The sequence below is a fragment of the Tenrec ecaudatus genome, chromosome 10 (genome assembly GCF_050624435.1).
Source record: "Tenrec ecaudatus isolate mTenEca1 chromosome 10, mTenEca1.hap1, whole genome shotgun sequence".
Classification (NCBI taxonomy): Eukaryota; Metazoa; Chordata; class Mammalia; order Afrosoricida; family Tenrecidae; genus Tenrec; species Tenrec ecaudatus.
This window is the reverse complement of record NC_134539.1, coordinates 96,513,103-96,585,191: the sequence shown is the minus strand read 5'-3', so window position 1 is coordinate 96,585,191 and position 72,089 is coordinate 96,513,103. Positions and strand designations below refer to the sequence as shown.

General features: G+C 46.6%; 2 pseudogenes; one reads left to right on the top strand and one right to left on the bottom strand.

Moving 5' to 3' along the window:
- Positions 1-46,095: 46,095 nt before the first annotated feature.
- Positions 46,096-46,416, bottom strand: LOC142458616 (small ubiquitin-related modifier 2-like; annotated as a pseudogene).
- A 10,445-nt stretch (positions 46,417-56,861) lies between these two features.
- On the top strand, positions 56,862-58,817 carry LOC142458615 (E3 ubiquitin-protein ligase RNF146-like; annotated as a pseudogene).
- The last annotated feature ends 13,272 nt before the right edge of the window (positions 58,818-72,089 follow it).

Here is a 72,089-nt window from a genome sequence, read left to right as displayed (position 1 = left end):
TCTGATGGTCGGACCAGGGTGCAGCTTCCTTAGCCAGTTCCCTGCTTCAGGTGGCAAGGCTCACTTCCTGCAAGCCACATGGACCTACCCCGATGCAGCCTTGGGTGCTGAAGCACCCATGTGGAGACCCCTGCCAGAGCTGAAATGCTTACACATTCACTGACTCGGCTTTCCTCCTGCAGTAGGCATCAGTGTGTGTGTTTTGTGAGTTGGAGGAGGACTTTGTGGATTGGTGTCGGACATATGGTTAATGTTGGACTTGTTGGCTTGGGCAGCACTGGGTTGGAGTGTTTTCTTGATGTGCACTTAACCTTTATGTAAAACTCTCTCTTATACATGAGTGTCTGTGGATTTGTTTCTCTAAAGTACCCATACCAACACACTGCCCTTCTACTATAGTCCTTTTCCACGGACTAGCCTCTCCTGATACTCAAAGTACATGAGACAGTCTCACCATCGTTGCTTCCAAGGTGTATATTCTGGCTGTACTTTGTCCAAGACAGATTTTGTGTGCGTGTGTCCTTTCGAGAGTCCGTGGCACTTTCAATATTCTTCTCTAGCACCACACTTCAAATACATAGTTTTTTTCCTCTCCAGTTTTCCCTATATAATATTCAACTTTCACATGCATATGAGGCAACTAGAAAATCTCATGGCTTGGGTCAAGTGCACCTTTGTCCACAAAGTAACGTCCTTGCTCTTCAGCACAGCATCAAGAGGTCTTGCGCAGCGCAGTAGCCCAATGCCATGCATGCCTGGTTTCCTTTCTCAGTCTCTGCTTCCATGAGCATTGATTGTGGATCCAGCAATATGAAATCCTTGACTACTCCGGTCATCTCTCCATTTATCATGATGTTGTTTACTGGTCCAGGTGTGAGGATTTTTGTTTTGTTAACCTTGAATTGTAATCCTTATTGAAGGCTGCAATCCTTGTTCGTCATCAGCAAGTGCATCTGCATATCAAAGGTTGTTATTAAGCCATTTGCCGATCCTAATGCCATGCTTCTTCTTCCTATTGTCCAGTTCTCAGATGATTTGCTCAGAATGCCACTGAATAAGTATGCTGAAAGCATTCCACAGCGACACCCACCTTTCTGGATTTTAAACCACGCGGAGTCCTTGTTCTGTTCCAACAACCGCTTCTTGGTCCACATGCAGGTTTTGCATGAGCACAGTGCAGTGCTTGGAATTCCCATTCTTCCCAATATTATCCACCGTTTATTACGACATCCAGCGTTCAATGCTTTTGCACAAGTAATAAAGCACAAGTGACCGTCTTCCTCGTATGCTTGGGTTCATCCAAGATCCATCTGACATCAGCAAGTCCTTTTCTGAATCAGGCTTGAATGTCTAGCAGCTACCTGCCAATGGGTTGTTGCAACTCTTGCTGACTGATCTTCAGCCAAATTTTACTTCCATATGACATCAGTGCTGCTGTTCTGTAATCTTTGCCTTCTGTCGGATCACCTTTCTTTAGAATAGGTACAGATATGCATCTCTTCCAGTGAGTGGGTCAAACTTCTTGGCACGGACTAGTGAAGGTTCCCAGTGGCTCATCCGTGTGTTGAAACTTTACAGTTGTATTTCGTCAACTCCCGGGGCCTTGTTTTTGACTAATGCCATTTTTGCCGCGTAGACTTCTTTCTGCAGTATCACTGGTCCTTGACCATATGCTTTCTCTTGAAATGTCTGGGTGTGACTACTTCTTTTTGATATCGTGATTTTGTATATTCCTTCCCTTGTCTTTTCTCCCCACAGAAAAGCATTTCATTGGGAGCTAATACAGATATCATACCATCCCATAGTTCAATCACATCAAGCAATATTGTACAATTGCTACCACAATCAGATTCAAAAAACTCTCTTCCTTCTTGAACTCTTTGATATCAGCTCCCCTTTACCGCTCCCCCCCCCACTTTCCCCCACTGTACCCCCTGGGAGCCCCTATTCTTGTATCCAGCGGGGCCATGATGTAAGAATGAATTATTCTTAAATTAGAGCTAGGATTTAGTGTGAACTCAAAACCCATTCCTAGATCTATGTTTGTTTGCTTTTTTAATCTGCTTTTGGTTTCCTTTAGCCATCTCCTTGTTAATTTACGGTAGCGAGCCTTATTGATCATTTCCCTGGGACATAAGGATCTTCCATTAATTTTGTTATTGATTAGCCCCTGATACTAATTTTCTAAGGCACTGTTGAAAGACTGATATTAGGCCAACGGAAGCTAACTCCATATTACAATACCTGGATTATTAACTTGTACAGAATCAGTCCTTTCGTGGCTGGACACGATTGACATGAACAATATGAGTTGGTTGTCAGGGAAAGTTTACAATAATATTCACTGTGAATGTCAGTCACAGGCTTGCCAGAATAATATATATCTTAATACAGCATATAGAGCATTGATGTAGTAAGTCAATATTTGCCCACCTACCAAAAGTTCAATACTCTTAGTATAGCTTTGTTTTTTTAAAAAAATCATTTTATTGAGGGCTCTTACAGTGCTTATTACAATCCATACATCAATTTTATCAGGCATATTTATATATATGTTGCCATCATTCTTTTCTAGACATTTACTTTCTATTGAGCCCTTGGTATCAGGTCCTCTTTTTTCGCCCTTCCTCCCCCCCACTCTCGTGACCCCTTGCTAGATTATAAATGATCATTGTTTTCATATCTCACACCGACCACTGTCTCCCTTCCCCCATGGTTTCCATTGTTCTTTTCCCTGGAGGAGTGTGTGTGGTTGTGTGTCAATCATTGTGATGGGTTCCCTCTTCTTCCTCTCCTCCCCACTGCCTTCGCCCTTCCCATCCGGTGTCTCTCTTCCCATTCCTGCTCCTGGGTTGTGTGTGTCATGAGCTCTTTTATCTACAGTTATGTACATGCTCCAGTCTAGTCCAAAGTGAGAGGCATCCCTGGGGTCATGGTGGTGGGGGGTGAGGAAGCCTCAAGGTGCTTTATACTGCACTCTGGTTGACTCATCCCTTCCCTGTGACCCCTCTGTGGGGGATGTTCCATTGTCGACAGTAGGACTTTTGGTCTCTGCTCCAATGGCCCTCATTCTCAATCATATGGTTTTGTTTGTTTGATTGTTAAGGGTCTTCTAATGCCTGTTACCTGGTCCCAATGTCACCTCATGATCACACAGGCTGGTGTGTTTCTTCTGTGTGGGCTTGTTTCTCTGCTGGATGGCTGGCTACTTGTTTCACTTCAAACCTTTGAGACCCTAGATGCTATATCTTTTAATAGCCAGGCACCATCTGCCTTCTTCACCACATTTGTTTATGCACCCATTTTTGTCTTCACCAATTTTATCGGGAGGGTGACTGTCTCAGATTGCCAATTTGTTAGAACAATGTGTTCTTGTATTGAGGGAGGGTATTAGCAGAGGCCCAAAGTCCATCCACTACCTCAATGCATTGCCATATAAATGTATGTACATAAGCCAATACCTCTATTTTTATGCATTAATGCCTTTACATATGGGCACACCTATGCTTATACCTCTATCCATAGTTATGCTTCCTAGATCATTCCTCTGTTTCCTTTTACCTTCCTCCTGCCCCACCATCATGCTCGCCCTACTTCTGCCTCATAGTGCTTCCTCTCAGCTAGATTGCTGTTGTGCCAGCGCTCCCAGGAGCTCTAGATCCTCCTCGTTATTGATTTTTATTCCCTAGTTGTTCTCCTGTCTATGGTGTAGTTTGCCCACTGCACCTTCTCCCCTCCCCTTCTTCCCCCAAATCCACTGCCCAAACCATTGGTCCCATTGCTTTCTCCTCGAGCTTGCTTCCCATCCTGTCATATCTAAGTAGGCACACCAACAATGGCATAGACCAAACAGACAGAAAACAAACGATTGAGAAAAAAAAAGGAAGAAGAAAAACCGCCGCCACCACCACAATGAAAACATGCATAATTTCAGGTCTGTCTGCTGACCCTTATGACTGTCTCCCCACTGGTCCTGGGGAATTCTGGAACTGCCCCTCCTAGTCTGAAGCCTATTTTGGGGGGCTCTTAGGGCTTTGTGGCTTTGCTTTGCTCCCATTACTGATCTGTTATGCTCCCTGGTAGAGCTGTCTTTTGCTTATTCAAACACGAAGAATTTTCAGTCTTCAGTCCTCAGGCTCCACGTGTGTTTGAGGTATCGTCCAGTTCACCCAGGGGAGTTTCCACATTCTGCTTTCTTTTCGACTGAGGTTTTTCTCTATTTTACTTTGCTATTGTGGTTAAGGTTTTTTAAAAAAATGATTTTCTGTACATAAAATCCAGGATAAGTAAATCTATAGAGAGACTAGCTGGATCAATGGTTTCTTGGGTGTTGGCAGGGTAGATTTGGGGGGGTATAGGGAGCTAATAAATGTCAGTGTAAGAATGAAGAAAAATGTTCTAAAATTGATTATGGTGATAATTGTACAACTCTTCCTAATATGTTTAAACTATTGAATTATATGATTTGTGAATTATGTGCCAATACAACTGTTTAAAAAATAATAAAAAAAGAGAGAAAATTAAGAGGAAAAGAGATCTAAGAGTACGTAGACGGAAAAGAGGAAAGGGAGTAGTAATGAAACATAAAAAGAAGGGAATGGGGGCAATGAAAGAAAAACAATATAAGAGAAAGAAGTCAAAAAATTAAAAATATATAAGGGAATGGAAAGAAAAGAAAGGAAAAGCAGAAAATGGGGGCATGAAGGTGTCGGGGGCAGAGAGCACTCCTTGTGAGCTGGCATGCTCTGTCAGACGAGGAGGTCCTAAGACAGCAGAGAGAGGGTATTTGGTCCTGAACAGGGTTCCCGATGGCCCGTAGGTGAAGCGGGCAGGCTGTCTCCTGCTGTCAGGAGTTCCTGCAGGTCTCGGGGGGTGGCTGGGGTCAGGATACCTAGTCCTGGAAGAAGATCTTGTAATCCGAGAGGGGCACCGAGGGGAACATGCATTCCGCTGGCCTGGGGAGGTCGGAGCAAATTCCTTCAAATGCAAGATGCTGTGCAGTGGGGCTTCCTCTAACCCAGTGGTTCTCAACCTCCCTAACCGCGACCCTTTCATACAGTTCCTCATGTAGTGGTGACCCCCAACCATAAAATTATTTTTTTTTTCTGAAGTGGTAATTTGACTTTTTATTTAAACGTTTTATTAGGGGCTCATACAACTCTTATCACAGTCCATCATAAAATTATTTTTGATGCTACTTCATCACTGTAATTTTGCTACTGTTAGGAATCGTCATGTAAATATCTAATATGCAGGATGTATTTTTATTGTTACAAATTGAACATCACTAAAGCATAGTGATGGATCACCAAAAAATATGTACTTATAGATTGTGAAGTATTTATTTCTAATGACAAATAAATGAAATGTTGTCTTGAAGCATGGTGTCGCTTGGGTAACAGTCTGAATAGGACAATAGTAAACTTCATCGCTACATTGTGTGACTGGGAAGATTGCGCTAGCTTCTTTCTCACCAGATCAGAAATCCGCGGGGCAGTCTTTGCAAGAGCACATTGAAGATCATCTTCTACAACAAGTCTACTTCTGTAGTTAGACTTGGTAACCAACAGCTGGAAAACCCCGTTTCACAAAGATATGTTGTTGGAAATGGAAGAAGGCGCAACGCAGTCTCAGACAGAACAGGATATGATTGCAAACACTTGATCCAAAAATTTGTAACTGGCATTGTAGAGAAATCAGTTCTCACTTCATCTATGTTAATAAGTTCAATGAACTCCTCTTGTGCTGTCTCAGGAACATCTTCAACTTTGGCTGTGAATGGGCTTCTGGCAAGTGCAAATGGGGTGTTAGGTAGATTTGGAAAGTACGATGAAATTTTGTCTGCAAGCATGTTCAAGTATTCTTTCACAGAAATTATCATCATAGTCCTGGTTCAATGCCATGTTCCTCAAAGAAAGCAGATAAGGTAGGCAACATGTAAATTTTATTGTTATCCAATTTTGTTTGCCATTTGTTTGGAATGATCAGATCTTTTCAGCCAAATTGAGGCATGTTGCATTTGGTCCTTGCAGTGATAAATTAAACTCATTCAAGATGGCAAAGATGCCAACCAAGTAAGCTATTTTCTGCAGTTCACTTTTATCACTGAAAAGTGCTTCAAACTGCGGTCTAGCTTTCTGCTTAAAAAATATTTTGAGTTCATCACGAAGCTCAAATACACATTTTAAGACTTTTCTTCTCGACAACCATCTCACTTCAGTGTGATAATAGCAGAGCACAGTTGCGAAAACAGTTGACTGTTTAAAGTGCTCACCTTTACAAAATTGACAGAACTATGATGTTTTTCATTACTTCTTATAACTCTTGTGGCCGCATCCTCCTTGCTAATATTTGCTGATGAATCATATAGTGAGTTCTGAGACTTTTGGTGACACAGTACCAAACTGAAAATATATATATTTGCAGTAGTTGATGATTTTACAGTACATGATTTTATATTTACTCAGTAATTATAATTCATGAAGTGTCATTTTACCTCCAATACTGCAGCTTTCAACACAGCAGCTGCTCTCTACACATGTGTGACTGGTTCGCATAAGTACATTATGGCACCAACCCCGTCGCATACACCTGTATTTGTACAGGGTATATGTGATGGGGTTGGCACGATGATGTCATCACACTGGGTACTTGTATGTGGGAGTATCTGCATGTGGGCAGACCCACCTGGAGACGAATAGAGGAGCGGTGTCTCGGTTCCTATGTGTTTTCTGATGGTCTCAGGTGAGCCCTGTGAAAGGGTAGTACGACCCCCAAAGGGGTTGGGACCCACAGGTTGAGAACCTCTGCTCTAACCTCAGGCAGAGCAGGGACCGTGTAGTTGGAGGGGTGTCCTTGGCTGTTACCTAGGTGAGGGAGGGGGCTGACCACACTTTTGCACTGGAAGGGTGTGGAGAACAAGGGGAGGAGCACGTCTTGCTGGTCTTTAGTCTAGCTAGCGTGGGTGCTTGTGTGGTCCTGGGTGAATGGAGATGATGATCAGTTTGCTGTCCTGATTGAGAAGCTGCGTGTAAAAGTTAAAACTAGCCATGCGTGTCAGGCCATCCAGTTGCTTGCTGTGCCATTTGTCTTGTTGTTTGCCATTTTTATTCAATTTCTCCTTGACATCTGCAGTATGTGGGCTATGGTTTTAACCCATATTTGGGGGGAGGCACATCAATCTCACGCAGTTTTCATTCTAGCCTCTTGGTAGACCAGCTAACTCCAAGAGCTGCTAGCTGTTTCAGACAGAGTTGGCCTTTGCAATGGCCGGCATGCTCTGAGTTAGGGTTCCTGTTCTCAGACTCCGCAAAGAAATCCCAGTGGATCCCAGGTCAACCTCTTGTCTCCACTTCCTCACTTAGAGCTGGTCTGTGCTCCCAATCAGCACCCCTATGCTCTCTTGTCAGCCCTCTGGGGCCTCTCTACTTTCTCTTTTTTGCCCACCACCCTGCCCTACTCAGGTCAACTCTTCAGGGCCCATTGCACATGGGAATCATCTGAGAGTTTTGAATAATTATGATAGCAGGAGACTACTCCCAGGCTTTGATTTAGTGGATGGATTGGTGGGGTGGCCTAAAGAGCCCTGGTGAGGTAGTTGGTGATGGACTAGACTGCTGACTACAAGGCCAGCAGTTAGAACCCACCAGTAGCTATGCAGGAGAGAGATGAGGTTTTCTGCTCCTGTCAAGATTTACAGCCTTGAAAACCCCAAAGGGTAATTCTACTCTGTGCCGCAGGGTGACTATGAGTTGGAATCGACTTGGCAGCAGTGATTGTAGAGTACACATCTAGCCCACAACCAGCCACACACGTGGGTTCACAAGTAAGTCCCACCCTCCTTGGTGGCTCTAGCTATTGCTGCTCCTTGGCAACCTAGCTATTTCCATGGCACTCCTGGAGGTACCATCTTCCTCTCCCACCTCCGAAGCTGGGGTAGCTCAGGCCTCTGAGAAGTGGGGAGCAAGGGCGGTGCTGAGATGAGCAGTCCAGAGTAGAGAGCAGGCGAAAGCAGTGTCAGGGACTGGGCTGAGCAGGTCTAGGAGATAGAGACAGGAAGTAAAGGCAGGACTTTCAACTTGGGGGCTGTGAGTAGAAGTTAAGATATTCATGAACTCCATGATGAGGAGGATCCATGAGGAAAAGAAAACGATGAGAGCCATGACATTGACTGTGACAGCTGAAAATGAAAACAAAACCTAACAAAGGTAGTAGAGATGGGAGGCCTCGTCAACTGCTGGTGGAAGTGTACGCAGGTCAGGTGGAGGGACTAGTTAAATACCAAGCCTCACATGCGCATCATTACAGATGAGAGTCCCAGGCTCAGCAAGGCTTGAGAGTGAGGTGATGCTGAACCGGGAAGTGAAATGGGCAGCCAGGGGTCCAGTTTTAGGCAAGGCCCTAGCCTCCGCCTGATACTGCTGGGAACTGTGGAATGGAAGTTATGCTTGGCAGTCGATTCAACCTCACGGCAAGGAGCTGAATTTCCATTACTAACAGCTTTTGGCTTCAGGCCCACAGGTACTTCCACTCCACTCTGGATATTAGGGGGCAAGGACACTCCCAAGATACTAAGCCTTAGATCCAAAGGACGGGTAGGTGCACACGACCTTCATTTGGATGGAGCATCAAAAATTTTCTGCTGCACCGATCAATTATTGGAACAGAATTTTCCAAAAGGCCATTAGTGTTCATCTAAATACAAAATCCTAGAGGAGAAGGTTAACGGTCATTATAGATGGACTCCTAACTTCTCCTAGTGCCCCTCAGAAGGCTTAATGGTCCCATTTTTCATCTTCTGGCAAGCCCGCCGAGTGTCCTGTCCTCCAGCCTACGTGACTCTGCGGGTCTAAGTCACTGGGAGAGCTTTGGCTAAACATTTTCTCATGACTGCTGAGACGCGGGTACTCCACCGCTTCGGTCTCTCTGCCCATCCAGTGTAAGAGGCCTGTCAGAAAGAAAAGAATATTATTTTGAATGCAGCATGACTAGAGCATTCTAGAAATGACTGCTTTTCTCAGCCCTTTTAGAATTTACCAAAAAATAGATGTAAAGATTTGAGGCTTCTAGAATTTTCCTTTCCCTGGTTTTTATATAAGGGGATGTTTGCCCTATTCTTTAAGCACCTCCCTTCTTTCTGAAGAACCAAATGGCAAGGATGACATCCGCTGTACCCCAGAGTCTCTCCTGGAGCCAGCAGCAGCAGGAGGTGATAAGTAATGGCATGGTGGACTGAACTGATGTCACAAGAAAGTTTTTAGCAAAGAGTGAAGGGTGTCTTAGCCTGGATTCCCTAGAAAACAGAGTTGGAAGCTTAGATGCTAACACTGTTTGGTGGTGTGAAGTCCCGGGAAAGCAGATGTGAGGTAGGGAGAGAAAAGATAAAAGATTGAATTGTGCCCCACCCCCACCCCAAATTAAGTTACTATCCTATCCTCTGCTATGAACATGACCTTATTAGAAATAGAGTCTTTGAAGATGTTGTCTTAGGCTAAGTTCTCTAGAAGAGCAAAAATAGAGAAGCTGAGAGACAGAGACAGAGAGAGAGAGAGAGAGAGAGAGAGAGAGAGAGAGAGAGAGAGAGAGAGAGAGAGAGAGAGAGAGAGATTTGCCTCAAGGAAATAGCTCACTTTGTTGATTCCAAGGTTGTGGGTCAGATGTTATACTGAAGATTCCTCCTGACCCTTGAAGCTGCCGGGGCTAATGAACCCAAATTGGCAGGTCAGATAACAAACATCTGAGGATAGAGGTGCCTAAATCCAAGATCCTCAGGCAATATACAGGCTGCTGGCTCAAGTCCAAAGAACCTGAGGGCAGATGATGAGTTAAATGCAGGATCTAGATGCAGCCAAATGCCAACAAGCTTTGTCCATGCATGTTTTGGAAGTAAGCCATACCACCAAGAACAGGCCCTCTCAATGGATTGGCTGCTCATAGCGGATCTCAACATGGAGGCGATTCTATGAGATCTCAGGCAGGGAAGGGTGACTACATTTCGCTCTTGCGCTATATTTTTCACTTGCCTCCTTTAATGTCTTAATGTTAACTTCTGTTCTAGGGGCTCACAGCCTCCTTGGGCAGACACAGACCCACTGAAACGATGAGTTCAGGAGCCCCTGAGCCCCTCAGCCAGTCGTGCCCTGTGCGTCCCACAGAGAGTTGCAGGCACCCACCAGGATCCCTTCTGCTCCTGTGGTTGAACACAAAGATGAGTGGCAGCCACTCTTCTCTGGCCAGCCCAGGGAGGGGCGGTCTCTGTGGGAAGGACGTGCCTGGGTGTGGCCTTGAAGCAGGTCACCGTCCTGGAGATGGCTCGGGGGCTCATCGTCATCATTAGGCCCTCTCAGTCTCACCCTGACTGCCCAGTTCCAAAGACCAGTCTTGTAAGCCCTTCTAGCTGACAATGTATGTGTGACATACATTCTGTAGCCCCACCTGTCATTATGGTGACTGATCTGTCACCAATCATGCTTGCATGACAGTTCCTTTCATGCCCCCTTTCAAAACTTTGTGTATCAACAAATCCTTAGGCACCATTTCAACCTCATGTTGCTGGTCTGCCTCACCTGGATGTTGTGTCTGGGTCTTTGTTTCTTGTAAGACTTTAATCAATGTTCTCCTTAAACTAAAAAAGAAAACAAAACAACAAAGGTGGTGACCCTACGGAACTAATTGGGTGCGTCCAAGAATGACTCCATCAAGGAGAGGTTTCAGAACTCCATGGAGGAGTGTGTTAGTCTGGGTCGACTAGAGAAATAAATTCATAGACACTCATAAGTGTATAACAAAGAGCTTTATATCAAAGAGCAATTGTATATTGAGAAACATCCCAGCCCAATCCAGATCAAGCCCATAAATCCATTATTAGCCCATATGTCCGATACCAATCTATAAAGTCTTCTTCAGACTCATGCAACACATGTAACTGCTGAATACAGGAGGATCACAGGCCAGTGTGTGCAAAGTCTTATGGATCCAGTGGCGTTGTAAGCATCTCAGAGCTGGCAGGGGTATCCATGTGTCTCCTCCAGCTCCAGGGCTCTGGCCCCATCAGCTTAGCTCCATGTAGCTTGTCAACAGCAATGTCTCCCAGGGAGACAAGCAGAGAGTGTGGGTCTGGCCTCCAGTGAGCCATTTATCTCCGTTTGCATCTCCCAAATGAGGTCATCAAGCTGTGACCTGATTGACAGACTAGACTCCACCCCTTCACAAGTTGACAGAAGATTATGAAACTCCCACAAGGAGTCTAGTGGCTGTGGTGCTGAGCTCCTGCCCTGCTAGGATGGCCAGGATCACCGGCTACCCCCATACACTTGTTGCAGTACTATGGCATCTTACTCTCACCTCTCCTGGAAGAAAAGACTCAAAGAGCCACCCAGGTCCCTGGACATGAGGGTTCAGCGATATTGAGCTGAAATTCCACCAGGATGGATTCAGCTCTTCTGGACCAGGCCCAGGACAGGCTGAAGTAAAGAACCTGGAGAAGAATCAGTCACAGCTCTGGGCGGCAGCCCCCTGGGGAACTGGAATGGGCATGGTGCTACCAGAATCCATATCAAGAGAGCCTCACTGTATCCAGCGTCTGGCACCAGCGCTCAGGCATCCCAGTGGTGCCAGAGCCAGGATGTTAGATCCTAATAACTTCCTCTGCATACCAATCCAAGTACACCTGCTCTTACAGGAGGAGGAGGAGGGAAATGAGGAGCTGATACCAAGGGCTCAAGTCGAAAGCAAATGTTTTGAGACTGATGAGAGCAACAAATGTACAAATGTGCTAGACACAATGAGAGGATGGATGGAGTGTGATAAGAGTTGTATGAGCCCCAAATAAAATGATTTTTTTAAAAGAACACACCAAGACAGAGAGACGCTGTTTAACATGCACTGCTCCTCATTCAAGAGCAACCAACTATTTTTGCCCTGAGTGGGAAGATGTGTGGCCCTCTGGAACTAGCCTGTAAGTTGTCTGAGCCTCCAGTCCACCTGCTAAATGGGAACGAGGGTGCTAGCCCTTCCACTGCTGGCAGCAGGACTAGATAGATGGCATTGTCTCGAACACGTGGACACAGAGTCAGGGCCGATTATCCTCTAAAGACCAGCTTCTGGCCCCCTGGGTGTGACTGCACTAAGAATGGCCTGGGCTCAAGATGACTGACCTCATCTCCAGACCCTGGAGGTGGTCCTGACATTCATGACGGCAGGAGGGAACAGCAAGGAGATTGACACATGACGTCTTTCCAGTGGCACTAATGGTTCCCAGGGACATTCGAGAGCTTGGCTCTGTTGAAGATGGGCACAGGCCTCCTGCGGCTCTTGAACTGAAGGTTCGCTTCCCTGGGTTGCTGGTAACAGCAGTGACAAGAATGGGAAGAGCCCACCAGTCACCCATGGGTGTGTCAAAGCAACTCAACTTCCAGAGGAGCCAGCTCAGATGTGGGGAAGGACCAGCTCTAGTTTGTGGGCACCCCTGGGACCCTGTCTGTCTGTCCAGGCTGAAGCACAGAGTGCCCTGTGTGCTTGACCCACAGTGAACACTGTGGTGATGGTGGGGGCTAGAGTAGTGAGGTAGTTAGTCTATTGTGCCAGTCTGGCCAATGAACACATGTGGGATTAATTGAAGGGCGGAGAGACAAATGGCTTGGCGAGGCTCACCTTTCTTATCTCTTGCTCTTTGATGATCTGACCAGGGTGCAGCTGCCTTGCTTGTTCTGTGCCTCCATTTGCAAGCTACACTACCTATGGAACACCCAACCCGTGGACTGTGTTGCTGTAATTTGAAGTTCCTTCTAGACCTGCTTTGCCACACCACTGGAAGTTACATCTCTTGAACTGGGGACTGTCGGTCCCTGTCATCTGGCTGACTGTTGGTGACCAGCCTTGCTGTTTGCTGCCTGTGGCCGGATAGCCTGAATTGCTCTACAGAGGACTACCTGCCGGCTCTCAAGACTTGAAGGACTGCCGGTGTCTCACAACTGTCTCACGGGAGTGAGTTGCACTGAGCCATTTGTACTGCTTTATCATTTAATGAACTGTTTATTTCTTATGTTATCTATCCAGCTATCTGTATGTATGTATGTATGTATATATGTATTAGCATTCTGGTTTTGTTCCTCTAGAGAAGCCTGTCTAACACAAGTGAGTACGCCCTTCTTCCTCCTGTGCTCACAAACTTGTATGACCCGCTGACCTCCCACTGCCCCGTGGGAAAAGATGAGACCATGAATTCCTTTAAGGTCTAGTCTTGGGAACCTTACGGGCTGTTCTCTTCTGTCCTCTCGGGTCACTCTGGGTCTGAATCAGCTAGAAGGTAGTGAGTCTGGCAGCGGCAGCTGGGAACATGGATTACCTCAGAGGAGTCCCGAGGGGTGCGGGCCAAGTGCAGAGCATGGAGACTTAAAGGCACCCTCTCTCCCACCCTATTTAGCCAGGCCTGCAGGAGGAGCCTAGCCTAGCAGAAAGGATTCACTGTGACAAAGTTTCAGCCGTGGAACAGCAGCAGGGTGTGGATGCCAAACTGGTGAAGGTCAAGGCCAGAAACATGGTCTAGACTACCACCTGGTGAGCATGGAGTGGCGAGGCTCAGCTACTCACTCTGCACAGGGGAAGAGTGCTCAGCTTTCCCTGCTGGATCCAGCTGTCAGGGACTGGCCATAGATGTTCATATGAACAAAGGGGACAACCACCAAGGGTCCACACACAGCCCTTAGCCTCAGCCCTGCACTTCAGGGGCAGTCCTCAAGCAACCCATGCGGTTTGTTCCTGCAGCTACCTGTCCTTTCAGTACATCTGCCCATCGTTCCCAGTTAGCCACCACTATCTCAACCACAGGCCCCAGGACTTGCGTGATCTCTGTCTACACCCCCCCACCCCCCATGGGACTGTAGCCTGATCCCCAAACACTACATTGTCTACCCAGACTCCCAGAATGGTCTCTACTTAGCTAGTTCTTGGTCTGTCCCACCCTCAAGGGTGTGCCCTGCACTTGAACTTTGGATAGGCTGGATCAACATCCCTCCTCCTCAAGAAGATTCACAAAAGGAGTGTGAATGAGCCATTCACCAAAGAGTGATCCAAATGGCACACGGGTACCTTCAACGCCACATAAGCGATAACTGAGGGAGGACAGTGGCAGCAAGAGAGCGAGAGTCGGTGTAGCGCAAAGAAAGGGTTGACATCCAACTATTTCAAGAGGCAGCATAAGAGGAAGAACCAATGGAAGGAAGCATTTGGTCAAAACAAGGCCCCAGGAATCGACCAGAAACCAATGAAAATGTTTCAACAAGCCGAGAAACTTGGAAGACAGCTACAGGGCTAACCGACCAGAAGAGATTCATATTTGTGCCTAATGCAAAAATAATATTACTAATCAATATCAGTAATATGCTGTAATTAAAATTTTGCTGAAGACCATTCAAGCCCGGTTATAGCACACCATTAGCAGGAGCTGTGAGAAATTCAGGCACCCTTCAGAAGTGGCTGTGGCCTGAGGGATCATGCTGCTGATATCAGGAGGATCTTGCCTTAAAGCAGAGAAGGCCACAATGATGTTTACTTGCGTTATGTCAATGGTGCAGATACACGTGACTGTGCGCCTCATGTGGAGGATAGCTGTCATTGCGGGTGCCTGGGTATTCCAGGAGTCTGCATTGTGCGCCGATGGAGCCTGTCCTTGTCCCCAGAGGCAGTCATTTCAACACAACAAGGGAAGGCTGCGTGGTTTAAAACCAGGCAGGTGTGCAGCCGAGTCATATCTTCTTACCGCACTTATTCTGTCTGTCTGCTGAACAAATCATCAGAGAAGCCGGGCCGCATGAAGAATTGGTCAGCAGCGGAGGGAGAGGAAGACTGATGAACCCCTTCGGATATGCAGAAAACACACCCCTGCTTTGCTGAGAGGAGAGTGGACACACCTGAGGAGGACCAACCAGGACTGCAGCCGTCCGTGTGGACTACGATGGATGCGTCAAAAGTCAGCGTCCTCGCAACTGGGACAAGAGACAGCATCATGATACATGGAGATAAAAGATTCCATTGGACTACGGTCAATGCTCACAGAAGCAGCAGTTAAGAAATCAAAGGACGTATTGCACTGGAAAAATCTGTTGCATCAGACCTCTTTAAAGTGTTGAAAAGCAAGGTGTGCCTGACTCAAGCCATGCTAGTTTCCATTGCCTCATGCACATGTGAAAATTGGACAGTAAATAAGGAAGAAGGAAGCAGAATTAAATGCACTTGAGTTATGCTAACTGCGAAGAATATTGAAAGTAACATGGCTTGCCAAAAGAAGTAACAAATATATGCTGCAAGAAGTGCAGCCAGTAGACCAGAGCATGTACACTTTTACAGAGCAGAGCCTGCAACACAGGGAATCCAGCACAGATGAACCCCTCGGGACCAATAATAAGAGCAGAGACACCAGAAGGAGAAGGGGAAGGTAGGGGGAGAAAGGGAGAACCAGTCACAATGATCGACATATAACCCCCCTCCCAGGGGGATAAACAACAGAAAAGTGGGTGAAAGGATTTTCAAAAATCATTTTATTAGGGGCACATACAACTCTTATTACCATCCATCCATCCATCGTGTCAAGCACATTTGTACATTCATTGCCCTCATCATTCTCAAAACATTTGCTCTCCACTTAAGCCCCTGGCATCAGCTCCTCATTTTCCCCCTCCTGCCCTGCTCCCCGCTCCCTCATGAACCCTTGATAATTTATAAATTATTACTTTGTCATATCTTATACTGTCCGATGTCTCCCTTCACCCACTTTTCTGTTGTCTGTCCCCCAGGGAGGAGGTTATATGTGGATCCTTTTAATTGATTCCCCCTTTCTACTCCACCTTCCCTATGCCCTCCCGGTATTGCCACTCACACCACTGGTCCTGAGGGGTTCATCTGTCCTGGATTCCCTGTGTTTCCAGTTCCTGTCTTTACCAGTGTCCATCCTCTGGTGTAGTCGGATTTGTAAGGTAGAGTTGGGATCATGAAAGTGGGGTGGGTGGGGGAGCATTTAGGAACTAGAGGAAAGTTGTATGTCTCATCGTTGCTACAGCCAGAATGCTCCTTAGAAGTGAGAATGGTGACTGTCACTGTCTCACACACCATGGATGTGTTATCAGGAGAGACCACTCCCTGGAAACAGACATCATGGTCGGTGAAATGTAGACTCGGGGGAAGTGGAAGACCCTCGAGGTGATGGGCTGTCCCAGCAGCTGCAACAACAGGGTCAAAGCTAACGACTGCAGGGCAGGCCCAGGACCGACAGTGTTTCGTTCGGTTGTCCACAGGGTCGACAGGAGTCAGGAGCAACTCAAGGAGCACCTAACAAGAACAAGAACAGAAAAGATGTAAAAATGTCTTCCTGCCTCAGGGGCGTATTTGCAGGTGGTAATAGGCCTCCTTGCTTCCGCTCATCTCTGCGTCTACTTAGCTCTCTCCTGAGCCCCCTCCCCTGCCAGGCCCTTCCTGAGCACAAAGGGCAGACCCTAGGGTTGTAGGGAGAAAAACCAAATGCCAGCGCTGGAGGCAGTCATTCTCCAAGTTTGCCCTGCGGTGCGTCCTCTGGATTCCATCGACACGTCTAAGTATTCTGAGGTCACACCATTTTCTCCCCCAGCCAGAGCAACCAGATAGGACATATGGGGGTCCCCACTGAGGCAGTCACCTAATCTGATGTCACTTTAAGGATTAAGAGTGTAGGGGTGGAGTCTAGGCTGTCACTCTGCAGTTAGCCAGTGAGACTTCTGTGGGCATGGCCTTCTGAGAATTCTGGGAAATCTGGTACTTCCTTCTTGGAGGTGGAAGACATTTCTCTCTCTCTCTCTCTCTCTCTCTCTCTCTCTCTCTCTCTCTCTCTCTCTCTCTCTCCTCTCTCTCTCTGTCACTCCCTAGGAGACATTTTCAGAAGATAAGCCCCATGGATGCCACCAGACTTCTGAAGCCGGAGAAGCCACAGAGAGACCCCTGCCAGCGCTGAGATGCTTACAGTGCCACTGGACCCAAAGATTCTACCCACTGGCTTGTGATCGTCCTGCAATTGGTTTCATTGCATGTGTTTCATGAATCCAAAGAGGACTTTACAGACTGGTATCGAACATATGGGCTCAAATCAGACTTATGGCCTTGGACTAGACTGGGTTGAAGGTTTTCTCAATGTTCATTTCCTCTTGTATATAAATCTCTTTCTTATACACATATGTGTGTCCATGGATTTGTTTCTCTAGTCTACCCAGACTGACTCACCCACCTTCATGGTTCTGCCCCATCTCCAGAGGTAGGAGGGCTATAGAACCAGCAAGACAAAGCATGGTGAGTCCCTGTGTGGACCATCTGGACCTGTGTGGTAGGTCATCCCTTGTCTCTGGTCCCCTTGGTCTGTGCAGGAAAGCTCACTCACACAGGTGACCATCAACCTGTGTGTGAAGGATAACCCACTGTTCTGATTATCTGGACAGTCTTCAGGTGGAGATGGCATTGTTGATTCTATTGGCAATGAACTTGTGCTAAATCTCTTACTTCTGAAGGGTGATCCAGAAGTGTTAATCTCTGGACTTCCTAAAGTCCACTCAAGAACAAATGCACAGATATGAAAGAACCAACTCAGAAACTCTGGATTTACGTGGGATGGGAATTCACAACCTGGGGTTCGTTTGGGGAGCCTTCAGGAGGGTGGTGTGGGGCAGCAGCCTTAAACATGAAAATGGGCTAGAAGGACTGGGGATCGATCGAGAGCACAGAGAAAGCCCCTGGCATGCAGGCTCTTGCCCAGAACTGGACGTGGTGATCAGGGAACATGAGTGGTCAGGTCAAATGAGTCTCGAGTTCTACTGGTCAGGTGCCAGGTAGGGAGTGGCTAGTCACCAGGAAAAGCTATGAGATCTTTAGAGCAATCTATACAATAGTCCACAGAGTGCACAGTTTGAGGCCAGTCGCCCCTCAGTGTCTGAGAAGCATTTGTTCTATGACTTTGGTGGATGCCAAAATCCATGGATGGTTCAACCTCTTATGTAAACTGGCATTGAATCTGTATATAGCCTGAGCATATCCGCCAGTATACATTAAATCATAGGTAGATGACTTACATACCTCATACATGTAAATAGTGTGTCAATCGCATTTTATGCATCCTCTTAGCCGGTTAAGTGACTGCCTAACCATGTTGGTTTTTACTCCACCGGAATTCGTTTCATTCCTGGTTGGTTGGATTCTTGGAAACACAGTCTGTGAGTTAGGAGGGCTGAATATTTATTAGTTTATTAACAATTCATTTATTAGCTGAATATTGTTAGCAAGTCCTAGCTTGTTGTTTCCTTGGGTTATGTTTATTTATTGATGAGGTTACATTTTTATATGCCCTTGATTATTTTAGCTATTGTTCAATGGCCCATTCCTATCCCTTTCATGAATCTTGTTAGTGATGATAGAGGGCATATTAATTCACTATCTACCCACCCCATTCCAGGTGCAGGACACACCAACTGTAGTGGGAGGGGCAGAAATTAGTTGGAAAATAGAGTTGCGAGGGGAAGGCTGGGTGGCAACTCCACCGGGCTGAGGAGTATGGGCCGCACACGGAGACCCTGTGTGTGACTGGGTCGAGGAAAAGACCATGAGACGGGAGGCACTGCAGGCGAGCATCAGGGTGAGAAAAGACCATGAGACGGGAGGCACTGCAGGCGAGCATCAGGGTGAGAAAAGACCATGAGACGGGAGGCACTGCAGGTGAGCATCAGGGTGAGAAAAGACCATGAGACGGGAGGCACTGCAGGTGAGCATCAGGGTGAGAAAAGACCATGAGACGGGAGGCACTGCAGGTGAGTATCAGGGCTGGGACTTCTGGAAGCTGGGGCTGAGGAGTGAGGCAGAGGACAAATGGTGGAGAACACCAAGGGGTGGGTAGAGGAGACCCCACGGGTGGCTGGAGAATGTAAGAAAGAAGCAGGGTGGCAGCTGATGGTGGTGTATAGACTCTTGGTACTCTCCCCGCCCTGTCCTGCAGGTGAACGTCTGTGGCTGGTGACCCTTGCAGCTAGGGATAGCATGATGAAGCCTGCTTCTCCATCACCTCTGTCCACGATGAATGGCTGCTCCAGGCTGCTCCACATCCACCAGGTAGTGGTCTGGACCGGGATTCTGGTATTGGCCTTTACCAGTTTGGGCATCTTCATCCACTGCTGCCCCCTGGCTGCAGGATCATTGTATATATATTGTGTATCCTTTTCATCAGTGAACCTTATACGGGTCCCCTGTTTTCTAAGTTTTCGTGTGAGCTGGTCCTGGAGACGCCTCTGTGCTGATCCCAGGATCACACCTTCCTTGTCCTGTCCTGTGTGTCCCTGCTTATCCTTCTTGGGCCAGGGTGCTCCTGCAGTCACTGCAATGCAATGTGGCATCTCTGTGTGGAACCGGCCTGCACTGGGGCTCCAGGCAAACTCCGCACCACAATGGACCATAGCAGTGGTCCTCAACCTTCCGAAAGCCGCGACCCTTTAACACAGCTCCTCCTGTTGTGGTGACCCCCAACCTAAAGTTATCTTCATTGCTACTTCATAACTGTACTTTTGCTACTGTTATGAATTGGTCGACGCCTGTGAAAGGGTCGTTTGACACCCAAAAGGGTCATGACCCACAGGTTGAGAACTGGTGGACCACATCAAAGCGAGTGTTTCATGGTCTCAGTGTTTGCAGTCGTCTATGAGATGGAAAACTCTATCAGAACTCCTTGAGTTGGGGTGATAGGAAAGGGAAGAAGAGAGGTGAAGGGTTGGGCAAGGGACTGGGCTGGATACAAGGAGCTAGGGAGAGGGAATGGACACCTTTTCCCAGAGTGGACAAGTACAGAAGGCCTAGTCTGTATTGTCTCAGGAAGAGGGCACTTAGATGGGAAACACGGAAGCATTGATGCCCCTAAGCCCTCAGTTATGGCTCCGCGTCACACAGTCCTCCTGGCCATATGCCGTATTCGCTCTCTCCAATTTGCATGTGCTGTGTGCTGGGATGATTCGGTCATGTCCACGGACAAGTTGGACAAGGCCAGGCAACTGAGATGGTCTCATAGGAATGTGGAGACCATGATTGTGGTAGTTATATAATCTCATGCCAACCTGAGGATATGAACAGTGAAGGGGTGGAGTCTAGCCTGTCAGGGCACAGCCAATGATGCCTCCTTGTGGGCATGGCCTCTGCATGAGGATTCTGGGAACTTCCTCTCTCCTGATTCTGCCATTGGGAGAGGCAGGCGTCTCTCTCTCTCTCTCTCTCTCTCTCTCTCAGATCATGTGTCCTCGCCTGTTAGGGCTCTCCAGCTGCTCTAGAGGTCTCTGTAGGAGAGCAAACTGGGAGTGAACAGGGCTGGTTTTGTGTGCACGGGGTCGTGGGAATCAGGCTATGTCTAAGCTCACCTTTCACATACTGGACCCATAACAACTTCATCTCCCCTGGAAGCACCACCTGCCAAGAGCACTCATGCCAAAGTCTGGATGCCTGGAGGCGTGTGTGTATGTAGAGCTTCTGAGGGGGGGTGTCTTCCACCCATTGGGGCCCCATGGTTGATCCCAGCCAAAGTGGTGCCTGACTCTTCTTCAGTGTCCTCACCTCTGCTCACCCCAGGCCTGGTGCAGGAGGACACTCAGAGCTGGCTGTGTCCAGGCTAGGATTTGGGTTGAAGACCCTGAGTAAGGAGTCTTCTCTGCCCTGGCACAGCCTCTCCTGGGGAAATCTCACCTTCACCCTTTTGGGTTCTCAATTCACAGAGGGCCGTAACCCACTGTCTGTGGTTGAGTCATTTCATAGGAAGACAAAATCTTTGGTGAGCCTGACTGAGAGTGGGAAGGGGCTCCTGAGTCCTGTCCCTCAATGTGTGGGAGCGCAACACCTTACCCAGAGACCTTGTCCTTCAGAGCTCTGAAACCTGTCCAGGATGGAATTCTTTGTGGCTGTTCTCCATTTTTCTCCTTAGTGCCAGGAGCCTCTGTGTGCAGCCCATGGAAGGACAAGAACTCTCATGAATGTTGCCTACAAATCCCTTGTCAATCAGCAAATCTGATCATTGTTTTATGATCCTCCATCTTCTGTTTTCTTCCCTCTCCATCCAGGAGCATCTAATGCGATCCTTTTCTTAGCAGTGGGGAGTGCTCTCCAGACACCACCTGCTCGCACTCTTCTCAAGGTCACGTACAGACATTCCAATGGTCCCTTCATCCTTTGGGTGCCTTGCAACCCGCAAGCTCATCTTCGGCACTATGTCTGGAAATGGACTGCTGCTCTTTGTGTGGTTGTCAGAGGCTCCACCATCAAAGGCGGACAGCCTCTCCCTCTTCATAGTCTGCTTTTAGTCTGGTCACTCTTCCCTTTGTGTAATCCTGCTGAGATCGGAAATAACTGGTGAAATAACTTCCAGTATCACAGCAACACGCAAGCCACCACATTCATACAAAATGACAGATAAGTAGAGATGATATCACCAAATTAGGGTCCTAACCTTGGGTATGTGTCCTCTGTGTTGAGCATCACCTTATGGCTGCAGTGCAAGACCCTCGGGAGAGTGCCGCGGGTCAGGGGAGACAAGGCTCCATGTCAGAAAGAAAAGGCCTGGGCCACTGGTGTCAGCCTGACTCAAGTCCAAGAGGCTAGAGAAGGTAGGTGTGGCTGATTAAATTAAAACTAGGTGAACCTGATTTTTTAAAAATTTTGCGATTGTACTGGCATATAATTTAAGTCCCATACAATTCAATCACTTCCATAATCTAGAAAGAGTTGTAAAAGCATCATCACAATCCCTTTTAGAACATTTTCTTCTTTGTTGTTCCAGTTAATATGGAGCTCCACATGACTGCCCAACCTTCCCTGACTCAACCCTAAGGAACTAATGACCTACCTATCGTCTCTGTGGATCACCTATCTTGGATTTCCCATCATGAAAATCACACCAAAAAAAACCCCACAATGACAACAATATAAAACACAGAAAAACCTCAATCCAAAAAAAAAAAAAATCAGAAGAAAATAGAAACTAGAGCAAATAAAAAAATGAGACAAAAGGGAAAACAAATGATAATATGGAAAAATTTAACCGGAATATAGCTGTAGTAACCCACTTCCCACTTTTCTCTGTCTAGGGTAGGATGATTCACACCCACAGTTAATGATCTGAAGGAGTCCCGTGGAGGCTTAATAGGTGTGGGAACCCTCCAAATGGATTTTGGGCTTTCACTGTCATCCACAGCTTTCTGCAAACTAGGTGCTCAGAATTTAAGCTTGTATATAATTCCCTCCTCTGATCTTGGATTTAATGATTTACACTCTTTGGATCACAAGGCCTGGTGTACTCCTTCCATTTAGTTCTTCCCAACTGGAGGCTTTTCTGTGTGGAAAGCTCCATAATTCAATAAATGGAACTTACCTGAAGCTAGCATGTGAGGTAGGTGAGAGCAACACTTCACTCCAGGTCTACAGGAGGTAACCATGTTAGAACCACTGTTTATTAGCATTCCACCTGCTTTACTATTTCCCCTTTAAGTGGCTACTTGGACTGATAGAAAATATGGCTTTCAAAAAACAAGAGATGTATGATGCACAATGTTGTCTGTGATAGGAAATCCAATCAATACAACTATTATTCAAATTTATGCACTAACCACAAAAGCTGGTGGTGAAGACATTGAAGAAACCTACCAACTATTTCAATCATGAATTGATCAAACATTCAATCAAGATGCATTGATAAATTACAGGTGATTAGAATGCAAAAGTTGGAAATAAAGAGGGAAGAACAGTAGCTAAAAATATGAACTTAGTGAGAGAAATGAAATTGGACCCTACTGTCGATTGGAATACTGTCTGGGGTCTTTAAGGCTTGTTTCCAAACAAGCAGCCATCTAAGTGAGACATCAACTAAGTCCACATGGAAGAAAGCACACCAGCCTGTGTGATCCAACGATGACAAATAACAAAATTCAAAGATGATGAATAAAAAGGTATCAGAGCTTAAAATGTGAACACCCAATTTGTAGAAGGCTCTGGAGGACAGTGGGAGCCCAAAGTCCATCAGCAGAATACTCACTCAGATCAAGCCTCTGGCAGATCCCTTCTAGCCACAGGCGAGGGACTTAAACAGCTTTAAAATCAGACAGAGATTATTGTAAATGTGATTATGGTGGATGGAGCTACATTATAATACAATACCTGGTCTCTTTACCTCCCTCTTGACCCATCCTGGATTTGCTCTAAGTTTAATATTTCTCAGTTGTTCCAAAACAGAAATGTTCTCTTTGACTGATTTTAATATTGCTAGTGTTTTTTCTTTCTATCTTTCTCCCTCTTTTATTTTGTTTTTGTTTTTTATTGCTTCTGTTATGTTTCCTAGTATATGGAGCACAGGAAGAATGGATGCATAAAGACAATGACTGGTGTAAAACATAGGGGGGGATGAGGAGGCAGGTTGAGGGGAATTGAATACAGGCAGGGGAAGGGTACACCAGAAATGATTATGATGATGTATATAAGAATCTGTTTAGAAGCAACTTAACTTAGGAAGTATATGATATGTGAATTTTAAATCAATAAACATAATGAAAAGGAAATAAAATAAATGAAACTGGAGATCGATTAACAGAATTTTGCAAGCCAATGACTTATTCACAGCAAAAAAAATTTTTTTGAACAATGCAAAAGGCGACTACTCCAGATGGAATACAAAGAAACCAAATTGATTACAGCTGTGGGAAGAGACAACGGAGAAGCTCAATATTAACAGCTAAAACCAGGCCAGGGGCTGACCGTGGAACAGGCCATCAATTGCTCATATGTAAGTTCAGGTTAAAACTCTTCTAAAGAGACTGAAGTAAAAAAAAGAGAGAGAGAGACTGAAGTCTGCACTTCTCTAAATATTCCAACTTAAAAATAAAATAGTGTCTGTGCAAACTAGAGAAGTGCTGCTCAACTACAACAGACTAGAACATCTTAATTTTAATAAAGGAGTTTAAGCTCCGACAGACCCACTTTGGGTTTCAGAATATTTAAATCTCAATTTATTGTACTCAGCTCACTACCCATGGAACAGAGTGGAACTCCCCCTGTGAGTTTCTGACGTTGTGAATCACGCTGAGAGCTGAGAGTCTCATCTCTTTCTTTCGAACAGCTGACCTTGTGATTCGCAGTCAAACATTCAAGTCACTATGCCACCAGGACTCCTGAGTTATGAGTTATTGTACGATAACTCTAATTTCTGGCCTCTAACAAATTGGAACTTCCTGATACTCGGTTCCTAATAAAGGTAAAGTGATACTTGGGGACAATTCCAAGTCCATGTAAGTTGCTGTATTAGTCTGGGTACTTTAGAGAAACAAATCCACAGAAACTCATATGTATAAGAGAGAGTTTTATATAAAGGGTAAGTGCACATCACGAAAACATCCCAACCCAGTGCTGCCCAAGCCCACAAGTCCAACATTAACCCATATGTCCAACACCCATCCACAAAGCGTGGACCACCTAGGTGCATCAGTGAAACTTAGCCTCTGACTGTCATCTACCCGATGTAAGGGGACAGGTCTGAAGCAGTGTGCAGTGCTGGGGCTCTGTCTGCCTATCCAGTCTGCAGTGCAAGGCTCCCTGTATGCTCTGCCTTGTGTGACCACCAAGGTCATGGTGGTCCCTAAGGACCACTTTCCTTTTTCCTTCCTGTGGTCAAGAATCCCCATGGCCAGTCAACTCCCAACTCAGGATGGAAAATGGAAAACTGCCCACCCAGACACGGGCTCCTTCCTTAAGACATTCACAATAACCAACCTCCAAGTCCACTTCACCAAATCTCTTCTGGAGTGTAGGACACACGAGGTGCTGAGTGAGAGTGCCTTAAACAGACATGACTGAGCAGGCTCAGCAACAAGGTATTTAAATCAGGGATCCTAATACATCTGCTTTAGCAACAAAGGGAGATGGACACTGTGACAAAGTCATGTCACCTTGGGTCGTGCCCTTCTGACCACAACTCGAGTCGGCAAGTGAGCAGGGTGGGTGGCGGCCCTGGGATTCAAAGTCCCCCTCCTGCATTTGTCTCTGTATCTGAACTTGAGGCAGTTTCCTTCAGGATATCCTTCCCCAGGAAACCCTTTCCTTAAGTGTTCAGGCTGCGGCAGACACATCACCTAGTTTCCCTGACTCTGATCCTCCTACAACCCCATGGCCCCCTCTGGCCACAACCGCCCCCCCTCCTCCAGTCAGATCGTGAGCTGCTCAAGGGGAGCCGTAGATGGAGTCACCTTGAGCTACCGGCCGCACTGCCAAGGGTAATGACGACAGGCTGTGGAGTAACAGCTGGTGCAAGTTTGAGTGGAGGAGACGGCACTGATAAGACCCAGCCTTGAGGCCCTACAGCCAGTCTGGCTCCTCTGTGTCCCTCAGGATCATGAGCAGGACAATTTGGGACACTGGGGCCAGGCACCCTTGGGACCTTGCAACATCTTGGCCTTAGAGAAAGGCCTCATAAGCCCCTCATGCTCTCTAGAGCCTGTCTAAGCCAGGGCTGCTTGAGGGGTCAGAGAAAAGGCTCTAGCCCCTGTGGAGCAGTCAGAAGAGCCGTGTTCCCCCTTTCTGTGCGGATCTCTGCAGTGAGAGTGTGCCCTCCCGCCCTCCTGTCCCCAGGGCCTCTCGGCACCCCCACAGAACTGACCAGAAGAGCTGAAACCTGCCAAACTGCCTTCGGGCTTCTTGCTCCTCAATAGTCCAGCCCTTCCCCCACCCCATCCCACCGCCCCAATCCTGCTGATGTCTGAATTCCAAACCCTGGCCCATGATGGGGCTTCACCTGCTCCCAGAGTAGGGGTCCGGGATTCTCTAGCGTGGGGCCTGCAAGCCCCCGCACAGGGTCTTCCATCTGCACAGACTGACTGGTCTCCATGGCGCACCAGGTCTAAAGGAACTTTGATCAGGGGCGGGCGCAGTAAGAGGCAACGACCACAGTGGCGGACCTAATCGACCATGTTGGCGCTTTCCAGATCACGCCTCACTTTGCTGCCCCTACTGGTGAGGGTTGCTCCAGGGCCCCAGGTGGCTGCCACAGGCTCCCTGTGATGGGCCATCAAATGGAAGGCCCCTACCAGACCTAGAAACACACGTGAGATTGAAAACCAAACCCATCGCTGTTGACGCGATTCTGATTCACGGCAGCTCCGTGTGTCGCAGAGAAGAATTGTTCTGTGGGGAATTGTTTCTCGTTTTTGCTGGCCTGTTATTATTTTATTTTTTTGGAAGAAGATTGACATCCCTTTCTTTCAGGGAACCACTAGATGGGTTACAGCTGCCAGTCATTTTTAAATGGTTTTATTGGCATATCCTTCACCTTTCATGAAATGTATTAATAGTCCCATCCTCTTAAGACATGAATCACCAACGCCTGAGAAGGCACTGTGCACTGGTCTTCCCAGAGCGCTCTGCCTCCCCGACCGGTTCTCAAACTTAAGACAGTGATGGTCCACGGGGAGCAAGTCTGGATGCGAAGACTTCTGGCAAGAAGATCGTGTTGCGATGTGGTTCATGTAGCCTCGCTGTCAGCTGAACTTCAGAAGCTGAGTCTGTAACTGTCTTTCCCAAATGGTGCCTTTCTTCATGTGGATGTTTTTCATTTATTTAATCCACAGAACATGATCCCGAAGTCCCTTCTTGGAATACAGCTACTGGAATCACCTTTTCCCTGGATACTTCTATGCCCTTCACCTTGGCTCTGACCTTCTGTGTGAGTCTGGGTACTTCAGAGAAACAAATCCACAGAAACTCATATGTATAAGAGAGTTTGATAAAAAGGGTAAGTGCACCTCAAGAAAACATCCCAACCCAGTGCTGCCCAAGCCCACAAGTCCAACATTAACCCATATGTATGACACCAATCCACAAAGTCCGCCTCCATCTCACAAAACACACAATATGACACTGACTGCAGGAGGAAAGCCGAGTCAGTGAATGTGTAAACATCTCAGCCCTGGCAGGGGTCCCCACACGGCTGCTCCAGCACCCAGGGCTGCATCAGGGTAGGTCCATACAGCTTCTCCTTGGGGATGTCTTGCAGGAAGTGAGCCTTGCCAGCTGAAGCAGGAAACTGGCTAAAGCAGCTGCACCCTGGTCCGTCCATCAGAAAGCAAGAGACCCAACCACTAGAAAGGTGAGGCTCACTGAAGCCATTTATCCCTCCGCCCTTCAATTAGCCCCGCCTGTGTTTATCGGCCAGGTTGGCACAATGAATTTTAACTGTCTCACCTCCCAAATGACTCTGCAGTTCGTTCTCGGGTGTTCTCTCTCCTAAGGGAAAGGGCTGCACAGAGAGCTGGCTTGAGGCTGCCGAATTGACGTGTGGCACAGGGAGACCAAGCTGTCTGTGTAGTGATCACACCCCTTGCTTAAGGGTGCCAGCCATGACGCCGCACCCACTTGCATCCTTTTCACACCCAGAAAGTGCAAAGAAGCTGACAGGAGGGCTGTAAGGAAAAGTTCCACGGCAACTCCTGCCTACTGGATGGGGTATGACCGCACTGTAGCGCCAGGGAAACTTCTGCTCATGAGTGTGCCCACAGCTGTAGTTTAACTTCTTTACTTTTCTCAAAGCTATGTTTTTAATGATTTATATATATCATTGTACCAGGGGCTCTTACAGCTCTCATAACAATCCTTACATCGATGAACTTCTTTACTTTTTATTTGCATATTAGGCCGTGTTGAAAATGGAAGGTGGTAAAAGGTTTGGAAGAATTTACATTCGGACTCGACTTAATGCTCATGACCACCTCAGAATCGTCCCCACTCGCCCAACAGGGTGCCCCTGAAGCCCAGGGGTGTGGGTGCAAGTGCTGTAAACCAGGATGTTGATGTTGGGCACAGCATGTCACAGGGCTGTCCCCTGCGATGCTGGCCCTACCACACTCTGGCTCCTGCATGTGGATGAATCCCAGTACAGTGTCTTAGGAACACTGAAAGACGACAAGATGGAGCAAAAATCACCAGTAAGATCATTTCCTATATGATAAAGTTCTACATTAAGAGTATTGGCTGGTGATCCTCAACATTGCCAAAAAGAGGCTCCCACAGGGCCTCCTGGGCAGCTTCGTTGACCAAGAAACATTGACCTTGCTGGGAACACCAAAGTCATCACAGCCTTACTTTGAGCCAAATGCTCAGAAGAAGAACCAGAGCCGCCTAAAGGAGGACTGGAGCTCTGGTGGCACCTGGGGCTCCCGTGGTGTTGTGGGTAAGCGCTGGGTTGCTGGCCACAATGTCAGCAGTTCAAAACCCTCAGCTGCTGTGCAAGAGGAAGAGGGGGTTTCCTACTGCTGCAAAGAGTTCCAGTCTCAGACACCCACAGGGTCACTAAGAATCAGAATAGATCTGATGGCACTGAGATTTTCTTTAGCAAAGATGGAAGCCAGGGCTAAGGTCTTGGACAGCCCACTGCCTTCCCCTCAGACACGGCCATTTGCCTGACACCTTGGATCTGTCTGTGCAGGGAGGAGAGGCCGGATCACCTCTCACTTAGGCAGCAGGTCCCCATCACGGGCAGTCATGATATCTTTGGAGATGGCTGGAGCTACCCTGGACACTGCCCTTGCTTATGGGTCTCAAGATGCTGAGAGGCAGTCAGGCTAGATTGAATAGGGTGACGCAGCACGGGGCCCCTTCCTTTGTGTCTTCTGGCAGTGCGTCGACTATTGGGACGGGTTGCTACATCTCCTGATGACTGCTGACTCTGATCATGGGTGCATAGCGGTGGGTCTTCGGGTTCCTTTGGAGGAGATGGACCGGAGTTTGTGAGATGTACCCCAGGTGAAGAAGCAGCAGGAACACAAGTGCGTATGTTTCTCTGGGACCATATGTCTAAGTGGGATCTTCTTCAAGCAAAAATGTATTCCTTTCCTAGGAAAAAGTCTGGCAATTCATTTTTTTATGACCAGTGGTATGTTCAGGATTTGAAAAGACTTAATTGGATGTTGTCTAATCTTGCTTCTTTACTGTAAAAGAGAGCTGTCCTTCTCTGGACAGGCCATTCCACCCACTACCAATGAGTCAATTCTGATGCAAACAAACTCTCTAGAAAAGAATAGAGCAACCCCTTTGGGTTTCTAAAACTGTAACTATTTACTAAGGCAAATAGTCTCACTTTCCTCCTGAGGGTCAGCTTGTGGGTTTGAAATGCTGACCTTGTTGGTAGCAGCACACCAAGTAATCCTCTAAGCAGCCGGGACTCTGTGTAACCCACGACTCACTTTATGTTTATTGATTAGCAAGTGAGAGCCAATTTGCACCATGGTCAGTAAGTTCTTCTGGCTTCTGCAGAGGAAGTATTTTGAAGGGTTAACCCATGATGAAATTCAGCGTTGTTCTGGAGAATATGCACGGCGAACACGAAGGCGACAGTTTCTGCATGTGGCATCCAGTAACAGGAATGGAAACAGCTATTCGGAACTTCTTTTTCTGAGTTGTTCCTCCCTCACTAACTCACCGACCTCCAAGGCTCTGTTTGAATCTTGCACCTTGCTGTTGTTCATTTAAACCCACGGAGATAGTTCTAAAAGCAAATCATGCTCAAGGCAGACACTTTATACCAGTTAAGCTAAGGTATGGCTTGGTTTCTTTATTATTATTAATTATTATTTTGTATTGCTTGGTTTCAAACGGGCTTCAGGAGACGTTTTCGGTTTAAGGTTTTAAGATGATCTCAGGACCATTTTCAGGGGTTCATCTAGTCTCCATGGCTCAAGAGAACCTGGGCTCTGTTACAAATTGATTCCGCAGCTTCCCAGTTGGGGTCAAAATTCCTCTTCGGAATCTTTGGTCACAGTAATGGCCCGCCGTGTGAGAAAGATGAAAAGCTGCTCTAATTAAGATCTGACGTTTCAGAAACTTTACCTGAGCATCTAAACTGCCTTGGTAGCAGTGAGTTTTTGCTCAGAGATGAGCGGGTATTTGCCATTCTACTCCATTGGTCTGCGTGTATAATGCTATACCAGTTCCGGCTCCTTTGATTACTGTAGCTATATCATTTGTTTTAAAGCCAGGAGGCATGAGTCTCCTGCTTTGTTCTACTTTTCATCATTGCTTTAGCTATTAGCAACTTCTTTCTTTTCCATGTAAAGTTGCAAAATGTTGGTTTCTTTGAAGAAGCATGTGTGGTTTTCAATCGCCACATAACTGTGGGTCGTGCTGATATTATAATAATATTAAGTCTTCCAGACCCTAAACATGAAACTTCTTTCCACTTAACATACATAATCTTTAAGCTCTTTTATAGCATCTTCATTATATAAGTCCTTCGTGTTCCCTGTTAAATTCATGCCTAAGTATTTTATTCTATTAATACTCTTATTCATGAAATTGCTTTTGACTCTCCTTTTCAGGTTCCCATTGCTGGTGCGTGTTCACTCAGCTGCCTCTGCTCGCTGACCTTGTCTAGAGCTGACGAGAGCTCCACGTTGACGTGTTGGAGAGCATGGACGGGGTCGCCAAGAGATGTGTCCAGGAAGAACACAAACGCGGAACCTTGGCCTCAGATGTCATCCCAGCCATCGACGTATGAAGTTGTGTGATGTCACGCCAAGTGGGCTTGAGGCGTGAGGAGGCAAGCGCTCTGCACGGCTGCACTGTGGTCTCCGTGGGAGCGGGAGGCAGTCGCCACGCTTGGACATGCGGAGTTAGTGCTCACGGTGAATCCCTGGGTGAGACCGGGATGCCACGCTCAACTAAGTCACAGCAACGTATTATACTCCTGGGCAAGACTCCCCCTCTCCCACCCTGTGCCTGTGTTTCACTGACAGTGTGATTTCCACCCCCATGTCGGAGCCTAAAACCCCTTCCACCACCCACATCGGAGGGGTCATGGTTTCTACACACAAGCCTCATGTAAGGGATCATAGCCCCTCCCTGCCACCTGCTTAGGGCGTCATACTCTGACTCTAGCTAGCTGCAGATCTCATATCTGACTAGAGGTCACCTTCCTTCCTTGCACCCCTAAAGAATGGGCCACATCCTCACCCCTGCAATCCCGCCAAACTGGAAACATCTCTCACCCAATTTCCCGGGTCACACCTCCCCCCAAATCCTCACCCAGGTGATCATATGTCCTCCCACTCAAAACACACACACACACACACACACGCACACACCCCAAAGACACGGACATTCCTATCTGGGTGATCAATCTCCTTTTTCTCCACCTGTACCTGGAGGGGGGTGGAGGATTCTATCGTCCAAAATCCATGTTTTGTGACACAGAAAAAACCTGCGCAGATGGGTCCGACATCCATCCGCACACAACTGCGTTGGCTCCACATAATGCTTTGTAGTGTGACTCACACGTCGATGCATCAAGCTGCAGCCCCCTCGTGTGGAGCTGCCTCTCGGTTTGTAAATACACCTGCTTCCTTAGTCAGTGTTCTGGTGTCGGATGCTTCTTTGTTCCCCAATTGGGTTCATTGTGAACAATGCTGTCATGGGTACCCTTTTTTAAAATTAATTTTATTTTATTGGGGGCTCTTACAGCTCTTAGCACAACTCATACATATATCCAGTGTTTCAAACACATCTGTATATATGTTGCCATCATCTTTTTCAAAACATTTTCTTTCTACTTGAACTCATGGTATCAGCTCCTCATTTTAAAAATTTCTTCCCTTACCCACCTTATCTCCCCAACGTCCCCTCAATAATTTATAAATTATTCTCTTTTTTATGTCTTACACTGAACGCTGTCTTCTTTCACCCACTTTTCTTCTGTCTGTCCCCCTGGGAGGGGGGGGTCATACATCGATTATTGTGATCAGTTCCTCCTTCCCCCCAATTCCCTTTCCATACCCTCCTAGTATCGCTGCTCCCCTTATTGGTCCTGAGGGGGTTGTCTGTTCTGGATTTCCTGTGTTGTGAGCTCTTATCTGTATCAGTGTACATGTTCTGGTGTAGTCAGGTTTGTAAGATAGAACTGGGATCATGATAGTGGGGAGGAGGAAGCATTAACAAACTAGAGGAAGTTGCGTGTTTCGTCGGGTTGTGGATACTCTTGTTCATTTTCTAGCACTTCTTACACAGGAATGTCTGTTACTCTCATTATTACAAGATACTTGTGTTATAGCAGCTGAGAGTGACATTCTCTCCAGCATATTATATATATTATATATACATGCATATATAGATATATGATTCTACTCTCTTCTGGCTTCCATTAATATGAACTTAGCTAATCAGTAACTTCTTGGAAAAGAATCTGTCCTCTATAACAGAATGTTGTTTTTGTTTTTTAATTTCTCATGAGCTCTGCTTGTGCAGTGGGTTAAGCGTTGGGCTTTCAACCTAGTGGTTCAAGTCCAGCAGCCACTCAATGGGGGGGGAGGTGAACAGTTTCCTTCTGTACAGATGTGTAGCTTCTGAAACTCTGCAGGGTAGTTCTGCTCAGACTGAGAAAGTTGATGTAAGCTGGAATAGAATCACCAGCAGGGTTGTTCTGTATCTTCATATGTTTTTATGAAGATTTCTTTATCTTCGTAAGTTTTCATTTCCCTTCATGAGTGGAATGTCACATTCCCCCGACCAAGAGAGCCAGAAAATTCCCAGCCATCATCCCTTCCAATATGGTCTCTTTCAAGTTGTGTCTCTGCTCTTGTTTCTGGGACTCTAGTAGACTCATCATTGAACTCGTCATAGCAGATCGTAGAACGTTGCAAATTTTTCACACTTTATTTATTTCAAAAATGGCTTCAGCTCTGCTTTCAAGTATGAGAACATGCTTAATGGTGTGTACTGTGTTGTAAAACCAATCGATTGTAGAATGTTCCCCCCTTAAATATCAGTGCTGTGTGAGTGGGGTACCAGGAGGGTGGAAGGGGGGTGGGATAGAAAGGGGGAGCCAATTACAAGGATCTACATATAACCTTCTCTGGAGGTCAGACAACAGAAAAGTGGGTGAAGGGAGACATTGGACAGTGTAAGATATGACAAAACAATAATGACTTGTAAATTATCAGGGGTTCATGATGGAGGGGGAACGGGAAGAGAGGGGGAAAATGTGGAGCTGATGCCAGGGGCTCAAGTGGAAAGCAGAAGCTTTGAGAATGATGATGGCAACAAACGTGCAAATGTGCTTGACACAATGGATGGATGTATGGATAAGCATTGTATGAGCCCCCAATAAAATGATTAATATATGTATGTGTGTATATATATATATGTGTGTGTGTGTCAGTGCTGTATTTTACTTCTATAAATCTATGGAGTTCTGTCATGAATCTCACTGGCCATTTCATGTTACACTTTTTATGTTCCTTTCAGAGATTTTCAAATTATTCTTTTATTTACTTTTTTGTACAAATAATCAGTTATGTTTTCAACTGTTAAAACCAACATTTGAAGTCTTTACTAGGGCTGCTTTTTTTTGTTTTCTTTTTTTATTAACATTTTATTATGGACTCATACAACTCTTATCACCATACATACATCAATTGTATAAAGCACATCTGTACATGCTTTGCCCTAATCATTTTCAAAGCATTTGCTCTCCACTTAAGCCCTTTGCATCAAGTCCTCTTTTTTCCCCTCCCTCCCCACTATCCCCTCTCTCATGAACCCTTGATAATTTATAAATTATTATTTTGTCATATCTTGCCCTATCCAGCATCTCTCTTCACCCCCTTTTCTGTTGTCCGTCCCCCAGGGAGAAGGTCACATGTAGATCCTTGTAACCGGTTCCCCCTTTCCAACCCACTCATTCTCTACCCTCCCAGTATTGTCCCTCACAACCCTGGTCCTGAAGGTATCATCCACCCTAGATTCCCTGTGCCTCCAGCTCCTATCTGCACCAGTGTACAACCTCTGCTCTATCCAGACTTGCAAGGCAGAATTCGGATCATGGTAGGGGGGTGGCAGGGGGAAGGAAGCATTTAGGAACTGGAGGAAAGCTGTATTCTTCATCGGTGCTACATCACACCCTGACTGACTCATCCCCTCCTCTAGATCCCTCTGTGAGGGGATCTCCAGTGGCCGACAAATGGGCTTTGGGTCTCCACTCTGTACTTCCCCCTTCATTCACTATGGTAAGATTTTTTTTTTTTGATGATGCCTTATACCTGATCCCTTCAACACCGTGTGATCACACAGGCTGGTGTGCTTCTTCCATGTGGGCTTTTTTGCTTCTGAGCTAGATCGCCGCTTGTTCACCTTCAAGCCTTTAAGACCCCAGACACTATTTCTTTTGATAGCCGGGCACCATCAGCTTTCTTCGCCACATTTGCTTATGCACCCATTTGTCCTCAGCGATCGGATCATGGAGGTGTGCACCCAATGATATGATTTTTTGTTCTTTGATCCCTGATAACTGATCCCTTTGGAACCACATGATCATACAGGCTGGTGTGTTCTTCCATGTGGGCTTTGTTGCTTCTGAGCTAGATGGCTGCTTGTTTATCTTCAAGCCTTTAAGACCCCAGACGCTATCTCTTTTGATAGCCGGACACCATCAGCTTTCTTCACCACATTTCCTTGTTCACCCGCTTTGGCTTCAGTGGTTGTGTCGGGAGGGTGAGCATCATAGAATGCCAATTTAATAGAAGAAAGTATTCGTGCATTGAGGGAGTGCTTGAGTAGAGGCCCAAGGTCCTTCCGCCACCTTAGTACTAAACCTATAAATATAGACACATAGATCTATTTCCCCATCCTCATATATATATATATTTGCATATGTACATGTCTTTGGTCTAGACCTCTATAAATGCCCTTTGCCTCCCAGTTCTTTCCTCTATTTCCCTTCACTTTCCTCCTGCCCCACTACCATGCTCTGTCCCCACCTGGGTTACAGCTGTACCTCTTCGTCTGCTTTTGCTATAATTCCTGTCCTTTCCGTTGCTGCATTCCTACGTGCAGTTTGTCATTTTCTATTCAGAGCTGCTCATTTTCCTTGCTTCATTTCTAAGAGACCCCTGGAAGTCTGGGTTGTAAGTCTGCCATTCAAAGGGCAATGTTGCCTGCTTCGTGGACAGGACCAGCCAAGACTGGTCCATATTAAATTCTCAGCCTTAGAGCATGTGGGTCATTTGGTTCTGGTCTCAGGGTGATGGAAGCGGATGTCTATGTGGTCTAGTAGTCCAATTGGCGCATTGTTTCCGCCTGTCTTTAGATTTCCATTACTTTCTTTCCTCTGGATGGGGAGACCAACTTTTGTACGTTGTGAATGTCTAAGGGTTTTGAGGTGTAGAAGAGAGTTATTTTCCTGTATGTCTAACATATTAATTCAGTCATATTTTAAGCCACACAGCATAGAAAGTAACATTTCAATTTGTCAGTGTTTTGTTTGTTTGTTTGTTTTTATTCTACGGTTTGCAAGGTAATTTATCTTTAAAACCTATACAGGGATTGTGGTCCCTCCTGTCTTTATCACCCAGACTTGCCAGTTGAGTTATCCAGCAGGTTTCTTTTTTTTTTTTTAATTTGTTTGTTTGTTTGATTTTGGGGGGGGGGTGTTAATCTCAGTTTTTAAGAATAACAAAAACAAAAAGCCTTGAGAACTCACATTCCACTTTTATCACCAAAAAAAAAATCTTGAGAAAATCGGTTTTCAGATGGTACACTTATCACAGACGAAAGTGGGGGGTCAGTTTTACCACTCGGCGAACGTGTGAGGCTGGTGTCAGTCACACTGAGGGAGTTCCCAAAGATGTAGGAGCAGAAGAAGCAATTCACCCTGGCTTTGCTGACATCGTTGAAGCAGATGAGCTTATAGACAGAAAATCTAAAGGAATGGTTTGCTTTCAAAAAGAGGAAGGAGATAAGAATGTTCACAACAGGATGCAAACTTTAGAAAAGATACATGATGGCAATCAGAGGAGATGGAATTCTGCTTTTTTTTAAGAAATATCTTTGTAAATGACACCATGGTACGATGATGATCTAAAAATACTACTTCTTTTCTTACGAAATCTTAATGTCTAGAACTTATTAGGTAGCAGGGAATGGATATATGACAGGTAGTAAATGTGTGTGTGTGTTTAGTAGGAAACACAGATTGTCTACAGTTGATAATTGCTTAAGTTTGGTAAAGAGTACTTGGAGACTGATTATGTTATTCTATCTGAAAAGTATGTCATTTTCCATGATAAAAAATGAAACAAAATAAAATGTTTGCAATGGTTTGTTTAAAATGAGGTTATTCAGAGAAAATTACCTAGTATGAGAGTCACCAAAAGCATAGAATTAGCATTCGTCCTCTGGATCGTTGGAAAAACAATAGCTACCAGGATTGGAGCCAAGATTAGTAACATAGCCAAGGTTGAGGGACTTGATAATAGGCAAGTTGGGGCTTTGTCACGGGCAGTTTCAAGCGCTCTCTCCCTGGTCAGCTCTCAGCAATGCGTCCCACCAGAATCAGAGGCTAGCTGATGTCACAGCCCACTCATCAGTCTTTCTGGACAGGCTTGTCATTGGCTGGCTCGTCAGCAGAAGTGAGCAGACATGGAGGAGCATGGGCCCATGACTTGACTCCTCAATGTGCCATTGGCATTGCCTGTGTGTGTGTGTAAGAAGGAATAGAGAGTCAGTGTATGGAGATCAGGAGGGAGGTTTGTAACTATATGTGGGGAAAGAATGGATTAGTCGAGTTAGCTATACTAACACCCCCTCCAACTCATGTGAACAATGGGTTTCTAATAGTACATGTTGGCTCATTGTTTGCGGGTGGCTGTAGGCCAGTGACTGTGAGTGCGCGTCTACTACACATTGAGCCTCCATGGACCTTGTGTTGGCCCCTCTGAAGGCACCTCCTACCACACAGCATTCGGAAGGCTGAAGACTGGCTCAGTTCTCGCTATGGTCGGGCACAGGTAAGTCTACGGGAGAGAAAGGAGATTCCTAAGCTGAGCCCAGAGAAGTGGGTTCTTTAGACCAGCAGACCTGTTGCTCCCTCACAGAACTGAGTCCCACCCATTGACTACATTTTGTATCCTCACACAGAACAGGACAATAGCAGAGGGCTGATCGTGCCCGCTGCCCCCTGGCTGGCCGCATTCTCCCTGGTCTGTGTTCTAAAACGGTCATCTTCAGGCAGTTAACTACAACTGTTTAACTGCAGTTCTAGAGGCTTCGGGGTTAAGCAGACGAGCCTCCGTAAGCTGAGCAGACCCCTCAGCTCCCGTTCTGTCTTCATTCTCTGCAGAAAGGACCCCTAAGGGGAATTTATGGCAACGGCCGAGGAAATTCCTATGCTACTGCAGTCTGGACGCAGAGGACACTGGCAATAAGGGGCTAACGCGCATATCCAAGGAGGCCTTCCCCCAGGACAGGCTGGAGAACCTCTGGGGGAGGCACCCAGGGGTAGTGCTGAGCTCTTCCCACAGGGAAGGATGTGGCCTAGGATGCCCTTCTCCCTCCCCGCCTGTCAGGCTCCCCAACGGTTTCCGCTTCTCACGCCGCTGTAAGTGACTGACACCTGCAACCTGTTTGTCGCAGGCTCTATAGCGTTCAACTTTTGTGTTCCCAGAAGAAATGATTCAGGAAGAGCCCCCTGTCACCTTGACATCAGGGCCAGGTGGGGTTGAGATGGGGTTTCACTCACAGTGGCTGTGAAGCTGGCGAGGAAGTGTCTCACCTCCCTCTTGGCATTGACCTACATATACCCCCCCCCCCCACCAGGACACAGGCAGCTCCTCCTTTGCCTAGATCCGGTGCAGGTGGGCACAGGTGAAAATCCTGGAGAAGAATGAAGGACATGTCTGGGCACCTCTGGAGGATGAGTGGCCACCGGGAATCCCCTGACGTAGCCCTATCCTGATGCCTTGCCTCAGGAAATGAGGACCCTGAGTCTCCAGGTGCCTCTAGTAGAGGTGACCATGGCGGGTGCTTCCAGGAGCTGGAGTGGGCACAAACCTAAAGCAGGTCTGTTGACTCTTGAGCTGCCTCCCAGGACCCCTGACCTGGCCAGGCTACTGGGAGGGACACCTTTCTCCTCTTTTTCCAAAGAGAGGATCATTCCAGAAATCTGGAGAGGGTGCTCTGCCTGCTCTGACCCCAATGGCTCTAGGAGGGATGCAGGAGTTTCTTCGGCACAAGAAAGCATTCAAGACAGAGGGATGCTGTCGAAGGACCACTATTCCTCATTCAAGAGGAAACACACCTCTTTTGAAATTCATGGGGAAAAATGTGTGGCCTTCACAGTTCAGCCCTTGAGCTCACTGAGCCTCAACGTCTGCATGTGTAAAATAGGGACTAGGATGGTATTGGCTACACAGGGGCTGTTATACTTGAAATATGACAAAATCTTTAAAGTACAGACACTGAGTCTGGGTCGGCATGTGTACGTTCAATGTCATTCTTCCCTGCAGGATCTGCTGCACTGGGCGACAGAACCTCTGTGGCACTGGACATCGTCGGAGCATTATGGGAAGGTCATGGGCTTGGGGCCTCACAGGTGGCAGTCTCAGTTCTTAGTGATGTGTGAGAATTTAGACTGATCAACAATGAGCACAAACTTGACTTTGAGTTCTGCTGGATCTAAGGTAACAGCAGAAAGAACAACAATCAGACAGAGGAGAAAGATCGCCTACAGGCTACTTGTGTGTGCATCTGTCTCTGGACGTGAGAAGGCCTGGCCTGCGGGGTGTCAGGACTGAGATGGCAGGGAATGCTGGCACCTATATGCCTGTCCAGGCTGCAGGGAAGATCTGTCTGTGTACTAGACCCTGGGTGAGCATCAAGGCCCTGGAAGAGACTGAGGACACCTCTTCTCCCTCCTGTGGTCACACATTCTCAAGAGTCAGTGACTCTCTACTCAGCATGGCCAGTGGCAAACTGCCCACCCAGACAAGGCGCATCCTTAAGCCTCCAACAGAAGCAAATACCTCACCCTCGATGCCCATCTCACCAGATTCCTTATAGGACGCAGGACAGACTGGTGCGCTGAGCAATGGTGCTTGACACGGAACTGGCCAAGCAGGGACAGTGGCAAGATGTTTAGATGAATCTGGAGATTTCCACCTTTGTCAATAACAGATGGACGGTGACCTAGAGGGACGGTGTTATAGTTTATTGTGCCAGCCTGGCCGATAAACACAAGTAGGATTAACTGAAGGGCAGAGGGATAAATGGCTCGGTGAGCCTCACCTTGGCTGTTCTGTGCCTCAGTTTAAAGGGGTACACTATCTGTGGGATGCCTAGCCTGTGGACTGTGTCGCTGTAAGTTGAGGCCCCTTTAAGCCCACAGGATTGGAATGTTCATCTCTGGAGCTGGGGATTGACAGTTGATGACAGTTGGGGACCTGCCTTGCTGTTTGCTGCCTGGATATATATAGCCCAGCTCTCTCTACAGAAGGGGACTGGCAACTGATGTCTCTCAAGCCTTAAAGGACTGCTAGTGTCTCATTGCTTTATAATTTAACTGTTAATTTCTTGTATTATCTATCTGTATATAATTTAATGGCTCATTTCTTGTATTATATATCTATCTTTATAAATATATTTATATATATAATTACTAGCAATCTGGTTTGTCTCTCTAGAGAACCCTGTCCAACCCAGGCGGCCACCTCAACCAGCAGTGTTGGGTGTCTCTGCACAGAGGGAGGCTGCAGCGGTGGGTTAGGGCCAGAAACCTTTCAAGTGCAAGACATGAATGCACGGATGCGTACATGAATGAATAAAGGATTGAATGAGCCAATGCAAAGAGATTTTTTTAGGATAACGAGCTTTAGGTCTTGGGGAAACCAGCAGGGGCCAGCCTCACTGACTATGACTCAGATGGGGTAATCGTGAGTATTGGTCGCAAGATCCCCAGCTCTCGTACAATTTTCTCTGAATCTAGGCAATTTCCCTTCTTGGTCTTCCTGCTGGAAGCTCCATCCAGGTGTGACCCCCACCTCTCTGATCCTCCCACCTTCCTATGGCTCTGTGCTGGCCCCTTGTATCTTGAGCTGCCCAAAGACAGCAGACACCCGTAACTCTGGCCATCTAGATCCCTGGGTAGACAGGCGGCATTAAAGGGAGGGTTTAGAGATATAACCAGAAGCCCTACCTTAGTTATCTAGTGTTATTATATAAATACCACACGTGGATGCCTTAAACAAAATTAGAAAGTTTAGGACAGTAGAATTCCAAATTCCAGCATCATCTCTACCGGATGGGGTTCTCTATTGGCTCAGGGGGAAAATCCTTGTTTCCTTTCAGCATCTGTGGGTGTGGCCTTCTGTGGAGACTTTCTGATACCTGGACATCAATCTTGCCCTGGATCTCAGAGGTGCATAGGGCAGGCACCTGGATCCAGAGGTGCCCGTATCTTCTTCTTTGATGATGATAGATCACACTCCCTTTCGGCTCACTTGTCTCTTAGCTCAGGTACATTTTAGGGTTTTGCAGGCCACATAGCAAGGACATTTCTCTGACAGCCGATCAAGGCTCTGAAGGCATTAATAGTGTCGTATCTGACCCTTCATCCTTTAAATTAGTGTCACGTGAGATTACATCATGAAGGATCACCACATAACTGTCCAACATCTGAGGATCATGGTCCAGCCAAGGTGACCCTATGTCTTTGAGGGACACAGTTCAATTCCAAACTTCACAGAATCATTGATTTGAGGACAAGAAGTGCCGTTGGGGTTAGACTGACTTTGACCTTGGGCACCTCCTTTGACCTTCATGGAAAGTTTTCCCTGTTGGGGGGCCCTTGAGGTCTTCTCTAGCCTGTCTAATCTGGGACTGGATGACAGGACCAGAAGGAGGAAGTCCATCCTCAGGCCTTGCCTTCTCCTCCTCCCCCTCCCCCTCTAAGACTACTTGGCATCTTTGTGGGGCCATGTCTCCTGGGTTCCTCCTCATCATTAGGGCTGCCGTGTCCTCCTGGCCTGATTGCACTTCTGAACCTAGTCAGGGCCTTCCCGAACCTGCGTTTCTCCTCCAAGAGGAGTATGACAAGGTACTCCGTAGTGGGCCCAAAGCTCCCTTTTCAGGTCAGGGGGCTGGCCTTTGCACACACCAGGTCAATGGAGGCTTTAACTGGGACTGGCTGTGCAGGGCGAGGCTAGAAATGAGCCTAACTCTACAGAGATAGCTGCGTCAGATTTTGCTGAGTGCCGGGATAGGTAAGACTCATTTCTGCCTCTTCTGTACCTGCAGAAGTCTGGCTGTCTGTAGAGGCAGGTCATCTATATCCAATCTAATGCAAAGTGACTGCTTGTGATAAGGACTTTTCACAGAATGAATTCAACTTCCAGTGACTGACTCTCGTGGATTTGCAAAAGGGAGTTTTGATAGGAAATCTGGTGTCACCTGTGACTTTGTCCCTGAGTCCCTCGGGCCTAATTACCCCAGTTTAGGGATCAGCCAACATCCTCCCCTAGCTCCCATCCTGCTTGAAATGGATCACTCGAGAGTAATCAAGAGGAACCTGAACCTCTTATGGGCTCCTGTGCTACTAAGTGGGACCCAAGGTGCCCCAGGGAGGGGTCAGGGACACTACTTCCGAAGGCTCATGTCTTCTCCTCTCTGACTCCCTCTAAACTAATGTGTGACCCATGGAAATACTGTCTGCCCAGGTTCTGATGCAATAATCTCAGGTCCTGTTTCTCCAGTTCTCAAAATCGGTCCAATGGGCCCAATGTAAGAAACAGAGGCAGAACCTCACTTTATGGAACTAATAAGCCATTTTTAATACAGAAGTACAATTTCTGATTCAAGTAAGTATTAAGACATTTGACATCTTTTAGAAGTTCTTTCCTTCCTATAGAGCTCTTTGTTTTATGCGACAAAGACAACCTTTTTGCCTTTCCTCCTCTGAGAGGAGTATTTTGAACACACATTGTGTCCAAGACTGTGACATGTTGCTGAGTTGGTTCCCATTCACAGCTACAGGACGCACAACGGAACCCCCAGTGCACTACCTGGTAGTGTGACATCCACCTAACCTCTGTTATCTATGTGCCTGCTCTTAAACACAGGTTACTCATCTTGTTGGAGTAAGCATTGTGTCTCTCTGCCGGGACTGATATCTCTCTCTCTCTCTCTCTCTCTCTCTCTCTCTCTCAAATGTTTAAATGGATACTTGGTTTGCTCTGCAAATCTTTTTCTTTTTTAATCATTTATTTGGGGCTCTTACAGCTCTTATAACAGTTCATACATCAATTGTATCAAATGCATTTGTACATATGTTGCCTTGATTTCTGTGTTAGTCTGGGTACTCTAGAGAAACAAATCCACAGAAATGTTCATATGTATAAGAGACAGCTTTATATAAAGGGTAAGTTTATATCAAGAAAACATCCCTCCCTCAGAAAAGAAGAAAACATCCCAACCTAGTGCTGCCCAAGCCCACAAGTGCAACATTAACCAATTAACCCATATGTACAACACCAATCCACAAAGTCCTCCTCCATCTCACAAAACAGACACAATGATGCCGACTGCAGGAGGAAAGCTGAGTCAGTGAACGTGTAAGCATCTCAGTGCTGGCAGGGGTCTCCACACGGCTGCTCCAGCACCCAGGGCTGCATCGGGGTAGGTCCATGCGGCTTCTCCTGGGGCATGTTTTGCAGGAAGTGAGCCTTGCCAGCTGAAGCAGGGAATTGGTTAAGGCAACAACACCCTGGTCTGAGCATCAGAAAGCAAGAGACCTGAGAATTAGAAAGGTGAGGCTCTCTGAGCCATTTATCTTGCTGCCCTTCAATTAACCCCACCTGTGTTTACTGGCCTGATCGGTACAATAAACTTTAACTATCTCAATTTCCAAAACATTTTCTTTCTACTTGAGCCTTTGAATCCTTGATAAATTATAAATTATTATACTTTTTATAGCTTACACTGTCCATTGTCTTCTTTCACCCACATTTCTGTTGTTCATCCCCCTGGGAGGGGGTTTATATATCAATCCTTGCAATAAGTTCCTCCTTCCTCCCCCTTTTTTCCCCACCTTCCCCCTTCCCTCGTGGTATTGCTACTCCCATTACTGTTCCTGGGGGGGGGGGTGTTTATCTGTCCTGTATTACGTGTATTGAGAGCTCTTATCTGTACCAGGTTTGTAAAGTAGAACTGGGGTCCTGATAGTGGGATGAAGGTGGGAGTGGAGGAAGCATTAAAGAGCTAGAGGAACGTTGTGTGTTTGGTACTATACTGCACCCTGACTGACTGGTCCCTTCCTTGCGATCCATCTGTGAGGCGATGGGACTGGTCCCTCTTGATAACCTGTCTAAAATATGTAGGAGGAAATCTCCCCATACTCACTTCCAAGGAGCCTTGGGCATTCTTCTGATGATCCATCATAAGTTCACCTTGCTTCACCAATCAATCCTACTGCAGCCTTCACGAGTCACTGTACAGCTTTTGTAAGCATATGGTATGATTAAAATATTATAGCTAGGATCAGACACACCTTAAGCCTCAAAGTGACATCGTTACCTCTTAAAACTATGAAGTCTTTGGCAGCAGATTTGTTCTCGACAATTGCTTTCATGGGTGTGATTTTGAACATAAGCACAATGAAATCCTTCACAACTTCAGCTGTTTTATCATCGTGTTGCTCATTGGCCCAGGGGTGAGATCTTTGTTTTCTCTCTGCTGACCTGTAATCCATAGCGACGGTTGTGGTCTTTGATCTTCATCAGTAAGTGCCACGAGCGCCCTTGGCTCTCAGCAAGCAAGCAAGCGGCATCTGGTTATCGCAAGTTGTACATGAGTCTTCCTCCAATCCTGGTGCCACACTCTCAACAAAGCCCGGTTTCCAGGATGGCTTTCTCAGGCCCCGGGATGAGTCTGGTTGAAGAATACATCCTGACCATGCAGTGCCCCTGTTCTATTTGTATGACTGGTTCTTGGTCTATGCACAGGTTCTGTAGGAACACACAGTTATAAGTGTTCTGGAATTCACATCCTTTGTAAATTATCCAGAATTGGCTATGATCCACATGGTCTAAGGCCTTTGCATAATCAACAGAACACAGGAGAACATTTTTCTGACATGCTCTGCTTTCAGCCAAGATCCATCTGTCTTCAGCAAGCCCTCTTCAGAATCCAGTTAGAATTCCTGGCCATTCCCTGTTGAGATACTGATGTAATAACTAAAGAAAAATTTTACTTTGGCATGAGTACACATAGGGATATCTTCTAGTCCGTTTTACAGCTTCCAAATTTTTTGCATAGACAAGCGAACACTTCCTCCATTGTATTTGTTGACATATCCCAAGTGGTGCTTTATCAATTCCCGCAGCCTTGTTAATTGCTAATACCCTCAGTGTAGCTTGGATTCTTCTTTTAATACTATTGGTTCTTGATCATATGCTACCTGAAATGGTAGAACATGGACCAATCAATGTGGGGGGGTTGAGTGAATTTGTGTATTTCAACATCCTCTTTTGATGCTTTCTGCTTGTTGGGTGATTTGTCCATAGAATGCTGCACTGTTAAAACTCAAGACTTGAGTTTGTATGAGAATTTTTTCATGAGATCTCATTTATTTATTTTGCTGCTTGTCTTCTTGTTATATTGGATAATCTATTGTTAGAACCTACACCTGACACCTAGGTCCCAGCATTTTCTTCTAAGAATTTTATGCTTTCAGTTGGCACATGTAGAGGCTTAATTCATTTTGAATTTGTTTTTGAGTATGAGAGAGAATGGATTCGTTCTTCTGAATATGGAGATCCAATTTCCCCAAAACTATTTATTGAAGAGAACCATCTTTACCCATAGGACGGGCTCCTTAGTGGATAACAAGTCGCCACATCCTAGCCCTATAGGACAGAGTAGAGCTGGCCCATCGGGTGTGCACGGCTGTCCTATCTTCATTAGTGTGATGGTGAGCGGATGGCCACATCTTTCTTCCATGGACCAACTGATCCTTCAAAACCTTTCAGTTTGCAGTCAAGCACTTAAACACTGTGACACTAGGGGAATCCTTTGAAAAACTATATATCTCCTATATATATATGTTTTTCTCATATACATATAAATATGTATTTAAACAAGAAGTTTATTTAAACAACAAAACGCTTGACTTGAAGGGGAAACTATCCAGGCTTCAGTTCTTGGAGAGTAATTTACCCCTACTTAAAAACAGATTGCCCAACATGTAACAGCTTCATACAAAAAAGTTATAAAATTGTCCTTGGTTTTAAAATGATAAATGAAAAATATTAAATTTCTCCAGTCGAACAGGGTGTGCAAGGATTTTTTATGTCGGTTTTTGTTGTTGTTAAACAGTGAGAGCAAAGTAACTTACTGGAGGAGGTAGTTAGTTTATTGTGCCAACCTGGCCTATTAAACACATGTGGGGTTAATTGAAGGGCAGTGAGATAAATGGCTCAGTGAACCACGCCTTTCGAGTTCTCGGGTCTCTTGCTTTCGGATGGTCAGACCATGGTGCAGTTGCCTTAGCCAGTTCGCTACTTCAGCTGGCAAGGCTCACTTCCTGCAAAACATTCCTCAGGAGAAGCCGCATGGACCTACCCCGATGCAGCCCTGGGTGCTGGAGCAGCCGTGTGGAGACCCCTGCCAGCGCTGAGGTGCTTACACATTCACTGACTCGGCTTTCCTCCTGCAGTCGGCATCATTGCATGTGTTTTGTGAGATGGAGGAGGACTTTTTGGATTGGTATTAGGCATGTTGGTTAATGAGTTAATGTTGAATTTATGGGCTTAGGCAGCACTGGGTTGGGATATTTTCTTGATGTGCACTTACCCTTTGTATAAAACTCTCTCTTATACATGAGTTTCGGTGGGTTTGTTTCTATAAAGTACCCAGATGAACACACTGGAGTATAAAGAGGAGCTGAAGGAGCAGGTCACTAATGGCGAAGGGGGTGTTTTCACAGAACCAGTAGTTCCCCTCCCATCTCCACTGGATGTCAATCAAAACATACCATTGGTCATTTAGTAAAAAAAAGAAAAGAACAAAATAAACAAAGGGGAAAATGCAGTGTGCTTGTGCACATGCACCAGTTACTTGATGTGCAGTAAAGGAGTGGGGAAGGGGACATGAAAGAATAGAGGTGACTATCCTGTAGTCGTCAGGAGGTGGTGGAACCAAACTGTGGTTTTCTAATTGAGAATGGATTCTTGGTCGGTAGGAAGAGAGTTCTGGAGGAAAGCAGCAGGCTCCCTCTTAGAAGACGCCTCCTGTCTGCTGCTGGAACACACCCATTATATCTTCATCCTCCATGTCCAACGGTGCAGGTGTGTCTGTTTCATTGATTGGCTGTCCGTCACATCCGAATCTGATCTACCTCATTAACAAACCCTGTCATTCACAATAGACTTTCATTAGTTTACTCAGTGGCATGTGCCTCTTAATCTTAAACTGCACCACAGAACCATTCCGCCCCGCCATCTTTTAGTTAATATGATCGTTGTTCTCAGTTGTGACTCCTTCCTTGGGTTTTTTTGTTGGCCATGGCGAGAGCCAAAGTCTCCTCAGATGCCACATCACAGAAAACCGCCTGTCTATTTTTAAGTTAATGTCTTTTATCTCAAATGTAAGTAGTTGCAAAGACCCAAATTCAAGTAATTTGGATATGGATCGTATGTATGATTTAAGTAAATATTCAAATGTATTTGGAATCACAGGCTTAACTGTTTCAACTTATGAAGTGTAACTTCTATATACAACCTCCTGGTCAAACCAGTCAGTCAAATTAAACTTTCTTTTTCACACACACACACACACACACACACACACACACACATCAGTGGACTATAGATGTGTGGGTTTACTCCTGAACTCTCCATTCTATTCCATTGAAATATGTGTCTTATTATCAAACCAGGACCCATCTTTCCAGATTATTGTAGCTCTATCATAGGTTTTAAAACTGGGGAGTATTGGTCCCATGCTTGGTTCTTTCTCATCCTTGCTTTGGCTATTCAGGACTTCTTGCCTTGAGGACCCTTGCTGAAGAGCTCTAGGACTTTAGCATAGGGAGAAGGCCCATGCTCACCCTTTCCCAGGTTCCAGGAGGTTCCGTGGCTGCTGGGCTGGAACCCTCCTCCCGGATGCATACTGGCAAGGTGCAGGAGGTGGTATTTTTGCAGGTGACCTGCTGGCTGTGGAAGTTGTGGAGCTTCCAGATCCTTTGGGGGAGACTGTGAAGCTTCTGTGAAGGCCTATTGAGGATGCCTGAGTGAAATGAGCCTATCTGTATGAGAACATCTCTGGTGGGATCTCAATACAGGAGAAGGACATATCACTCTGTGAGGTTAAAGAAGAGGAACATCTATCCTGAGAGGACACTTCACAGAGGTGAGCTCTACTCAATGTGTGGTGAAGACCAATATGTGGCTCTCGGTGCATCTTTGATCAGCGTGGAAAGAGGAATAGTTCCCTTAGGCCTGGACAGGTGTGGGCTAACCCAGAAGAGCTTGTGGGTTTGGATCTAAACCCTAGCTCTCAGCTTGATCTCAAAAAGTCATCTTTTTCCTAATCAAGATACCCAGCTCCCTACACATTGTGTGCGTGTGTGTGCGCACATGCACACACACGGGTACATAAAAACCCCAGAATTTGCTTTCAAAGCTATGTATTTAACATTTTTTAACACACCAACACTTAATACATTTGTCAAATCTGCAATTCCATTCTTGGAAACATTTTTTCCAACTCCTCTGTTTGGATGGCTGACAGCACCTCCCTTGTTTTTTTCCTCACCTCTTCAATGTCAGCAAATCACTCTCCTTTCGTGTCCCTCTGCATTCACAGAAACAAAAATAAGTTGCACAGAGCGAGGTCAGGTGAGTACGGTGCGTGGGGCAAAGGAGGCATGCTGTTTTTTGCTCAAAACTGGTGCACTGAGATGGCTGTGTGAGCAGGTGCATGGTCGTGGTGGCAAAACCAGTCCCCCATCTGCCACAAATCAGGCATTTTTAATTACACACTGTTGTACTAGCTTTTCCTCTAAATAGAAAGCTTGATTAATAGTCTGACCTGGTAAAACAAACTCCAAATGCACTGAGTCAACATTTTCATCTGCTCAGGAAGTTGACAGATGTCCAGACGAGGTTTGTCATCAATCGAATTTCACCTTTTTTTGAAATGAGAAGACCACTCATACACTTGATTTTTTTCCGTAGTGCTGTCCCTGTGAACTGTGTTCAACATCACTACAGTGTCTGCAGCACTTTTCCTGAGCGGGACACAAAATTTCATAGCCTCATGCTGTTCTCTTAAATCAACCATCACAAAATAAAAAGAGGTTTGAGTGAAACTGTTTTTAAGAAAATATTCACTATGACCAGAGAGAACTTTCCCAGGTGATGCCACTGAGTGCACTAAGTTAGAGTGAGTTGCTGGATGCTCATCTAGCAGGAAAAATGCATGCTACAAAAGTTCCATCTAGCGGGGCTTTTTCCCATTTGGGGGAGCGGAGAACCCCCATGTATAAATATATTATTTTTAAGACATGATGAATATTCTTAAGCCAATGTAAAGCCAAACACGGTTAATTGAAAGAAGAAATCTTCGACAAAGCAATGCTGCTCCATTGTGTTTTGAAGGCTGTGAACTTTTGGAAGCATATTGCTAAGCCCTTTCTTCTGATGAACCTCTGGGTAAATTTGACCTGCCAACATTTTTTTAGCCTAGTACTTAACCATTTGTGCCACCAAGGGACCCCATATAAGATTTAGAGGAGAATACAACAAGTATCTGTATGTCCACCATTCAATTCACAGAGAATGTTAGCAATTCTCTCCAACCCCCCGCCACCCCTACCTCACCCACATAGTAACCACTATTTGTCCCCTGTGACAAAAAGACAGTCTAGACTGAGTCAAATAGAGTGAGCAGGGTTTTAATGAGTGAGAATCAGGCACCAAGAGGGAGCATTCCAACCTAGACATGGTGAGGGAGCACCACGTGGATCCTATTTTGCAGTCTTCATCTCTTCTACCCAGATTGGAAGTCTCTCCCTTCTTTATAGGCCAGTCATTTGCACATGCCCATTCTTCATGGTTCCCACCAAGAGGCCACATCTCCTCCCCTCCACCAAACCAGGAGCTCCTAGTTGTCCCTGTGCTGCACCCCTGGTGTCACAGATGAAATGTACAGAGATGGGGTCAAAGCAGGCATGTTCTTCTGCACCGTGTTCTTTCCCTCCCTGTGATGGTCTGTTAGTGAGACTCTGCTCTGCTGACACACTGACCTCTATAGCCCTCCCGTCCCTATGGGCTATCTTTCATTGTCAAACGAACGCACGTAGTCGGCTTTTTCAGTTTCCGATGATGGATGCTTGAGGGTGATTATCCTGGTAAGAGCACAATTTTGGGTTTCTATTTGAAACACTGAGGGCGACTTGAAGAGAAAATGAGATGGGAATCCGTTTGAGAAGGATGTGGTTAGAGAGGGCATTGATGGAGATGGAGCCACCGTGGGCATCACCGACAAAGAGGGAATGTGTGCTCAGGTGGGAGAGGGTAGAGTGTTGCATGCAAGAATGTATAGATGAGAAGGCGGGAAAGAAACATTTAAATTGGTACCAAAGCCTGGAATCCAGGTGTGGGATTTCTCCCACCAAACCTAAGACGCTGCCTGCTACACATGGTAAATGGCTGTACACTTGGAGGTTAAAGAAAGCAGGTCAGAGGTTGGTTCCCTAAGGTTCTCAGCCATCTAGAGCAATCAGACTATATAGTCTGTCTCATCCTAAGTAGGACCCACTCCCTTCTGATAAGAATAGTAGATGTGTCCCTGAAGGAGAGCCCAGGGAGGTCAAGCCCACTCAAGAGTGGCCAAGGTTAGGCTGCCATATTGAATCTAAGGTCTGCCTATCTTGTCGCATGTGTACCCCTAGTCCCTCCCCTTCCTATTACGTGTACACACCTAGCTCATCATTGCGCTCTAGGCTCTGAGGACAGTCACGCCCCGTGACCTGTCCCTCTGGCACTGGTGTTAGGTTGTTCCTCCAATGTACTCTGGAACCTTTAGGGTTAAAGTCCAGCCCACTTGGTTACCTATGTGGTTACCTGTAATTAGGGGGCTTGCAGGCCCCGAGAGAGTACCTAAGCCTCTATTGGAAATCTATTCTCTCGCTATCTGCGCAGACCTGGCTCCTGAAGTCATGGTGGTCCGGGGGGTGAGCACTTGCATTCCTTCTCTTGTCCGATGACTCCTGGGTTTTACTCCTCAATTACACATCCTATTGGACCCTTTCGATTGTGGGCCTGATACGCCACACACCCTCGTAGGCATGTGGAAGCCGGACAGTAAGAAGCATCGATGCAGTGGGATTGTGGTGCTGGAAAAGACCATCCAGTACACCAGAAGGAGGAGCAAACCTGCCTTGGACTAAGCGCCAGCAGAATGGTCCTTGAAAGCAAGGATGACAAGATGGTAGCCCTCCTCCTTTGGCCATTACCAAGAGGGACCTGGAGAGGGACAAGAAGCTTGGTGAATAGAGGGTCAGTGAAAAAGAGAAAGGCCCCAAGGAGATGGATGGACAGTGGCTACAACAACAGGCTCAAACATAGCGACGCTTGTGAGGATGGTGCAGGACCCGGCAGGTCCTTCTGTTCTACGTAGGGCCCAGGTGACTCAGAACCAACTCATCAGCATCTGGCAGCAATAGCATCTGTTTTCGTTTCTGTCTCCAAAGGAGCATTTTCAATAGATGTTTCTCCATTTTTTTTAATAAATAATTTTATTGGGGCTCATACAACTCTTATCACAATCCATACATACATCAGTTGAATAAAGCACCCTTATACATTTGTTGCCCTCGTCATTCTCAAAATTCGCCTTCCGATTGGGTCCCTGGAATCAGCTCATTTTCCTCCTTTTCCCCTCTACCTCCCTCCCCCCTTCTCCCTCCCCCATGAACCCTTAATAGTTTATAAATTATTATTTTATCTTATCTTACACTGCCCAGCGTCTCCCCTCACCCACCTTCCCGTTGCCCATGCCCCAGAGAGGAGGTGACACGTAGGTCCCTGAGATCGGTTCTCTGTTTCTCCATTTTAATTGTTGTTCTGATTGATGTCATTAGGTACTCTCCTGCCCCAATGCACCCACACATGCTTGTTAACATTCTCAATAAGTTTGGAGAGTCTGAGGAGAGATTCAAAATCAAAACAGAGGCCTCTGCTCTCTGCAGAACGAGCTCCTACAGCTCAGAGGCAACCTTTCACCTAGCTTTTAACGACTTCTTAGAAATCCAACGGGATGCTGCCGTCAGATGTTGCTTTTGCTGCCAAGGAAATTCGTTTACTTGAGATTGTTGTGATTGTGGTTGGAAGAAGCCATCCAGTGGGTTCTGGCTCATGCTGAGTGGGTTCCCACTGCCAGGGCCCGTGTGTAAACAAAGCAACACCACCCTCCCAATTGTCCTCAGGTTGGAGCCACCACGTCATCTTGTCCAGGGCCATCCTCTTGTCGCTTTCCCTCTTCCTCCGCTTTCCCAAGCATGATGTCCTTCTCCAGCGACTGGTCTCTCCTGACAAGGCCAGAGCACGCGAGATGAAGTCCTGTCGGTCTTGCTAACTGTACTTCGCGGAGGTTGAGTTCTCCTCCAGTTTCCTACACTCTGAGTGAGCAATACTTCCTGCACACCCTGTCTCTGTACTTCCTCCAGAGCTCTAGTGCTCCGAGCAGGGTAACTGTTCATAAACTGTTGGTGAAAATAGCCACTATGGCATTGTTTTGTAAGGAGGAATTCTGATCTTATTTCTTGCCGTTGTGTTTTTTCAGCCAATCAATGTGTACGCCGTATAGTGGTAAGCAATATTGTTTAAAAGTGCTCTTCACCTTGTCTCACCTGGAACTGACTTTAAAGACTCTACACCAATAAGAAGGTTGTGCCTTTATTTCCCCCTCCAGCACTGTGATTACTTGTGATCTGTATTCCCAGAGATCCATGCGGTTTCCCATCTCCCATTCCAGCATTACTTTGGGCCTCCATAAACCTCTGGGGGTTCCTTCAGCCAAGTAAGGGTTTTGTTCTCTAATGTAATTGGTGTCGTCAGCAGGATTTTCAGAGTCCTCTACAGAAACGCCAGCGGGACACATACCAGGACTCACACGGCAATAAAGCACTCTTTTTGCATGCCCCTCCTTGCCCCACCTCCTTTTTCAGACTCTTTGGGAGCTGGCAAGATGGAAATGCTCCAGGTTTCAACTGGGGTTTTAGCGTTACAACGGTGCCCTCTACTGGCTGCATCTGTTCAAGCCAGTCTCTTTCCTTCCTACAAACTGCTCAGGCGTTGACTGTAGTGTTGGCGTCTTACACCGGGCAAAGCTCCTGACAGATTATTGACACACCCTTGCAAGCGTAGGTTTTAGTGTGCTTTTTGAGCCTTTGTGCTTTTGTTTCTGGTTTCTGCTTGTGGTTCGCTTATTTGGGGGGTAGAAATGTGGCGAGTGGGTCATCCTGTGGGTGAAAAGTGTAATTTCCTGCACCGGCCTGTTCTGCTTTTGTTTCTCTGAACACTGCGTTTGGGCCCAGTACACCTTCTTGTTGCCATGTGCTAGTACTTGGCAAAATAGGGAGGCCCCCTGGGTCAGTCTGGGTTGACTAGAGAAACAAATTCATAGACAACCATGTGTGTGTAAGAGAGAACTTTATATCAAAGAACTATTGTACGTTAAGAAAATATCCCAGCCCAGCCCAGATCAAGTCCACAAGTCCGATATTACCCCATATATAAATCATCATAAATTCCTCTTCAGACTCACGCAGCCATGCAATGACGCCAAATGCAGGAAGATCACAGGCCAGTGGGTGGAAAGTCTTGTGGCTCCTTCAGCTCCAGGGCTCTGGATCCATCAGCATAGCTCCATGTGGCTTGTCAACAGGAATGTCTCACAGGGGGTGAGTGTATCTGACCTCCAGTGAACTATTTAGCTCCACTGCGCCTCCAAATGAGGTCATCAAGCTGTGACCTGATTGACAGGCTAAACTCAACCCCTTCACTCTTAATAGTTTCAAGTTGACACTAGATTATGTAACTACCACAGACCCCTTTTAAGGAAAATGGCAGATGCCCCTCTGGAAGATCCACGCTATGTATGGTCAAGGAGGATGGCACTGACTCTGCTCAGTATCCCAAAAGGGGCTTGCACAGTTTAACGAAAAGTTGCTGAATGATCAGTGGCCATATTATGGTAGTTTTAAGCACACAAGATTATTATTTTTGAAGCGAGTTAAAAAAATCGAAGCTCCCAAGCTAGCCAGAAACAAGCGGGAAGCTTCTTTCTTTTTTAAATTGGCTTGTGGGAGGGGTCTAGGGGAGGAGATGAGTCAGTCAGGGTGCGATGTAGCACCGATGAAGAATACAGCTTTCCCCCAGATCCTGGATGCTTCCTCCCCCCCAACTACCATGATCCAAATTCTACCTTGCAAGTCTGGATAGAGCAGAGGTTGTACACTGGTGCAGATATGAGCTGGAGGCACAGGGAATCCAGGGTGGATGATACCTTCAGAACCAGGGTGTGAGGGGCGATACTGGGAGAGTAGAGGTGAGTGGTTTGGAAAGGGGGAACTGATTACAAGGATCTACATGTGACCTCCTCCCTGGGGGACGGACAACAGAGAAGGGGGCGGGGGGAGACGCCGGATAGGGCAAGATATGGCAAAATTATAATCTATAAATTATCAAGGGTTCATGAGGGAGGAGATGTGGGGAGGGAGGGGGGAGAGGAATGGATGCAAAGGGCTTAAGTGGAGAGCAAATGCTTTGAAAACGATTGGGACAAAGAATGTACGGATGTGCTTTATACAATTGATGTAGGTATATGTACGGATTGTGATAAGAGTTGTATGAGCCCCTAATAAAATGTTTATAAATAAATAAATTGGCTTGTGGGTACTCCCCGGGGACAACCTGAGAGTAAGAATGCGCAGAGCAGCTGGTGGTTTCCAACGACTGACCTTGTGCTTAGCTGCCCAACGGGGAGCCTCTACCTGGGGACAAAGGGGACAGAGGTTGCTAATTGGAAATAATTTAAGAAGTCATTGTCCACATGTCTCAGGCTGATAAGTCACACTAAAGCTGATGTAGCAAATTGAATTGAATATCTTCCTAAAGTTTTTCCCTGTAAAGTTGGGGTAAAGTTCAGGCTTGCAAGTCAGAAAAGAATGAAAATATTTGTAATTACAGAAATCATTTAACTGAACTTCTCTGGAAGCATTCAAAGAGCCCAGATAGCGCTTGAATCTGTTTTTGTAGAAGCATACCCTGCACTAGCTGACTTAGTTAAGTAACATCAATGAAATTGGGACAATGTTGAAACTTCATAATTAACTACTTTAGTTTGGAAGATGGCCCTAGCCTTAGAACAAAAGGCTAAATAAACCAAGCTGAAAACAACCTTATGTCTTTATAATTATAGCAATTGCAATCTTGTGGATACAGCGATCTAAACCTCAATTTGGGAATAAACCCAAGGTCCCCCAGTCTGGAGTCTCTGGGATTTGCTATTATTGTAAAGAGCGTAGACAATTAGGAAGGACTATTTCAATTAAAAGTCAAACCTGGTATCTTGCTATCAGCTCTGCCCAAGCCCACATAAAGTGGCTATGGGGATACATTGAGAGCCGTGGCTATAAATTCACATGGGGAACCAACCCTTATTTAATTAATAGGGAACCATGCAACATTGTAATTGATACAGGAGCCCCACTGTCTGCAATTAACCCCACAAGTCTGCAATAGCCTCTCTGCTCCCAGAGTACTAAAACCTCTACAGCCTCTCAAGTTGTGGACATTGCACAGCAAGGGCTTGTCCGACACCTTCACTGCCAGGGCCCGTGTCTCAGGGCCTCATGAGGGATATGCATCTACTTCTCCCAAATTCTGATACTCCAGTTCATCTAGAAAAGAGAGAGGTTTTGTCCAAATGGAAGTGTCATTTATCGTTTACCAAACAGAGAGAAATACTTTTTTGGTTATTATTTGGGGATGAACACATATGTCAAATCGTTCCATCGCTCAATCACATCCACCAAAATTGGGCATTTGTTACCACAATCAGTTTCCAAACATTCCTTTTCTACATGGACTCCTTAACGTCGTCTCCCCCTCACCCCCTCCTCCCACCACCACTGTTTCCCCCTCCCCCTGAGTCCCTTAGTCTACTTGCTATCTCTCTAGGTTCATCAATCCTGGGTTTCAGATACAGAAAGATGAAACAAGTATATAACACAACTTCAAGAGGGTGACCACCAATGACCTAACACATATGATATGTACAAACAAAACCAAACACAACAGAATAAACAAAAAAATACTGAAAATTTTGGAAACCAGATCAAAGGGAGGGGGGGGAAATCTGCTGACAAAGTTTTAACTGTTCAAGCCAAATGTATGCCTTTGATCTTCTATACCCAGCTCTCTAATGCACTCTGTGTAGGAACCGGTCCCTCATGTGTGGGTAGAGGGAGGTCACTGGAGGCTGATGTCCTGTGTAGTCCCACAAATGGGTCTTGGGCTTCTGCTGTCATCTGTCGTCTTCTGCACACCAGTCTCATGCAGTCTGCTCTGCTACTAATCCTAGATTACATGCTTCACGATCCTTCGGTGACTGATGACGGTGTGCTTCCTCCGTGTGGACTTACTTCACCTCGCACTTAGATGGCTGCTTCCTCGGAAGCAATACTTCTTTATGTCCTTGACTGGACCATAGAGAGTGAGGACCTGAGAGAGGCAGTGGAATCACTCTTACCTGCAGTGGCTCATTTGATCCTTGTGGGACAACGCGTCTTCTTTCCTTACAGGAGGAGGTTTTTGCCTTGCTCCCTAAAACTTTGTGGGCCACCTTTGGGACTGACTCAAGTTGGCTTGTGTCAGCAGGACTTACAAAGGTATGAAAAGATTTAGCTAAACCTGTTTTTCTTTAACAGTTTGACTGAGATACATAATCCACATATCATACAATAACTCGATCATATCAAAAAGAGCAATCACCACAATCAATTTTAAAACAAGCTCTTCTTCCTTGTACTCCTTATTATTAGCTCCCCATTTCCTAAACCTTTGCAAAACTAGCTCAACATTCTTTGAAACGGAAAGCAAAGAAAGGCCTGGATCTCCCATTCAAGATTCAGTTTTTTCCTAAATAACTTATTTTACTAGTTCCTTTAACACCTGTTAATCTTAATTTTTAAAAAAATCCCATAATCGAGGTTGTCATTTGTAACAAACTTAAAAATGCCATTAACCACATGGTAATCCTGTTTTTCAGTAGTTCTAAACCCTCACTGACTTTGATCTAAGACAATCTCCCAACAATCTACCCATTTCACCGTGGAGTACTTCTTTCAGCATTCCTGTTCATACAGATAGGCAACATAGCTTTACTTTCACCTGAGAGGAACAAGTCACTTAGACTGTGATGCTCAGAGTTTCCTCAAACACCTTATACTTACTTGACTCAAACATCACATTATAAATTAGTGCTTTTGTTTCAGCGAGTTTCTGTCTCATTCAACTACGTGGATGAACTGTTGGTCTATTCGCCATCCCACGTTGTCTCTAGGAGGGCATATCGTTATTACAACATTTGGCAGAGGAAAATTTAGAATCTTTCATGCATGTTATTGCAGCGGAAGATATTTCTATAGGTCCCCAAAGCAAAGGAGCCATGGTGGCCTTTCTGCACCCAACGACTAGAAAGCAACAAAGGGGGTTCCCTGGTCTTTGTGGTTTCATCGGAGCTGGATTCCAAATACTTCTTTAATTTTTCTTAAATATCTTATTAATATTTAAAAGACACGGCCTCAGCTGCAGGCTCGGAGGATGAAGAGAAAGAACCGCGAGGTAGACGCGATGGTGGCCAAGAGACCAAAGAATGAACCAGCCATGGAAGAGAACTTCATGCAAGCTGACTGACTGCTGGCGAAGATGTCTTATGCTGATGCCAGGCAGCGGTGGGGTTTGTGAGGACTGATGGCTGGCTGTGGGGAAATTGATCACTCAATCAACACCCTTCCTACAAACAGGACACCCGATGAGGTCTGCTCTAATACCACACCTTGCTAACTGTCCCTGACTGTGCCAGGTATCTGCAAGCTGTGTTCACCCAGTCTGCCTCGTAAGCATGTTTTCTGCTGTCTGTGTGTAAAGGGAGCTGCTTGGCTTGGAGAGCGGTGTGCGCTGTGTCGACAAGGAATTCCTGGGGGTGTCCTTGACAAGCCAGCCTTGTTGTCACCTGAAGAACTGCAGGAGAGGAAATGGAGACTAGGCAGGGTATTGTGAAGGAAGAAATGGGCAGTGGCAGTATGGGAGCGCACAAGCAAAGAGCTGGAAGATGCTCTTTTTTTAAAAAAAATCATTTTATTGGGGACTCATACAACTCTTATCACAATCCATATGTACATCAATTGTGCCAAACACATCTGTATATTAGTTATCATTATTTCCAACACATTTGCTCTCCACTTAAGCCCCTGGCATCAGCTCCTCATTTTCCCTCCTCCCTCTCTGCTCCCCACTGCTCATGAACCCTTGATAATTTATAAATTATTATTTTGTCATATCTTGCACTGTCTGACATCTCCCTTCACCCACTTTTCTGTTGTCTGTCCCCCAGGGAGGAGATTATATGTAGATCCCTGTAATTGGTTCCCCCTTTCCAACCCACCCTCCTGGTATCGCCACTCACACCACTGGTCCTGAAGGGATCATCTATCCTGGATTCCCTGTGTTTCCAGTTCCTATCTTTATCAGTGTACATCCTTTGGTCTAGCTGGATTTGTAAGGTAGAATTGGGATCATGCTAGTGGATGGGGGGTGGGGGAAGAGGAAGCATTTAGGAACTAGAGGAAAATTGTATGTTTCACCATTGCTACACTGCACCCTGTCTGGCACATCTCCTCCCTGAGACCCTTCTGTAAGGGAATGTCCAGTTGCCTACAGATGGGCTTTGCGTCCCCATTCCATACTCTCCCTCATTCACAATATGATTTTTGTTCTTTGATGCCTGATATCTGATCCCTTTGACACCTTGTGATCACATAGGCTGGTGTGCTTCTACTGTGTGGGCTTTGTTGCTTCTGAGCTAAATGGCCAGTTGTTTACCTTCAAGCGTTTAAGACCCCAGATGTGACATCTTTTGATAGCCGGCACCATCAGCTTTCTTCATCACATTTGCTTATGCACCCATTTGTGGAAGATGCTGTTTCCAAAGGTAAGAAGAGCACTGAAATGTTTGTTTCTGGATTTATGTATGTTATATTGCTGATCTGGAAAATATGGTTCAATATAGGAGAAATGAGCATGGACGTCGCAGGAAGATTACATGGATATCATGGATATATCACAGAAGGGAGTATCCAGACTTAGGTTGGGCTGTGACTCTAACACGGTACACCTATCAAGAGAGAGCTCTGCCGATGGGGTGGACCATGTATCAGCATGGAGCGGAACCTCCGTTTAGCCTCTAGCATCATCTACAGGGAGGCCACTGACATCAGCAGATGGTCAGTCAACAAGCCCTACAGCACCATCCCCTGATGCAAGCACTATTCCGGAGGAGTCTTTTCCTCATTTACAACTTAGTATAAATAACTGAAGTCACAGGGGTGAAGGGGAAGTTCATGCATCGTCAGGCAGCGTACCAGCACCGGTACCTCCATTGAAGAAATGGAGCCAGATGCCAGCAGCGATGATGAGACGTCTCTGCTCTTGTTACACAGCACTGCATGACCCATCAGAGACTTGGCTCCTGACATAAACCAGACAATATCTGATTGATCTGGAATGGATCCATCAGTCGCAGGGGGTGGAACAGTGAGGGTCAGACCTAGAAGGCCTGATGGACAGTGCACAGTAACTTGGGTTTCCATCAGTCTTGAGCCCACACTCAAGGTTGAAATGGTTCTCTGTAAAATTCTGTCCATGTAGCATTATACTCATCCCTAGTAGTGTATTGTTGGGGAGGGAAGGGGTTGGGGGACCATAGACCTGTAATGAAAATGAAGCCTCTGAGAAAATGTATTTAATGTAAGGAACTTGGGTGTGATTAGTTAAGAGCTTTTTATTAATAGCCGAATTTTCTTGAAGTCTGTTCATTTTATAGGGTGGATTTTGTTTTTTGCTTAACTTCTTTAGTTTTTTTTGGCCAGTGTTTGTAGTATCTGTGTATTAACAGACTTCATCTGATTCTCCGTTTTTTATTTACATTGTTATTGGCCCCTAATCCACATATCACACAGTTCAAGAGTTCAATCGCTCCCTCATCTAATTCTTGCATTGCCTTGCTTTTCTGCATGGCTCAGCAAAATCACGACTGAAACCTGGCACCTATAAGATGTTTGGCATCAGTCTGAGCAGGACCCTTGTGAACGTGAGAATAGATGGGATTTGGGAATGTCATAATAACCATTTTACTGCAGTGTCTGAAACGGAGATGTAAGGAAGTTTCAGAATCCTTTTTGTAATTCGCTTCTTTGTGTCCCCATAGGCTTTGCTGTCCAACCCTCGTAGCTGGGGGATTTCCTGGACCCACCCTTTTCTTTTGGACTACAAAATTTGTAATTTAATAAATACTACAGTTTACTACAATAAAATAAAATATGGCCTCTGAATCTTTCCCATTCCCTGAGAATAGGTTACAGGCTGTAAAAAAGAATTGTAAGTCGCTTTACTTCCTGCTCCCATTTTGGGATTCCCTAGTTTTTCATTCTGCATCCGTGCGAATGGCTGAAGATGCTCCAGCAGTGCTGGCCCAACAGCCTCCGGACAAAAACAAGCTCTTGTGGGTTGGGGAGGGGTGTGTCCCAGTTTATGGCTCAACCCAGTAGCCGGAGCTTATCCCCCCTGCCTTGAAGTGGTGGCAGGGATGGCAGATTTATGGGTCACTTCAGAGATGGTACTTATTAATGATCTTGGCTTTACTTTGTCCACTCTTCGTCTGCTATATTAAATCTCATAGAAGTGACCCTCTGTGAACTAGTAGATTGACCTCAGGAAATAGCCTTGGTTAGCAGCTCCGTCCTACCATCAGACTGATTCTCTCAACCCAGCCACTGGACTACTTTCCTGTTTTGTTTTATTTTACTTGTCACCATGGGAGAAGCTTCTGAGGCCCTCACGAGGGCCTGGACCTTACTGACCAGCTGCTGCCATCCACGGGAGCCACCCCTCCCCCTGTCGCTCATCCTCAATGGCTCCCTTTGTTGATGGTTCCTGTTTGAAACCAGACCCTTCCAGCTCTAATTTTTATGGTGGCTCTACCATGACCACTTCACAGAGGGTTTCTTTGGAGGCCACTTCCGTGCAACCCAGCGGATCGGCAATGGAACTGCTAATTGCATGAACGTGGACTCAAATTCTGGATTCAGGGTGATACAGGATTTTGGAGCCCTAGAGAGACAAAAGCGTTTTCTCCCAAATCGGGAGCCGGCCATCCGTTGTTGACCTGCTGGATGCACTCGTGCTGCCTACTGAAACGGCGGTGGTGAAAATACAGCCATAGCAGAAGCAATGCGAACACATGACAGAGGAGAGTAAAGTGAGGAATTTGGCTGGTGTAGCAGACAGACAGCTGCTAAGGATCTCTCTCTGGAAAAATATTTTCCCAAGCATAGGGACATAAAGGAGCTATTAGAAATCAGCACACCCCAAAGCAGCAGCATGTAGCACTGCCACTGAATTAAAAAACCTCGACCTGGAGCAAAGCAAGCCAGTGGGAACACCCTGACCTTTTCATGTTTGTTCACTCTCGTCCACATGCTAGTTTCTAGGAAGTGCCACCTCTGAGGAAACTAAGGAGATTGAGGACATAGGGAGCTCTTCCTAGACCCGATCACAGTCCTCGGGATACTGCTGGGGACTTACTGTTCTGCATTTAGAGGTACATGTTCAATCACTGCCCACTGTCTTGTTGAGTTTCCTAGCGGATTTGAAGATTTCATTTCCTGCCGGTCCTGTTTTCACTCTCACATCTTGTTCCCATTGCCCGTGCTACAAGGGCAGAACCAGGCTTTTCCTAATGTTAAATGCCACAAGACCAGATTCATATCGACCTCCAGACACTAAGGAGAAAGCACAAGATGTTACGTAAGCTGGCAGAGTACTACGTGCTTGCCCTCTGAGACCCCAAGAGGAGACTTCCCGTTGGTGTCGGCATGATTTTTAGGTACACTTGATTGCTGCCCCTTCTTCCAAACAAGAGAAACGAGTATAAGAGTGGACACTCAAAGGCACCCATTCCCTTTGAGTGTGACCAAAGCAAAAGCCACGTGTCCCTAAGGGTGTATGCATCCCTTTAGTCGCCACCGTTCCCCGGCAAAACTCAGCTGGAGAGAAACAAGATGGTGGGCATCTTTTAAAATATTATAGGGATGCACCCAAAGGAAGGGTATTGTTTATATCTCCGCAGGGAAAGAGGAACCGGACTTCAACCCGGTGCTCCAAGATGTGAACGCAACATGCTGGCATGAAGCAGGGAACCAGTAGAGAGATGTGAGGGGCCAACCCCCAATCCAAACCACATGGATAGCCTCCCTTCCCCCCAGAATTTACTTCAGAGGACAGTAGTGAAGCGACAACTCAGGGAGAGGGACATGTCTGATCAGAGGACCCAGGAGCAAATGAAGGAGGAGGAAGAGAGAGTGGCGCACATCCTGGTCCACCAAGCCTTGAGGATGATATCCCTGCTCATAACAGCCAATGCACAGAGAGGACATATGGCCGGCACCCCCTACAAGACATGACCTTCCTCACTGACCTATAGCCCTACAGGGGACAACACCGGAGACACAGTGTAGGAATTGTGCCCAATCTAATCCCACTATACCGAGGAAACCCTAAGGGTGTGAAACAGAACAGCAAGGGAATCAGAGCAAGGAAGTCCCGAGGAAATACCAAAAATAGATTTTTGGGTCCAGGGCGTGGCACCCAATCAGACTCGACAAGAAAACACTCCTGAAGGTCAGGAAACAAACCTTGAACTATTTATAGGCTTTTCTTTTTTCGTCATTTTGTTGTTGTTGTTGTTTTGTTGCTTTGTTTTGCTATGTCTTGTTTTTTGCATGTTTTATCTCTGCAGGTCTAACTAGATAAGATAGGCTAGTAAACAATCTGGAGAAGAAAACAACGGGTCTGATGGTTTCAGGGGGACATGGGAGAGGGAGAGGTGGGGAAAAGGAAGTGGTGTTAACAAACCCAGGGACTAGGTAACAACCAGTGATCCAAAATCAGTGGTGAGGAGGGTGTCAGATGCCTGGTAGGACTTGATCAAGGGCAATGTAAACAAGAGGAATTACTGAAACCCAAATGAAGGCTGAGAATGATAGTAGGACAAGAGGAAAGTAAAAGGAAATAGAGGAAAGAACTAGGAGGCTAAGGGCATTTATAGAGGTCTAAATACAGGCATGTACATATGTAAATATACGTATTTATTATGATGGGGAAATAGATCTATGTGCAGATATTTATAGGTTTAGTATTAAGGACATTGTGCCTCCACACAAGTACTCCCTCAACACAAGAACACTTTGTTCTATTAAATTGGCATTCCATGATGCTCACCTTCCTGACACGATTGTTGAAGACAAAGCAGGTGCATAAGCAAATGTGGTGAAGAAAGCTGATGGTGCTTGGCTATCAAAAGATATAGCATCTGGGGTATTAAAGGCTTGAAGGTAAACAAGCAGCCAACTAGCTCAGAAGCAACAAAGCCCACATGGAAGAAGCACACAAAAGGATCAGTTATCAGGCATCAAAGAACCAAAAAAAATCATATCACTGAGAATGAGGGGGAGTGCAAAGGGGGGTCCCAAAGCCCATCTGTAGACAACTGGACACCCCCTTACAGAAGGGTCGTGGGGAGGAGTGGAATCGAGCCAGTCAGGGTGCAGGGTAGCAACGATAAAACATACAACTTTTCTCTAGTTCTTAAATGCTTCCTCCCTCGCACTATCATGATCCCAATTCTACCTTACAAATCCAGCTAGACCAGAGGATGTACACTGGTAAATATAGGAACTAGAAACACATGGAATCCAGGACAGATGAACCCTTCAGGACCAGTGGTGAAAGTGGCGATATCTGGAGGGTGGAGGGAAGGTGGGGTGGAACGGGGGAACCAATTACAACGATCTGCATATAACTTCCTCCCTGGGGATTGGACAACAGAAAAGTAGGTGAAGGGAGACATCGACAGTGTAAGATAAGACAAAATAATAATAATTTATAAATTATCAAGGGTTCATGAAGGAGGTTGGGAATGGGGAGGGAGGGGAAAAATGAGGAGCTGATACCAAGGGCTCAAGTAGAAAGCAAATGTTTTGAGAATGATGATGGCAACAAATGTACAAATGTGCTTGACACAATGGACGTATTTATGGGTTGTGATAAGAGGTGTGTGAGGTCCTAATGAAAGTGATTGTGTAAAAATACAGGATCGTTTGGGGAAGACCCCTGACCCATGCTCAGTCTCTTGACACTACATTTCACACAGATCAGGAAAGCCAGCTCCAGGAAAAGATTTTGCCCCCACATGGCCCATGTCGTAATGACAAACATATTGTGTCCAGTTAGGACCTCCATGTGCTTATGCTTTCATTATGGTCTTACTGAGAAGACTTCCCCTGCTGTCATGCCATCGTCATGTGTAGCTAAAGCATGACTGGAGACTATATTCTACCCATGTGGGGGTGGGGAGCTCTGACCCCTCTGCTGTAATAGGAGTACTAATACCACAAGGCAGATGATTACTGAACTTTGTCAAATATAATTCTGTGCTTCACAGACTACCCTGTTTGCTAAGCTTTCGGAACAAATGAATAAAATCACTAGAAACCAACTAGGAAAATTAACAGCATCATTAAAACTGGTTTGGCCTGCAGTCCCTCTGGTAGTGAAGTATGTGAATACCATTCTATTCAAGCCTAATAAATGGACCTCTCCTGAAATCGTTGCTCTCAGATCCATGCTCATCTAGCACAGACTCGTTTGCTGGAACGCAATCAGGTTTTGATTCACAATGCCAAAGAAAGCATTTCTGATTTGGGTTTTGTGTCAGCAAGGCTGGGCCAAGATTCTCAGTGATCTGACAGTTAAGGATTGGTAATGTCCCATCATGCGACCTAACACCATCAACTCCACATTGCGATCCGGACTGTGGGCAACCAACCAGCTATAATACAATAAGGGTGGAATGCAATCCCCTTGCTCAGGTGAAATTTTCTGCTTCTTACATAAGTGGACTCTATGGAGAGCGTGTCCTCTTCTTGCTGATCCAGATCCTGCATCTGGCTAAAGGGCCTCTGGCTCTTCAGACTTGAGCCAATGCCATGTAGTGTAGCCTGCTGACCCTAAAAGCCACCGGCAGCCTGTCAACTGACCTGCTGCTGGGCAGCAGAGCATTTCCTGCGCCTCTTCCATCCAGAGTCTCTCTAACTCCCACCAAATGACTTTTTGCCTGAGAAGTCTAGTAGGAAAAGGTGAGGGAAGACACTGATGAGATTCGGTTATGAGTCAACAGGATCGTGATTGTGATTGTGATTGCGATCCCATTGCGTACCAAATGAGCCCTTTCAGAAGCAGGCGGGAGGGCTTTACCACCAGCAGGAGACGGGAGAGGAGCGCCCCGCCTGGGCCACGAGATTCCAGTGTGGTGAACTTCCTTGATTCCGAAGACAGCTTTGACCTCAGGAGTGACCATGGCGTGACAGCAGAACCAGGAACCAGAGCATGAGATGGAGTGGTGGACTTGAATTTCTGGAAATATTAAGAGGATCCAATTTATATAAGCACTTATTACTAAACCAGATTAAATCTAGTTGAAGATGCTATAATCACTGTGCTCATACCGTCAGAGGTCGGAAGTGATTCCATTTTCATGACCCTGTCTTTTTAGTAAGGAACCCTGGTGGCCCCAAGACAACGGTCCTAAGGCCCCAGACTCAGTGACTTATTTCTTCAAGGTATTTGGTGAAAACCAGGAATTTTTCACACACACAAAAATAATTTTTCATAACTTTACCCTCTTGATGCTCTACCATATTTGTAGATATATTTACAGCATAAGTAAATCTAGGTAGACATATTGTGGTAGTTATACAATTTCTTGTCAACTTGATAAATAGGTCTAGAGTTGGAGTCTAGCCTATCAATCTGGTCACAGCCTGATGATATCTCCTAGTGGGAGTGGGCTTCTCATGAGGATTCTGGGAACTTCCTCTCTTTAGACCTGAAGTGAGCTACACTCTCTCTCCCCATCACTTTGCTGCTGTTGAGACATTCAGAGAGGTGGAGGAGACACACTCCGGTGCTAAGATGCTTCTACCAACACTGGATCCACAAGACTTTGCACCCACCGGCCTGTTATCCTCCTCTGTGACCTTCCTGAATTCAGCATCATTGCATGTGCTGCGTGAGTCTGAAGAGGAATTTATGAACTGTATGGGATTATGGACTAATATCAGATTTATGGACTTTATCTAGGTTGGGTTGCAATGTTTTCTTAATATACAAGGACTCTTTGATATAAAGCTATTTCTTATACATATATGACGATCTCTGGATTTGTTTCTTAGTCAGCCCAGACTAACACATATCATCTGTCAAGCCCATATAAATTCATTGGTATGGACCTGTGGTAGATAGGTTTTGTGTCAACTTGGTTGGGCCACGGTTCTCAGTAGTTTGGCAGTATTCCCCCAAGATGTGATCGAACACAAGATCATTAACTCCATGATGGGATATGTACTGACTTAATGGTCTCTATTTTACTTCTCTGGGTTCTTATAACCATTGCAATGGTCACACAGAACAAACAGACAAAATTCACGATTAAAAGTTTCAAACAGGAAGTTAACAAGTTGTAATGCCAGGGAGAAATGCTCAAAGTTGAGTTGTTTACCAGGACACATTACAAAAGTATTTACCTAGTGTGCTCATAAATGCCCACAGGGGCATACCACTCTGCGCCAAGCCTCAACCTGAAGGTATTTACCACAAGCTCCATGGGTCAGCAAACTCAGATCCCGGAATCAAGTTCCCAGAGGCACCCCCACTTCCGGAAGCCTCCGTGTGAAGGCGTTCAGCCTCCCTTCTATGGGTCAGCAAGCCCAACGTCCTCTATGAAGCACCCCGAGGCAAACCAGCCTCCTGCACAAAAGCAGCTTTACCTGCTCTGTGGGTCGGGAAGTCCATCAGTCAGTTCCATGCTCTGGCTCCTGGTTCTGATGCTGCTCGTCTGATGTTGTAGCTGTCCTCTGGACCCACGGGTCCACGGGAGGTTCACCGCACAGGCTCCAGAGGATGTCCTCCACTTCTGGCTCTCACTGATAATGAAATCTCTCCTCTTGCGTCCCCGAGGGGTGGTGACTCAGAGGACGGTCTGTGCAGGGTGGGCTAGGAGGGTACACACTGCACAAGTGTTAGCGCACCGTGGTGAAAGTACTGCAGTCCGGGGATGAGGCCGATGTGATGAGATGCTTCCTTACAACCTTGAAGACCTGGCCTCCGATGACTGATGACGACGTTGTCAGCTTCTTTGTCAGTACAGACGATGCCTCCGATCCAACCTTCATCCGTGAAGGAGATGAGAGTACATGGAAAAGACCTCAAGAGTCCCGGGTGCGAACAAGGAATCCGTTCTAAACCCAAGATGCAGGATTAGCACAGCGATTAAGCTGCTTTCACCAGACCTCCTTGAGATGGAAACATTATTCAGGTGAGTTGTGTCATGAGAGAGCTAATCACAGAGAAGCGGAGGGCTCATGCAGAGGGGGATTTGTGAAAGAGTGCAGGGTAGCTGCTCCGGAGTCGTTAGTGCCTGAGGTAGTTATTGTGCCAACCTGGCCGATAAACACATGTGGGGTTAATTGAAGGGCAGTGGGATAAATGGCTCTGTGAGCCTCATCTTTCGAGTTCTCGGGTCTTTTGCTTTGTGATAGTCGGACCAGGGTGCAGCTGCCTTAGCCAGTTCCCTGCCTGAGTTGGCAAGGCTCACTTCCTGCAAGACATCCCCAAGGAGAAGCCACATGGACCTACCCTGATGCAGCCCTGGGTGCTGGAGCACCCGTGTGGAGACCCCTGCCAGTGCTGAGATGCTCACACATTCACTGACTCGGCTTTCCTCCTACAGTTATCATCACTGTGTGTGTTTTGTGAGATGGAGTAGGACTTTGTGGATTGGTGTTGGACATATGGGTTAATGTTGGACTTGTGGGCTTGGGCAGCACTGGGTTGGGATGTTTTCTTGATGTGCACTTAACCTTTACATAAAACTTTCTCTTATACGTGAGTTTCTGTGGATTTGTTTCTCTAAAGTTCCCAGTAACACAGTGCCAGACAAGGTAAAATGGTTTCAGAGTCTTTGTCTCAGAGAACTGCCTCGGGTCAGATGACTGATTTAACACACGACAATGAAAATTAAAAACACTGGAGGCTTCTGCAGGAGGTTTCCAGCCTTTCACACTAGACAATGAACATGACAAACGCAGCCTAACTGGCCGTTTTCATTCAGCGGTAACTGCAGAGGTTGATGTGTGGTGGAACTGCTGTCACGGGAAGCCATGCCTGCCACTGTAAGAGGTGAGGACTTGTTTGGAAGACGTTGTATCAATGAAACACGTGAGCTAACACTTGAAAAGTTAAGTGGCCTTACTACAGATGAGGGGCCAGCCATGGCTGACTCGCAGAAAGGGCTCATTGTAATTGTCAAGAAAGAACTGAATCATCTCAGTCTTGACTCAAGAGATGGAGTTGTCTGCCACTGTGTCATACACCGGGGAAGTCTCTGGGCACAATTCAGCCATGCGACGTCAACAGTTGTGCACACACATCTTGCCAGTTTGAAGAATTAGTGATCTTGATGGTGAGCGCGGCGATCTTGTCTGGTGTGAAGAATACGACCTGCTCCCACACAGACTCGACCGGTGAAACCCATGCTAGGAGAGAATCTGGCACGGCCTCCCACACGTGAAGCACACACAGTGACACGGGAGCATCTCCTGTGGCCATGTCGAGCTCTGTAAGAGCAATTGGGACATGGTACTACCTCTCCCTCTAAGTAAGGGTGGGGGCGAGGATCATGGGGCCCAGGACAGAAAGTGGCGACTTAGGGGAGGCATCATTCAGATATAGGGTGCTGCTCGGAGAGGTGGGCTATATAGACCATTGTCTGATGACATGTGTGTTTCAATGGACACATGGACCTAGCTTCACCTTGGTGTCCCTCATAAACTGGACGTGTGTGATGGTGCAGTCCGGATGGCCTGGTCCTCTCTTTCTGATTAGAGATGGGGTAGGCCTTTGTGCCAGGCCTGCTCCGGACAACATGAGCAGGCTGCTCATGAGGGGTCTGCTCATCACTGGCGATGCTAGCTGAAACCTTGAAGGGGAGTGGCAGTGGCCAGCCAGCTCCCCTGCCAGCTCTATCCCCCGTTGGGACAAGTCAGCAATCTGCTGAAGCTGTAAGGCCTTACACCCTTTCCCAGGAGGTGAAGTGCTCAACTGCTAAATGAAATGGGTTGGCATGCCTTCTAGCCTGGTGTATGGTTTCTTATATAACATCTGGTCAAAGGAACCGGAGCCCCATGGTTTCTGTGGTTACGTACTCTTGCGTCAGATTGGACGCAGCTGCCCCAGGGACAACAGAGCAAAACGCTGCTCTGTGTCTGCCCATCCTCCCAAGGGTGGTTTTATGTGAGCCCAGTGTGACAGCCACGGTGTCGATTCATCTCCTTCGGCGTCTTCCTCTTTTTCCCGCATCTTCTCCCATCGCTTGATGTCCTTCTTCGGGACTAGTTCCCCCTGATGACATGTATTCAAGAGCATCCTCAACTTGAAGGAACATTCTGGCTGTCTCTTCTTCCAAGACACGCTTGTTCATTTTTCTGACAGCCCATGGTATGTTTGATATCCCTCACCACACCATCATTCAAAGGCCTGGAGGCTCCTCTGGTTTTCCTTATGCCTGGTCCAGCTCTCTGGCACACATGAAGCAATGGGAAAATACAATGGCTTGCGTCAAGTGCAGATAAGTCTTCAAAATGATGTCTTTGCTTTATAACACTCTATAAACAGTTACGTTGCAGCAGGTTTGCCTGAAGCAATACGTTGTCTGCTTTCGTGGCTGCTGCATCCTCCTTTCCCTCCCTGTCTCCTGCTCACCCTCCTCCCTGCCTTGAAGGGCCAGCCAATGACATGCTTGGCCTTTGCCTCTTTGCAAGGGTTCAAGGCTTAGACACCTTGGAGCCCCAGGTATCTTCAGCTCTGCTGGGGGAGAGACAGGGCCTGTCAGCTATGCTCACAGGGGCACCACAGGACATTGGAGGTGCCAAGAGGCTGGGCCTGAGCCAGAGTTCTGAGACCTGCAGTCTGGCTCCAGCAAACCAATTCTTCATGCAGTGTAGCACCAATGAAACATATAACTTTCCTCTAGTTCCTAAATGCTTCCTCCCTCCTACCCCTACACACATTGTCATGATCTCAATTCTACCTTACACATCTGGCTAGACCAGAGCATGTACACTGGTATAGATAGGAACTGGAAACACAGGGAATCCAGGACAGATGATCCCTTCAGGACCAAGGGTGAGAGTGTTGATACCGAGAGGGTGGAGGGAGGGTGGGGTGGAAAGGGGGAACAAATTACAAAGATCTACATGTCACCCCCTCCCTGAGGGACAAACAACAGAAAAATGGGTGAAGAGAGACATAGGACAGGGCAAGATATGACAAAATAATAATTTATAAATCTTCAAGGGTTCCTAAGGGAGGGGGGAGCGGGAAGGGAGGGAAAAATGAGGAGTTTACCAAGGGCTCAAGTAGAAAGAAAATGTTTTGAGAATGATGATGGCAACAAATGTACACATGGGCTTGACACAATGGATGGATGGGTGGATTGTGATGAGAGTTGTATGAGCCCCCAGTAAAATGATTTAAAAAACAAAGAAAAAAAACCAAAATGCAGGAGTCCTGGGTAAACCCCACAGCTCTTATTCCCAAACCTTCTCTCCAACGTTCCCCACCTCAGGTCTAACTGTCTAAAGGTCTTCCCATTTCTGCCCTCCTCTCTGCACATGGACCACAAAGCAGAACCAGCTCTCCGGCATTCAGGCATCACCCCAAATGTACTGCTCAGGACAAAGCCCCGGAGGCTCAGTCAAGGGCAGCCTGGTTTGAGGCGCTCTGAACCATGTCCAGGACATCCACAAGCCCAAAGGCGCTAGCCTCTTGCAATACTTAGTCTTCGCTCCTATTTCCGCCTGCCCCTCAGGGATGGGCCTGCCATGCACACCCGCTGGGCTGGGATGCTTTCTCTGCTGATGCTCTGCCTCCTGGGCCTCAGACTTTCCTTCCATAGGATGTGTTTGCCACCCACCCTCCCCAACTCACAAAACGGGACTGAGAGAAGCTGAGAAAACAGCTTCTCGGGACCGGGGGTCATTCCTAATGGTCTGGGCTGGTGGCTCGCCGTGGTAGTCAGCTCACCGAAGAGAAATGACAAAGGTGACGCTTTATGGCTCACACACGCAGCCTGCGTAAGTAGGGGCGGGGTGGGGGTGAGGAGGCCAGTCCAGTGGACTAGGGAAGAGGAAGGGACGACGAGCCTGTGCTGGTCGCTGGGTCAGACTCTTTCGCAGATTCTGAAATGAGGGGCTGCCTCCCAGGGCGTCCGTGGGGATCTTGATGTAGTTTCCAGGACACGGGGCTCCTGATTTGTGTGATGACTCAGGCCCACCAGGCACCATCTCCTAGAGGCACCTAATTCCCTTCTTGGCCTGAGGGTCCCTCAGAGCTGATTCTGGGCCTCGGCCTCTCAGCCCTTGGTCTGAAAGAACAGCCCCCTCTGAGCTGTGTGTCCGATCCTAGCTAAGCTTGAAGAGGACACACATGGTGGTCAGTGACCTGAGGCTAACAGGGAGAAGTGGCCTCCAGGGCTGCCTGGCAAGTCAGGGTACACAGTCTCCCCTGTCCTGGCACGTGTGTCCGACTCAGAGGGTTTCAGGCAGGGGCTGGAGGCATGCTGCGTAGCACCTTATCACCACGAGCTCCTCACTCTGGCCAACTGTCCCTCCTGGTCTACCATGTCGCCTGCCCCATCTCACAGTCCTCGGCTCACCTCCTGCACGGTGGCCCTGCCCTGCCCTTGCAGCTCTTTGTCCTGGTTGGTCTAGGGGTGGTCCTGGCTGCTAGGCAGGGGTGGAGGTAGGGGCTTTGTCCAACTTCTCTTTTCCCACCCCTGGGCAGCCTCAAGGCCTAACTCCTCCAGCTGGGCTTGTGCTTGACCATGGCCCACCTTCCAATCATCCTCTCCTGGAGGGTCTCCTGCTGGTACCCCACCCCCTGCCTGAGTTCCCACTAAGGGCTTATTCCACCCTTTCTACTGCTGCAGGACTTACACGTGGGCTGTCCCCAGTCCTTCCCATCTGTGAGTTAGTCTCACTGCGCCGTCTCCTAAGCCAGTGGTTCTCAACCTGTGGGTCATGACCCCTTTGGGAGTCGAACGACCCTTTCACAGAGGTCATCTAAGACCATCAAAAACACATATTTCTGGTGGTCTTAGGAACCAAGACAGCGCTCCCCTATCCATCTCCAGGCAGATCCGCCCACATATGAGTATCCAGAGTGAAGACTGTTACCCATGCTACACCATGCTTCTAGACAAAATTTCATGCATTTATCATTAGAAATAAATATTTCACAATATATAATTACATATTATTTTTGCGATTCATCACTATGTTTTAATTATGTTCCATTTGTAACAATGAAAATACATCCTGCATATCAGATATTTACACGATGATTCATAACAGTAGCAAAATTACAGTTATGAAGTAGCAATGAAAATAATTTTATGGTTGGGGTCACCACCACATGAGGAACTGTATTAAAGGGTCACGACATTAGGAAGGTTCAGAACCGCTGTCCTAAGCCCTCTCACTGCGTCACTCTAAGACTCTACCTCCACCTGAGCCCACCCCACCTCCTCATCCCCTACACCTGCGCCTTGTACTGACCTTTCTCCTCCCACTTGCGTATCTGGATGACTTCTTGCCCTCAAAGGTCTCACCTGGACTCTACCTTACCCTCTTTCTTCTTCCTCCCACATTTGTGTCCACTTGTGGCCCCTCCCTCCTTGAGATCCTTAACAGGCCACATCTGAGCCTGCCCCCTCCTCATTCACCACACTGAGGCTGCCTCCTGACC